This window comes from Mesocricetus auratus, unplaced genomic scaffold (assembly GCF_017639785.1).
Source record: "Mesocricetus auratus isolate SY011 unplaced genomic scaffold, BCM_Maur_2.0 Super-Scaffold_6730, whole genome shotgun sequence".
Taxonomy (NCBI): Eukaryota; Metazoa; Chordata; class Mammalia; order Rodentia; family Cricetidae; genus Mesocricetus; species Mesocricetus auratus.
The window spans coordinates 71,824,332-71,896,420 of record NW_024429184.1 but is presented as its reverse complement, the minus strand read 5'-3'; the positions used below and the strand labels follow the sequence as shown (position 1 = coordinate 71,896,420).

The 72,089-nt window shown below is 42.1% G+C and overlaps 1 protein-coding gene and 1 long non-coding RNA gene across 2 annotated transcripts; both read right to left on the bottom strand.

The window, feature by feature from the left end:
• Nucleotides 1-10,415: 10,415 nt before the first annotated feature.
• On the bottom strand, nucleotides 10,416-12,324 carry LOC121138787. The gene is made up of 2 exons (XR_005875652.1): nucleotides 11,918-12,324; nucleotides 10,416-10,780 (listed from the first exon to the last, which is right to left on the bottom strand). It is a non-coding gene; the product is annotated as an uncharacterized LOC121138787 (long non-coding RNA).
• Nucleotides 12,325-30,819: 18,495 nt separating this feature from the next.
• Nucleotides 30,820-48,826, bottom strand: LOC101823255 (short chain dehydrogenase/reductase family 16C member 5). The gene is made up of 7 exons (XM_040741492.1): nucleotides 48,694-48,826; nucleotides 45,175-45,521; nucleotides 40,464-40,595; nucleotides 38,027-38,126; nucleotides 35,651-35,795; nucleotides 34,384-34,509; nucleotides 30,820-31,134 (listed from the first exon to the last, which is right to left on the bottom strand). Exons 2-7 carry the CDS (start codon nucleotides 45,505-45,507, stop codon nucleotides 31,035-31,037), a joined length of 936 nt encoding a protein of 311 aa, XP_040597426.1. The 5' UTR covers nucleotides 45,508-45,521; nucleotides 48,694-48,826; the 3' UTR covers nucleotides 30,820-31,034.
• Nucleotides 48,827-72,089: the final 23,263 nt, after the last annotated feature.

The following is a 72,089-nucleotide window of genomic DNA, read 5'->3' as shown; positions in this document are numbered from 1 at the left end:
TTTGAAGATGCTCAGGGAATTTTTAAAAATATCACGATGATTTTAAGAGGCATTTAGGTTAGGCTACAATGTTCCTGTTGCTGAGTGATGGCATATGAGGTCCAAAATGTCCAGAGGGATCTTTACGTGCTTTGGGAAGCTTGCTCGGCAGTGCACTCTGAGCTCTTCTTACATTGATTCTGGCCTTAGAGATTTGAAGACTATTAGAATTTCACAGCTTCCCCAGCCAGCAGCCTGGTGAGGCTTGAAGACTGTGGAAGGGTAGTCGCTTTTTAAGTCACCTTAAAGTCACCTTCATGTTTGTGTTTTGTCGTTCCAGGTTGAGATGGGACATGGATCTCTGGACAGAGGAGCCACTGCAGGTGCCTGTGACCAGGATGGTGGGGTGGAGACAGGGGTGTCTGAGGACCTTGTTACATTATAGGCATCTACAATGACAACACGAAGGGGCCAGAGAGATGGATGAGTGATTAAGAGCACTTGTTCTTGCAGAGGTCTCTGGTTCAGTTCCCAGCTCTGGAATGGTGGTGCACAACCACCTATAACTCAAGTACCAGGGGGGGATGTTATGTCCCCTTCTGGTTCCTGAGGGCATTGCATACATGCAATACATACATGCAGGCAGACATTCATATTCATAAGCATAAGTAAAAACAGTATAGAATGAAAACATGTGAAGCTATGACAAAGGAGAACTCTTTGGGCCCAACAATGAAAACAAATAAGTCCAGTCATGACACATATTAAGAACTGGAAGACGTATAAAGGGTCCTAAGCGCTGAGTCCTGAAGTGTTTTTCTGTAGTGATTCTTCAGTTTCCAATAGTGAATCTTTCCCACATGATGCTCCCTCCTCATCCCTCATTTTCTGGTGTCCAGCACACACACTGAATATGATTACCGAGAAATTTCGATAGCACAGGGAGTAAATAATGCACGACCAATAGTCCCTGACTCAAGTGATTCGAGAAATTTCCCTACTGTGATGCAAAAGCTATATGTGGTCAGTAGAAGTTATGCTTTCAGTTTTGGTTTCCTCATGAGTTAGTGATATGCAGTACAATCCTTTTTGGAGATCCTGGACAACAGATGATACCTGTAACACCTGGCCATTCATGTGACCACCATCAGGACCCGTGACAGTCACAGCACGGTGCAGCTGAGCTGTGGAGTTGTGGTGTTTGGTAAGTGAGGCACAGTCTATGAATTTCTTTCTTTTTTAAAATTTTTTTATTTTTAAATTTAGATTAGAAACAAGGTTGCTTCACAAGTCAGTTCCAGGTCCCTCTCTGTTTCCCTCCCCTCCTCCCGTGCCCTCCCCCAACCTCCCCAATCTCCCCTCATTTCCCCAGGGAGGGTGAGGTCCTCCTTGGGAGTGTCCATAGTCTGTCATTTCATCCAGGGCAAGGCCTAGATCCTCCCCCAAGAGTTCAGGGTGAGAGTGTGTCTCACATTGTTGGATGGGAGTCCAAAGTCCATGTGTATACTAGGAATGAATACTGATATACTGCCCAAGGCTCAATAGATTACCTAGGCCTCCTCACTGACAGCCCCATTCATGGGGTCTTGATCAGTCCCATGCTGGATTCCCAGGCATCAGCCTGGGATTCAAGAGTTAACCCTTGTCAGGTCAGCTGTTTCTGGGGGTTAAGCCAGCCCACTCTTAATCCCTTTGGTCATCAGTCCTCCCTCTCTGTTACTGGCTTTCTTGAGTTCAGCTCAGTGCTTAGCCTTAGAGATGGCTCAGCCGTTAAAGGCTAGGATCACAACGAAAAATATAGCAAACAGTCTATGAATTTCTTTCTTTTTTTCTTTTTCTTTTGGTTTTATGAGACAGGGTTTCTCTGTATTGTTTTGGAGGCTGTCGGTCCAGCCTGGCTTCGAACTCACAGAGATCCGCCTGCCTCTGCCTCCCGAGTGCTGGAATTAAAGGCGTATGCCACCACCACCTGACAGTCTATGAATTTCTATGTACAACATTTTCATCTGATCCTATGTCCTGTTCCTAACTGAACACACACACACACACACACACACACACACACACACACACACACACACGAGAGAGAGAGAGAGAGAGAGAGAGAGAGAGAGAGAGAGAGAGAGAGAGAGAGAGAGAGAGAGAGAGAGAGAACATTGGGAGGAAGTCCTTGATTTATTTGGGGGATGGGGATTGGTGAAGCTATCCATCAATCTCTCTAGTATGCACATATCCTGGGAAGAATGGGGTCTCAGCAATGACAAGAGGAAAGAACCCTCAGTTACCTGAGCTTGGGGACAAGTGAGGGGACATGTAGGAGAACAAAGAGAAGAACAGGTGGGGTGATGAGTTTCTACTTCAAGCCTGGCTGTAGTATAGGTGATAAAGAGGATAGTGTTATTAGATACCCGATTGCAAAAGGTTCAGAACTGGTAACATTTAAAGAAGAAAGGGATGGTGTTGGCAGAATAGAAGGAGGTCACTGAAGTAGAGGAGAGGGAACTGAATGGGAGATTAGCGGGAAGTTGCCAGTAGTCAGGATGGAATACTGAAGCTTAGACACTGGGCGAAAGTGAGGCAGCTGGTAGGCAAGCCTTAGTGGAACCCGGATGAGATGTCACTAAGGAGTGTGTGCCAGCATGGCAGGATACTTGGAGGGTTGTTCTGGTGGCTGCATTCGGCTACCAAGAAGTTAGTAGGTGGGTGCTCGTATGTGTCCAGGGACTAAAAAACGGGATTCAAATTATTTTATTAATGGAGGGAAAATGAAGAGAATTGGAAGACAGTTGGTGATGTAAAGGAAGACACAGTGCTTAAAGAAAAACATTGTTTTCAGTCAAGGATGGAGAAGTAATACTCTAAAACCTTGCTAACTGATATCTGTTGAATGCTCATTGTATGCTGACACAATTTTTAGTTGGTTTTATCATTACCTTCTTTAGCTCACAAACAACATTATTGGGTAGATACTGCTGTCTTCACATGACAGATGAAATGGAAAACTCATCTCCCAGGTTACAATCACAAGAGACATGATCTCAGTTCGAATCTAGCTCGGTGATCCTGGAGCCTAGATGCACAAAGGCAACCACACCAAGCATTTCCTTTGTATTTTTGCTCCATTTCAACTTTGTGAATTTTCATACTCCTTTTCCTTTAACGTGGGTGTAGTCTTGTTTGTAGGTTCAAATATTTGCTTTAAAGGTACCATTCTGTACCCAGTTACAGATGTTCTGTGTTTATCATTGTTAAATACCCTTCCTGCAAATACCGAAATGGCCATATTGATCTGCTGTTTTTTTTTGTTTTTGTTTTTTGTAAACTACAAGATAGATTTGATTTTTTAAAAATACTTTACTGGATGTGGTATAATGTGATAATCAGTGATTGTGTTTTTTGTTTTTATTTAGTGAGTATACTAAATTGCATAAGTAATAGCTTTAGAGATCAGCCTTGGCTCTGCTGACTCCAGCCCACACAGAGGAGAACATGCGGCAGTGGGAGTGTGTGTCAAGGCTGTTTAGTTCAAGATAGACAGCAAGTTGAGGGACAAGCATGTCCTCAGTGATCTCCTTCTCCAGTTATTTCCAGCAGTTTCCACCTCTTCCAGAAACAGTGCCACATCTGCATACCAAGTATTCAACATAGAAACCTGTGGAGACAATTTACATTCTATTCACAATGGTGATAATAGGCTATGGTTTTCCTTCCTTAAATTGTTTTTGTTCATTTGGGTATCAACTAAATGAATTTACTATTCTGATTATAAATCAGATGCATACACACCATGAAATACATTTGATCAAAATTTATGTTTGATGGTCATGAAGGGGAACAGACTATTGTTCAGAAGAGGGTGTATGAACAACTTGATGCAGGTGGGGGTCCTAGGCTGCTAACAAATTGCTAAGTGTCTCATTTGGAGAGGACATGGATGCTCCTTTCAAGCAGTGTATGAGCCACCAAGCCTAACTGCTGTTCTTTATACAACTGACTATCTTACAAAACTTAGTGTCCTCTAGTCAATGCAGATATTTAGGCATGCCCTGAAGTTCTGTTCACTGAGTTACTTCTCTAGGTATGGCTTCATGGATGATGTACCAGTGAACACCTCAGCTTAATAGTTTTAAAATTCCTTCTATGGAAGGCCATCTCTTGCTTGTGACTCAGCACTTTCATTAATTACACCATATCTTTTAAAAACAATATTTTATTAATTTTTGAGATTTTTATACATTGAATTTTGATCAGATTCAATCTCCTCCCCCAATTACTCCCAGATCCACCCTCTCTACCCTTCACTTTCCTATCCACCTAACTTCCAGTTTTCGTCTTCTTTTTGAAGAAGCCCATGGAGTTCATTTTGTGGTGCTCTTATGGGGTGGGACTTGCTCTGGAATATGGCTGATCTATCAGCAGTCACACATTAATGACACAGACTCTTCCACTCCCAAAAGCTGTCAAATGCTGATAGTTTCTCAGCTTGTGCTAGCATTTCTGCCCACTTTCCCCCTATATGCTGAGATTGTGTCTGGATTGAGCCTGAGCAGAGCCTGTGAATGCAGCTATAATTCCTGTGAGTTCATATGTGCAACTACCCTATCACACAAGTAAAGAAAATACCATTTATTCCCTCTTCCTCTCTTATGGTACATAACCTATCTATCCACAGGTTCTTGTCCTCATTAATAGTATCAGGTATGGGTTTCATCTCATGGAACTGGCCTTAGAACCAATCAGAAAGTGATTAGTTATTCCCATATCATTAATGCCACTATTGCACCAGTGGGTATATTTTGTCAGGCTGGTTGTTATTTTAGCTTCCAGGACCCACAGCTGGGTGATATTGATGACTACCTTTCTCTTTTGGTAGTGTGCATAGCACCTTCCAGCAGTATGAAACTGGCCAGTAGAGATGAAGCTTTCAGGTGAGCACCACATTGATTTCTCTGTGTTCTGTGATTTAAGTATGTGGTGTCTTTAGCAATAGAGTTTTACCATCAGGTTTTGGAAGTTAACTAAGAGTATTAGTGATAATATGTGATATTTGGAGGACTATGAGACCCAGAAACTCAAAAAGAGGTACCCATTCCTGGGACTGGATTTGTTAACCTCTAGTGTCTAGTGTTATGAGTTAAATCAACCAGAGAAATATATACTCCTTTCCCCCCACAATTTTAAATAAAATTAGAAATAAGCTTGCTTCACATGTCAATCTCAGCTCCCTCTCCCTCCCCTCCTCCCTCGTCCCTCACCCTCTATCCCTCCCCACAATATCCACTCCACTCTCCAGGGATGGTGAGGCCCTTCATAGGGGATCTCCAAAGTCTGTCATATCATCCGAGGCAGGGCCTAGGCACTCCCCCATGTGCCCAGGCTGAGAGAGCATCTCTTCATGTGGAATGGGCTCCCAAAGTCCATTTGGAAGCCAAGGATAAATACTGATCTATTGTCTGAGGCCCCAAAGAATGCCGAGGTCTCCTCATTAAAAGCCACATTCAGGGGTTCTGGATCAGTCCCATGCTGGTCTCTCAGCTATGAGCCTGGAGTCCATGAGCTCCCCCTTGCTCAGGTCAGCTGCCTCTGTTGGTTTTACCAGCCCAGTCTTGACCCCTTTGCTCATCACTCTTCCCTCTCTGCAACAGGTTTCCACGAGTTCAGTTCAGTGTTTAGCTGTGGGTGTCTGCCTCTGCTTCCATCAGTCTCTGGATGAAGGCTCTAGGATGGCATACAAGGTAGTCATCAATCATGTTATCGGAGAAGGGCATTTAAGGTAGCCTCTCAACTATTGGTTAGATGGCCAGTTGGTGTCATCCTTGTAGATGTCTGGAAATATCACTAGTGCCAGATCTCTCCTCAAACCTATAATGTCTCCCTCTATTAAGGTATCTCTCATCCTGCTCTCTAGTCTTCCCCTGACTCAATCTTCTTGCTCCACCATGCCCTCCTCTCCCCTCCTCTTTTCCCACTCTTATTGTTGGTCAAAGGTTGCTTGAAGAACTTGCCCAAGTCATGAAGCCCTGATCCTCAGTTTTTGGCTTTTATGTTCGAAACCACATCCTGATTGACACCTTTAGTTAGCAAGAAGTTAGCAAGAAGCAGAGCTACAGAAGTAAACAAGCAAGGTTTTTGCATTTAGAGACTTTCCAGGGTCCTGGAACTATGGACCAAGTCTTGATGGATTAGGTCTTTGTTTCCTCCCTCGCAGGTGTTTCGGCCTACATGCTTTTAAGGTCAGAACGGTATCTCTAATATGGCATCAGTTGTGCTCAGGTGTGGGGCCATCTGTTACACTACTAGGAACATTGTTGCTTTGTTAATGGGTTAACTCAATTTGAATGTTTTTTATGCATGAAAAAAAGACATGGAATTTTGTTGCACTGTCCCATGTTCTGGTTTGGTAGCTCAAACAATCTTAAGTATGCCTTTTGTCTGAAATTATAATAGCATAATATTGATAAGATTTCACAACATATTTTCTCCAAAGGCCAAGAGATTATAAAGATAAGTATTTGTTAATTTTTTTTTGTTTACAGGTCTTCAGGTCAGAGCATCTTTGCGCTAGATGATATTTGGCCAAATACTATGTGTTAAGACATCCACTTGGATCATTTCCAACGAAACTCTTTTGTCCAAATTAAGCAAGACACTGGTACTCAGAATTGTCTTGTATACTTAGATTTGTAATGAGCACAATTTGGAAGAGCTGTCTTTTACATAAAAAACATCTTGTTTCAATTATAATCAAGAATGTTGGGAAATTCCAAATCACCTTTTTATTAACAGAAGTACATACAATATTTATTGTTTTTCATATTTAGCATATTCTTCCCAAAGTGGAAAAGAAAACTACTGGGGGAGGAAAAAAACCACTGAAAACACTAAAACATATCTCAGTTCAACAGAATTATATACACATGTGACTTTTCAGTAAAGTTGGCATGATGAATAGTAAAACTTGTTATAACTTAATAAGATGTTTTAAAATTCACATATATATCTTACCATCACCAGGATACCATCCTGGCCACCCCTGAGCCCCTGGTCCTTGTGATCTCCATTACCTGAATTCAGATAGACACAGAGAACACAGTGTGTCAGGCAGGCAGGTACACAGGCTGGCAGAATGCATTACAGAATTATATGGAGCTCTCCAGGGTGAGAATGGCCAGTGGCCAAAGGGACCACTGTGGAGCGGGACTTGTGATATCATGAGACTTTTCAGATCATTTTTATATAAATTAGAAAGAATCTTATTTTACATATAAATCCCAGTTTCCTCTCCCTCCCATCCTCAGACTGGGGTCTGTGTGCTCCCACTTGCTCAAGTCAGCTGTTTCTATGGATTTCCCTAGCATGATCTCGACCCCTTTGCTCATCACTCCTCCTTCTCTACAACTGGATTCCAGGAGTTTGGCTCAGTGCTTAGCTGTGGGTCTCTGCTTCTGCTTCCATCAGCTACTGGATGAAGGCTCTAGGATAGCATTTAAGGTAGTCATTAATCTCATTACACGGGAAGAGCATTTAAGGCAGCCTCTCCACTATTGCTTAGATTCTTAGTTGGGGTCATCCTTGTGGATCTCTGGACATTTCTCTAATGCTAGATTTCTCTTTAAACCTATAATGGCTCCCTCTATTACAATATCTCTTTTCTTACTCGCCTCTATCAGACTCAATCTTCCTGATCCCTCATGTTTTCCTCCCCACTCCTCTTCTGTTTCCTACCCTCCCATCCGTGCTCCCAATCTGCTCAGGAGCTCTCGTTCCTTTCCCATCTCTGAGGGACCATGTATGTCTCTCTTAGGGTCCTCCTTGTTTCCTAGCTTCTCTGGTGGTGTGGACTGTAGGATGGTAACCCTTTGTTATATGTCTAATATCCATATATGAGTGAATACATACCACGCTTGTTTTTCTGTGACTGGGTAACCTCACTCAGGATGGTTTCTTCTAGTGCCATCCATTTGTCTTCGAATTTTAAGATTTCATTGTTTTTATTTTTCACTGAGTAGTACTCCAGTATGTAAATGTACCACATTTTCTTTATCCATTCTTCAGTTGAGGGGCATCTAGGTTGCTTCCAGGTTCTGGCTATTACAAATAATGCTGCTATGAACATAGTTGAACAGATGTCTTTGTGGCATGAATATGCATCCTTTGGGTATATGCCTATGAATCTTGAGGTAGACTGATTCTCATTTTCCTGAGGAACCACCACACTGATTTCCAAAGTGGCTGTACAAGTTTGCACTCCCACCAGCAGTGGAGGAGTGTTCCCCTTTCTCAATATCCTCTCTAGCATAAACTGTCATTGGTGTTTTTTATTTTAGCTATTCTGACAGGTGTAAGATGGTATCTCAGAGTTGTTTTAATTTGCATTTCCCTGATGCCTAAGGATGTTGAGCAATTTCTTAAGTGTCTTTCAGCCATTTTAGATTCCCCTATTGAGAATTCTCCATGTTCTGTCCCCCACTTTTTAATTGTATTATTTGGTGTTTAGGTGACTAGCTTCTTGAATTCTTTGTATATTTTGGAGATCAGTCCTCTGTCAGATGTGGGGTTAGTGAATATCTTTCCCCATTCTGTGGGCTGCCATTTTGTCCTGTTGACTGTGTCCTTTGTCTTACAGAAGCTTCTCAGTTTCACTAGGTTCCATTTATTAATTGTCTATATCAGTGTCTGTGCTACTGGTGTTATATTCAGGAAGTGGGCTCTTGTGACAATTTGTTCGAGGGTACTTCCCAGTACTTTCTCTTCTAAGAGGTTCAGTGTGTCTGGATTTATGTTGAGGTCTTTGATTCATTTGGCTTTAGATCATTCTTAAAGCTTTGTACACAAAAAAGCTAGGTGGGCAGCCCTAAGGGACTGCTTGACACACAATTAAAGATAACACAATTGGATGCTCTGAAGTCTGAGGCCAGCTGTATATGAATTTGTGTTGCAGGCCAGAATTAGGTTCCAGAATCTGCTATGGTCTGACTAGATCTTGTCCTCTTTAAAACACCTGTTAAGAATTAATTTCCACTATGATATATTAAGAAATGAGACTAGGTGAGAATTCACACATGTGATTTGAACTCTGCCTTCAAGGAAGGATTAATGCATTAATGCAATAAAATGGATTATTCAGTCACTAGGCTATCTAAAGAACAACAAAACAAACAGGCAACAACAATAGAAAGAGGGTGTCTGCTCTGAAGTCGGCTTGGATTAGTCTCTCTTTTCGGAGATCCTCCGTAGTCAGTATCATAACTCTCCTCCTCTTTTCTGCTTGTTGGGATGTTCTATTATCTTTATTTTACTAGGTAGTAACATCCCTCAGTAACATCTTTTTCCTTCAGCTTGAGCCTGTAGAGGAAACTTTTATTGAGTCTTCTTGCATGTGCATCTGTTACTGCTTCATTAAGCCAAGTTTCCTTTGGACTGTCTTAAGGGGCATCAACAGCTGGGGGCTCTTATCCACTCTACTAAGCCTTCAGTCATGGGAATTTTCAGCACCTATTCTTTGCTTAATGATTCCAGTTTAACTATATGGTGGAACTTTTTGGGCCCTTGAAAGTACCAAGCCTTGTGAGCACTATAGAAGGGTTTCCATACATCTGTGAATTCTCCTTTCTTAACCCCTTATTTTGATCTTTTCATTCAGTGTCTTAAGGATTCATTTCTAGGAGTTATTTCCTGGTTCTGGCCATGTGTTAGATTAGATATGATGGTCACTTTGCTGTATAACATGTTTGTTCTTTTCTAGAGTCCAATATATTCCCTCACAGGGCTCTGCTGAGATTAGACATTACTTCTTGGTGTTGTGGCTTGGAGAAGAAGAAATCTTAAAACAGATCACATAGACTCCTAAAAGCCCTAATTTGAGACTTTTCCCAGTCTTCCAGTATGGGAAGAAGCCACTTACTCAATACAGGCGATCTTTTTCTCTCTTCAGTGGGAAAATTACCAGGAGAATCCGGGGATTAAGGTTTCTCAACTGCATCTACCTTGGTAATCCAGGCCAAATTTCAAAATCCCATTGATCCCTGCCAGGGCCCCAAGACTTTGTTGTAACACAGTCTTCCCTGAAGTTTCACAACCCTTTCAGTTAAGTCTGTGCCTTAGTGAGCTGTGATCACCCCATACCCACAGATAGCAAGAGCCATTTAGAACAGTGCCAATGGGATTTCTGACTTTCATGGTGTCTCTCACACAAAGATGAGCTGCCCAGTCCTCGTGAGTCACATTTCCTCCTCGTGTCACTTGTGATGAGATTGTGCCCATCGGTGTACTTGTCCCACCTTGTCACAGGGGATCCCGAGCAATCGAGTTCCTACAACACATCAGGGTTTTCACTAGTGGACTCGTCTTCGCTAACAGGTGATTCAATGGCAGACTTCCTTCTCCAGTGCAACAGAGTCTCAGATGAGATATGAGTGAGTGAAATCTACAGATACTGAGTTTGTGTGTTTTTTTTTTGTGTGTGTTTATTGGTGAGTTTGAAAGCCTCCATTCACATGAGAAGTTCTGGCCACCAACATATAGTTGAATACTGACAGCTGATTTTAAACTACAGACAAGATATTGAGCAGAGCTTAACGAGTCACCTGTATCTTTCTGATGAGTCTCTAGTATCATGACATCTTCAGGGTCATTCAGGCAGTGGTGGTGCCATCTGGACAATGGCTTGACTATGTGTAGAGTCCTTTCTGACATTAAATCACTCAGTGTAGCAGCCTTACTCCTACTATTGATGAGGACATCACCCAGTATATAGATTGGTTGCTTCTTGTGACATTTTGTCACAGGCCAGTGAGTAAAGCTGAAGGGAAAGAGAAAAGCTGAGCAAGAGTGCAAGCAAGTGAATTGCTCCACAGAGTTTTCCCTTTTCATCCAGAATCAGACACTGGTAACCCTGGAAGTCTGGTTGTCCTCAGTTAGGCAAGGAGACAATCTTAGGAGCAAGCTATTAGTAATGACTTGCAGCATCTGTGGGTGGAACAGCAGAGCAGATTTGGGTAGGGTGGCAAAGAACCTATGGCAACCTCACTTCAATGGGGAAAAATATCATTCATAGTCAGTATTGCTCATGGAGACAATAGCCAATATTTTTTATTTATTTTCATAAGATTTTTCACTGGTGATTTCTAAAAAAATTATGTTGACTGCATTTGTGTACACAGGTGAATGGGCACATGCACCTGTCATAGGGACAGCTTGTGGAGTAGGTCCTCTCCTTCCACCACGAGGATCCAGGTGATTAAACTAAGTCATCTGGTGTGTTTACAAGTGTCTTTACCACTGAGTCACTTACTGCCCCATGAATGCTGTTTTTAAGCCTTTACTTACACAGTTACGATTATACACAATTTGTTATTCCACTTCTTAAGAGTTTTAGATTGTCAAAGTATTTTCTATTTATTATAAGACTTTTAGAAACATGATGTTTAATCAAAACACAAACATTTGAACACATTTTTATCACGATAAAATGCTAATTTTTGAGCAGTAAATAACCTCTCACTTAATATGACATATAAAACATAAGGTTGTCTGGTCAAAACAGGTTGCCATGGCAACTTGTCAGGCATGAGCAGGAAGCATGTGTGCTGTTGCCTATACAGTAGAGGAGATGGAAGATAGATGTGCTGAAGGTCTTACATTCAAGGGTGATGGATCCACAGTGGCTATACACGGACAATATATTATACTAGCACCTCCAAACTGAAGTATCACCATTAGAAGACAGTCACACAAAGTATGCACATCAAGTCAGAGTGAAGGAATGGACAAAAGAGAATGCTGTTAGAGCCAAGGCTGCCCTGTGGTACTTTGTGGTGATTTGAGGAAGCTGGGATGGAGGAGGGGGAAGAAAGAGTATGAGGAAGACAGATTAACCCATTTTTTTCCTCCAGAGTATAGGTTAAGTTCAGCAGCAAGGAGTAACATTCACACTGACCTTTGCTCTGCTTGGGAGCCATCACAGGATACTGTCCCACGCTCAGAGTCCATGTAGACTGTAGTTGATAGGTTAAGAAGTAAGATTGTGCAATGAATCTTCATCTCCTTAATGTCTCTGCTTTCCTCTTCCATTTTGATTGTGGCCCTCTCAAATCTCTCCTGCCAGCATGCTCTGCCTTTCAGCTTCCAGCAAGCCATGCTCTACACTATGTCAATCTCCGTGACTCGTCCTAGAGGCACACCTGTGAACATCTCTGCTTAAAAGGCAGCCTGTCAAGTAAAGGCCAAGTTCACTTTCAATTTAATTCTTTTTGTTTTTTTAACGATCCCATGTGGAGTTTTATTGGTAGACAGGGAGGGAAAGGGTGAGAGGTAACCAACTAGTGTAGAGCTGAGAGAGAGAGAGAGGGGGGGTTGGGGGAGGGAGAGAGAGTAAGAGAGGAGATGATATGGAGAGGAAGACAAGAGTAAAAGAGAGCATAAGTGGGCAGGGGTCAGTCCTTTAAAGGGGTCCTTTGCACCTGCATGGTTCTCACAGAACTCTGGACTGGCCAGAGTGTTGCCTGAGTGCATCCTGCCAGGTAACAGGGCAGGCCAGCGTAATGCCTGAACCTTTCATTCCCACTTTTATTTATGATTAAAAAGAGGTGGGGGTGTTAGACGTGGCAGGTTCAGGATCAAGGACGTTGAGTTCTTAAGACTGCATCCTGCTGACCTGGGGGCATCGACCATCTTTGGGGGAACCTGAGAAAGCTGGGGTGTTGCCACACTGGTCGTTCTATTGTAGTCCAGGCTGTATGGGACTCTCTGTAGTCCAGGCTGTATGGGACTCTCTGGCACCTCTGTAGATCTGGCAAGATGTTAGTAGAGAACAAAGTTAGGTTTAAAATTTTTCTTCTTAGGTCCTGGTATTTGAGGGGAAGATTGTAAGATGAGGGAGGGGTTCCCGAGGGGTCCCAAGATGAGGGAAGGGAGTCCCAGTACCAGAGAGAGGTTGAATAATATCTGGAGTGAATCTGACCTGTTTCAATGGGTCCAATTTGGCTTTCTGGAACTTACAAGAATCTTTTGAGTTTGTGAAAACACAAGTGTTAGACATATCAGCAGCATATTTTTATTAGAAAAGACTTGGATGAAAGCATTAACATTTTAAAAACTGACAGATATTTTTAGCACAATGAAAAGTACCTTAATTTTGACCTTATAGTTATGATTATATAGTGGTATAGTTGTTTAGCACTCTGTTGGAATTAGATTAGTAGCTTATCAGAACTTCATTGTTTAATGTTAAGACTATGTAAAGTAGTATAATGAAAGAAAAACCTGGAACATACTTTTTTAATGTCTTAACTTATTTTATTATATTACCATCTTATATAGATAGATAAACCTTAGAATCTGTTTTATGACAGAGCTTTGCCTTGTCTGTTACTTTAAGGTGGCAAAGCTACCAGCCATCAAAAGCATCAGAGTTCTTGAGAAGGATAAGGTTTTACCTGAGATTGGAGAATGAGACACTTAGCTGACTGCATGGACAGCCACCACCAAGGTGTCCACAGTTGTTGAAGTCAGAAGCTCCAAAGACACCTGCCTTTTGCTGATAGTAAGACCTGTGGATTGGAAACTTTTTAGTAAGACTTTCCTACTGTTGACCTGAGCAACATGGAGAAAGTCGATTCCAGTGTCCTCTTGTTCATGGCCTGAAGAGTCCTTTGAAGCAGTTGAGGTGAAGGGCAGGGTTGCTTCGTGGCTAGCATTGTCACTTTGTGGGTGGAGTTTCTTCAGTGTTCACCAGTCTTCTTGGAGGAAATGGGGTGGTGCCAGCAGCTGGCCTGTCTCTCTGTTATAAAAAAGCTTTTAAATAAAACATTTAAATGCCATGTTCTCTAGATCTCTGAGCATTTGAGGACTGTTTGTCTAGTAGACAAAATTTATCTTTAGTGACTTGCCTTAAGCACATAGGTGGCTAGAGATAGAAGTAATAGAAGCTTTACCTTTGTAAACAACTTACAGGAAGGACTGGGTATTATAAATACTTTGTTAATTTGAAATAGACCCATATAACTTTAAATGTTTATCATCACTTAAAAGATATAACAATTTAGAAATATTTAATATTTAATATAGTTGAATTAAAGTTACCTTATTTTTTATACATACATATAGATACATTAAACAGGATTGGGTAAAAGTGTTTGACCCACACTTGTAGCAAACAGATTTAAAGAGACAGTCAGTGATGAGAAGGAAGATTTGTTGTAGATAGAACAAGTGACCCCAGAAAGGCACAGTATTCCATAAACAAGCCATGGAAAACTGAGTCAGTGAAAGAAGAAATTAGAGGCAAAAATAAAAGCGCAAAAGAGACAAAAAGTAAACAATTTTTTTTTTATGGGACAGGGTTTCTCTGTATTGTTTTGGAGGCTGTCGGTCCAGCCTGGCCTCGAACTCACAGAGATCCGCCTGCCTCTGCCTCCCAAGTGCTGGGATTAAAGGCATGTGCCACCACCACCTGGCAAAAAAAGTAAATGAATTGTATCTGTCAGCAGGCTTGGCCGGCAGAAAGTGGCTGGACTCAGTGGGTGTGCCTACAGCTAAGTCACTCTGTAAACATGGCGGCCTCAGTAAACACGTTTCCAAGCTACCTGTTAGGCCTCATGGTTAAGATCGCCAAGATGGTGGCCTCTCTAGGCACATTCCTTAGTGTCCTAAACAGACACTAACCCAAGACAGGCCTTTGTAAGCTGCTGGCATCTGTATGGAGAAGAAATATGGTAGAAGCAAAGCTGGATAGAAAAGAGAATTTGGAATTCCAAGCGGAATGAACAGGAGAGACAAAATAGGATACTCCTGGGTGGAAGGCGGTTCTGCCCTGAGGCAGGTTTGGTCAAGATGGGAAGTGGCGGGAAGCCTCTGTGACTGGCGGGAGCTTTTTTTAGGGTTAGGTTTAGCTTTTAAAGCTAGAAGAATGAGATTTAGGGGAAGAGAGAATGTTGAAGAGAATGATTAGCAGAGAGGTAGAAAAAGGCTTGAACATAGGGCAACCCCTTCAATCGACCAGATCGCTGGCAGTGACTAGAGAGGTCCTGTAAAATATACTGAGATAAGTGAGTCTGGATGACTTAACTAGAGGCATTAAGTGAAAGGGTTTTAGGTTCTCCAAGAGGCATCCCAGAGGAGAGGATGGGTCAATTTCTTTTGTCGGTTTGTTACCCATGAGCCCTATCTAAAGGAAAATAAAATGGCAAGATCAACTTTTTAGAACTTGTCAGCCCGAGAGTCTAGCCAGGGCAGAAAAGACCACCCAAAAAAAAGGAAACAGGGTCCGAAAGGCGAGAAGCCGCCTAAGGCTCAGAAAGGAGCCGAAAAAATTACCAATAGGCCGTGCCCGTGGAAAACAAACCAAAAATGATTGTCAGACGATGGGGGTCAACTGTGACCTTGAAGATCATGGTTGGGTGAGTTCCCCACGTTTCCAAGAACACCGTAAGGGTGCCGGATGCTCAATGGTCAGTCCTTAGGGTTCAGGGAAATGCTTATGTTGACTTAAAGGGGGTCCTTACCAAATTGCAGCCACTGTTGGATGTAAAATTTAGCGTTCCAGTTGACGGAAAGTGGGCCATTGGTCCGATGTTGCAGGTTACCTGTGTGGTCACCTGCAGGGTCGGCAAGTGGCCTGAGCCACAGGGAGAGCCTGCCCGGGTCAGGGAACCAATGTTGTTAAAATGTCTAGGTTTATCCAGTAAGGAGACACAAACCATGATCCCACGTGGAGTTTTATTGGTGGACAGGGAGGGAAAGGGGTGAGAGGTAACCAACCCGTGCAGAGGTGAGAGAGAGAGATAAGGTATGAGAGAGAGGGGGGAGCGAGAGAGTAAGAGAGGAGATGAGATGGAGAGGAAGACGAGAGTAAAAGAGAGTTAATTCTTTTTTTTTTAATTAGAAAAAATGTCCTGTAGATTTAAAATAAACACAGAAGTTTTAACTTCTAATAAAGATAATATGGTCTGGGAAATCTGGTTCCAGACAGAAAAATGGGATTTATAAATTTTCATACCTGGAAAACTGACCGGCATCTCCGGGCATGCAGCTTTTCTAAGTAAGGCGTTGATGAATTTATAATGATTTCATAAGTGCCCATAAATGTACCATCACAAAACCCTGAACAAAATGACTTAATTCCTAGAAAAATGTACAATTTCACAATTTATGCAAAAGGAAGTACAGAACCTGAATCCACCAGTGAGAGTTAGGTCTATAGATGTATGACCAATAGAATCCCCACTGTCAGAACTTGCAAGCCAGTTTCGTAGCTCAAACAGCAGTTTACAAGTAATTCTCTTTCTGTGAATTATGAGTGAGGTAAAACACTGAAAAAAAATCATACCTATGACCTTAATAATACTTTAAAGATGAAGGAAAAAGTACCTTCTTTGTTCTGTAAAGACAGAAAGCTTTACACTTGTGAAGACAGTGTAATTTTTATTCTAATAAAGGACATATTGGGAACGCCACTACTGAAGGATGCATCAGTACAGAAAGGAAAGGGAAATGGCAGCAGGAATGACGCTTTACTTGGGAAAGCTGCATGCCCACCAGGCAAAATGCCATTTCCCAGGTATGAAAATCAGTCTAAAAACCCAAAAGCTTTTCTCTTAACAATTGCTTTAACAAAGTAATTGCAAATAAGGTTACACTCAGCAACAAAGGTTATCTATCACATTGTCTAAGAATTAAGCAAAATGTACAAGACTTCCATATGGAATATTTTTCTTTTATTAGTCATTTTTTTCATTCATTTTACATTTCAACCACAGTTTCCCTTCCCTCCCCCTCCCCTTTGCCCCCCTGCAAGCCTTTAAAATATATTAAAAGGTGAGTGTGTGGGCGTGTAGAGAGTTGGCTCAAAGGTTAAAAGCACTTGCTGCTCTTCCACAGAACCCGAATTCAGTTCCCAGTACCCACATTAGTGGCCCCAGGGCATCTGATGATGCTTCTGGTTTCCACAGGCACCTGTGAGGCATATGCTCACATATAGACACGTACTTATACATAGAAGTAGATAAACACACAATAAACATAAATAAAAATAAATCTTAAAAAAGATCCTAAAAGGCTAGGCACGGTGGCGAATAGCTGTAATTCTAGCTCTTGAGTGATGGAAACAAAATTGGTAGTTCAAAGACAGGTTGGGCTGCACACAAATCTGTTTGGAAAAACTGTGGTCTGGGAATGTGGCTTAGTGGTGGGGTGCTTTCCTGACAAGTAAAATGTCCTGGTTTGATTCCCCAAACTGTTAAAAAGTCTGTATTTGGGAAGGAGAGCCGGACAAGCTTTTGTTCTGATAATGCTGCATGTATTTCCTCAATGTTGTCCTCTAGGTCTGAGAGCAGCAGGGAGGAGGAGGCAGTGGGAGGCGGGGGCATGGTGGTGGAATGGCAGAGGGATGCACGTTTGAGGGTAACTAGAATTCAGATGGAAAGATTAAAGACACTTCAAATTATCCAGATTAATATAGAGGCATCCTGTACTTTTGGATGGGGGTGGAACAGAGGTTAAAGATCAGAGAGGTACAAAAGCTTGGAAAAGATACATAAATTCATTAAACAAAAAATAGAGCTAGATTGTAAAACAAACATATCTAAAATTTTGTGGACACCTTAGAAAGAACATTGGATCCTTTTCTACCAGCCGTGAGGAAAACCACAAAAGCCCTAGCAAGAACAACAGTTAGTGCTGGTACAGGAAGATAAGAACAACAGAGCAACCAGGAGCTCAGCGACAGCCTTGGGTCCCCGTGACACTCAAAACATGATGGAGAAATGATGGGGAGCAGAGAGGACGGCTCATTGTCTGGAGAACATGAGAACCAGGCTGTACTGAATGCCACAGGTGAATGTGGGCTGCAACACAACAGAGTTGGGTCCCTAACAGAAAAGCAGCTCTGTCAGCTGTGCCGGAGGAGCGTCCTACTCAAGGCTGTAAAAAGGTGGCAGTGAGGTGACAGGGTGCTTGCCATATCTAGCATGAACAAGCCATTTGTATCTTCCATAGACAGAGGACTTTAAGCCACTTCCTGCAGATTGTGGCAAAGTATAGGAACTGGTACTTCATAGGCAAGGACTTGCCAGAAGCTTGCATGCACCCTGGAAAGGCTAATGCACCAAAGGCATGCTGATCTATCTTTTCAGTAGTGGTTTGACCTGAGATGGTGTTCTAATCAGGGTTAGGGGTCAGGACAATGCCAAGCAAGGTTTCCATCCCTGACTACAGCCCAGGCCCAGCCTCAAAGAGGCCCAGAATACAGCATAGTTGATCCTTATCCGTTATGATTCTTTATTTATGAATTCATCTACTTGCAACCCCAAATCTTGTGGCACACTTGTGGTTATCTGTGGACATCTGAAAGGAAAACAAAATATTTGAGTCACCCAATAAGTACATGGCTGGCTGAGGTTAAACACTGGGACATTTTGCTTTCTTACTCGCGCTCTCAAGCTGGGAACAAGTATCTTTTTCTTGGTCTGTTTAGTGCCACATTTTTTGCATGTTTGTGTATTTTTTGTTTGCTTTTTGGTGATTCTGAGGTTTAAAATTGCCTCTAAGTATAGTATCAAAGTGTTGTTTCATGTTGCTCAGTGCAGGGAGGCTGTGCTATGCCTTGGCTCTGTAGCCCCACTCTCTATAGCCTTTAGCTGGGGCTCTTTAAAGAGAAACATGCACAAAGCTCTTCTGTGTACTAATAGGGTGACAGAAACATGAGTGTGTGTGTGAACTGTATTTTGTATTTTCCCTAGGAGCAATGCGTTAGTCCTCACTAATTCAGGGTTCAAATTGCTTCATAGAATGCACCTACCACAAATAATGAGAACTGGGCATTTAAGTGATTGCTCCCTTAAGCAGTGAATGAATGCAACTTGTAGGTGCAATGGCTTTGCTTAGTAGGACACTCCTGCAACATCAATAGAAGCCCTTACCTTCTGTGGACAGCAGAATGAAGAGGTTCCAGTCTAGTCTCTAATTCAAGTATCTTAGTTTAGTCTTTGAGATCTGACTAGGAACCCCAAAATCACAGAACATGGGAAGCAGACGTGGGAGGACTGTGAGTTTGAGGCCAGTCTGGGTCGCACACTGACATTCTCATCTTAGAAAACCTGCAGCTGATGATGTACTCACCGGTAGAATTTTTGCAAAGCCCTGAGTTCCAGGCCATCGAGGAGATGCAAATAGAAACTACTGTGATACTTCGTTTTATCAGAATGGCTGCTGTTAAGAAAACAAGTGACAACACATGCTGTTGAGGAAGTGGAAAGAGGGAACCCTCACTCACTGTTCATGGGAATGCAAGATGTTGCAGTCACAATGGAAACTGGTGACTCCGCAAACACTAGAAATAGATCTACCATATGACCCAGCTATAACACTCCTGGGAATATACTTCTGTTTTTCATATCCTTCTACAGAGACACATAGTCATCCATGTTCATTGCTGATTTCTCACACTAGTTAGGACATGCAAACAGTCTAGATATCTAATCTGTTGAAAAATGTGGTGTCTCTACACAATGAAGTTATGAAACTTGCAGGTAAATGGATGGAGTTGGTGAGCAGACAGAAGGAGAAGATAGGCTGAGTGATGAAGCTCAGATCTCAAAGAGAGATGTAGCATGTGGATCCTAGTATTGTATCTTTAGATTTATGCTTCTAACTTGGGGTACTTTAGAAGCCAGAAAACTAGGATGGGACCATTAGTAATGAGAGGGAAGAACCATCGTAGGGAGAGGATGGTAGGACACAGGCAATAAGGAGGGAAAAGGGAATACTAGAGTGGAAACTTTAAATAAGTACAGATGTGGGATAGTAGGGAAAAGGGTGGGGGAGGATAACTAAGGCTATTGACAGGGCCATCAAGAAACCCACTATTTTATAAGCTCCATTTTATATAAATATGTGTATACATGTTATGTATATTTATATATATCCCAGAACAGAAATCATAAGTTTTCAAATATCCCAGGGAAGGTGTGGAATGTTGCCACTTGAATTGTTGGTCAAGGCTGTTAAAGACTAATACTGTCTGTTGCCATTGCTATTGGTTGACCATCAGAACTTGATGATAAAACCCTATCACTGAAGACACCACACGCTTTAGTCACAAGACATAGAAACCAAATTGGTTCTTTTCTGAACCAGAAAGGTTCTTTTCTGTCAGTCAATTTTCATAGGCTCAGAAGGCCTTCTCTGTTTTAATTGTGCATTTTTTGTGAATCTATTTTATGTTCCTTTTCAGCATTTCACTGATTTTCTTTATTGTATTTCTGTATTTCTGCTCTAATGAGTCTTGCCTTTCTTCTACTTGCCTTATATTTACGTTATTCTACACAGACACACAACCACACACATATGGAAAACCACACACATACAACCACACACACATACACAACCAGACACACACACACACACACACACACACACACACACACACACACACACCCCTTCCAGAGATCAAATTCAAAGCTTTGTATTTTCTAGGCAAATGGTCTACCATTAATCTACAGCTCATACATGCAATTTGCTTTTCTTTTTTCTTTTTAAAAAGTAGAGAATTATGTTATTAGTTTTAGAACTTTTTCTTTTCCTATTTGATGTATTTAATGATATACATTTCCCTTATGTACAATACCAGGCATGTATTCCTCGCTTTACATGGGCATCAGAAGTACTTGGTTAACTCCCAACAATCATCTCACTGTTTGACATTTTAGCAGTGGGGACCCACATGGCGTAAGACTACAGATGAGTTTTCTTCCCTGCCTGCCAGGACCTTGTAGAACTATGACTGCCAGACAACATGGAGGAAGCACTCAGCCCAGTTCCAGTTCGGTGTCTTGTATGTGGTGTTTTTAGCAATAGTAGCTTACCATCTAGTGCTGGTTTTGTTTAAGGACAATGGAGATAGCCAGTGTTGTTTTTACCTCCCTGCTCGACAAGTCACAACCATACATTCAGATTTTTATTTAAAAACCTGTAGCTTTTGGGAGCAGCATTATCCACTAATGTAAGGTAACCATATTCAAACTCTTATTTATTTAAATTTCATTTTATATTCCAACCACAGTTCTCCCTCCCACCCCTCCTCCCATCCACCTCACCTCTCCCCATAGCCCACCCCCTATACATTCCTCCCAACAGGTAAGGACATCTGACAAAGTCTGACACATTAAGTTGGGGCAGGGCCAAGCCCTTCCCCCATGCTTTAAGGCTGATTATGGAATCCAATCATAGAGAATGGGCTCCCACAAGCTAGCTTATGCACCAGGGATAGATCCTAGTCCTACTTCCAAGGGACCCTCAGATATCCCAAGCTTCACAACTGTCTCCCACATGCAGAGGGCCTAATTCAGTTTCATGGAGCCTCCACACTGTTGATCCAGAGTTCATGAGTTTCTATGAGCTTAGTTCAGCTGTCTATAGATTTCCCCTTCATGATCTTGGCCTCCCTCGCTCAAACTTTCCCTGCTCCCTCTTTTTGACTGAATCCTGGAGTTCAGACTAGTGGTTGGTGGTGGATCTCTGTATCTAGCTCCATCAATTATTGGATAAACACTCTATGATGATAGTTGGGGTATTTGATACAAGCCATGAGATCACACAGTATAATCACATCTTCTCACGTGACAACCCAGAAGAATTAAGGATTCTTCTGATGGATTAGGACCAAATGCAAAGCATATTGGAATATAGTTTTATAAATAAAACTGGCTGTTTCTTGCTGTAGATTTTTCCTGTGGCTTATTCCTCTTTGTAACACACTCAGAATTTACTTCCCACACTTTATCACTGTCTGATCATATACTGGGCACAATTTCTCCCATGCATTTGAGATTTACTGATTAGATATCTTTTCTATGCGTGAGACCTGTTTCCCACTATCAGGTCCTTGTTCCACTTGCTCATGTAATTACAAAGATCTGCCTTCCTGCAAGTATCTTATTGACAGGTATTTGGTCAGGGTTTAGGATCCAGGCAAAAGCATTCCATCTAAGACATTTCCAGATATCCAAGGACAGAATTACTCATGCCCAAAGTTGTTGATTCATAACTGCCTAGATGGATAGAAAAAACAAGCATGTCCTGGTTTTACCTCACTGGCAGATAGAGATGTGATACCAAAACTCACTCTGCACTAAAAGATTATCAAACTTCTCATTCCAGTTTACTACCCAAAATCCCACCTCAGAAATTTTACTGCTTATATTTCCCCTGAGAAGATAATGACAAAGGTAATCATCCCAATTACTCTTCCTCAGGGAAAAGAAAGTTTTCTGGAAGGCCCGTGCTGCCACTGAGGCCAGAGCACTGGAAGGGCCAGGCTCTGTTTCTTGTGCAAATTAAACTTAGACATTCTCCCTGACCTACAGCCCTAAATAATTGTTGCTAAAAGTTTCTCCTAACAGTTTTAGTTAAAACTGTAAGTCTTGTCTGCCTGGATGACCTGGAGAAACTCAAGCCTCACATTGTACTGCAAAGAGAATTACTGTTGTAAATGTGTATAAACCAATACCCCCAATAACTGGAGAGAAGAAGAAGGAGCACAACAACAACAACAACAACAACAACAATAATAATGAGGCATGGATAGAAAGATCATGTTGTAAGTAGATTCTTTTTTTCCCACAGAAAAAAGCTTATTTGTGGCTCCTTTTTTGAACCCTGAGTGAAGATTTTAGAAGCTGGTCTTCTAAAGTTTTTGATAGGTATTCACTAGTCTGATTACAGGGGAAGGCCAGTTTGAGCACCCTCTCCACTATTGCTAGGAGTCTTAGCTGGGTCATCCTTGTGGATTCTTTGGAATTTCCCTAGCACCAGGTTTCTCCCTAAACCCATAGTGGTTCTCTCTATCAAGATATCTCTTTCATAGCTCTCCCACTCTGTCTTGCTCTTGACCATACCGTTTATTTATTTTTTAATTATGAAGCTGTTAGTCATTTGTTTGTTTTCTTACTGGCTATCTCTGACTTAAGTATTTACCTCATAATTGTTAATCTAAATATTTCTCTTACCAGAGAAAGGGCCCGGACTTCTTACTCCTATGGCAGCTACATCGTGACTCTCTGTGTTTCTCCTTCCCAGAGTCCTCCTCGACTCCTAGTCCCACCTAATTTGCTTCCCTATTTTGACCATACCATTTAAAAATGGGGTACAGAGTCAAACAGAATTTCCATCAGAAGAATCTCAAATGGCCGAAAGACATTTAAGGAATTGATCAACACCCTTACTCATCAGGGAAATGCAGATCAAAATGACTCTGAAATACCATCTTACACTTGCCAGAATAGCTATGATAAAAAATACTGAGACAGCTTATGTTGGAGAGGATGTGGAGTCAGGGGAACATCCCTCCACTGCTGGTGGAAGTGCAAACTTGTACAGTCATGTTGGAAATCAGTATGTGGTTTCTCAGAAAATTGGGAATCAATCTACCTCAAGACCCAATGATACCACTATTGGGCATTTACCCAAAGAATGCACATTCATACCACAAGGACACTTGATCAGCAATGTTCATGGCAGTGTTATTTGTAATAGCCAGAACCTGGAAACAACCTAGATGCCCCTCAATGGAAGAATGGATAAAGAAAATGTGTTACATTTACATAATGGAGTATTACTCAGCTATAAGAAACAATAACATCATGAAACTTCAGATAAATGGATGGAACTAGAAAAAACCATCCTGAGTGATGTAACCCAGACTCAAAAACACAAACATGGTATGTACTCACTCATAAGTGGATATTAGATGTAAATCAAAGGATAACCAGACTACAGTTCACAGTTCCAGAGAAGCTAGGTGACAAGAAGGACCCTAAAAGAGACACAAGGATTGCCCTGTGAAGAGAAATTAGATGAGATCTCCTGGGTAAACTTCGAGTGAGGGGGGTGGTAATGGGGAGGAGATGGGGGATGAAAAAAACTTTTTAAAAATATACTTTTTATTTAGCTTATATATGGCTTGCCTATACAGTCTTAGTTTTGGTTTACCCTCAGTTCCACACCTGTATTTCCCTCATTCCTCTGCTCCATACCTGGTCAAACCTTTCTACTTTTGGTATCCTTTCCTTCACTTTTGCACATCATCTTCCTTCCTTCCTTCCTTCCTTCCTTCCTTCCTTCCTTCCTCCCTCCCTCCCTCCCTCCCTCTCTCTCTGCCCCATCCCTTATAGTTTGTAAGCCACTGTTCCTTAGCAGAATGTTAAGGGTGGAGAAAACTGGGGATTCCATTTGATAATAAGATATATAATGTAAAGAGAATAGGGTGCTGACTTTGATAGCTGACCATCTGTTTTTATCCTTTTCAACAAACAGAGACTCCCTAAACTTTAGCTGAATCATGTCAGTGCATGGTGAAGACCATATTTCTCAGCATCATTTTGAATCAGCTTTGCAATGTACCTAACTCTGGCTAAAGGATATAATGATGATGGAATGTGCAATGTTCGTGGATTATCCCAAAGGGGATGAAGTGCTCTCTGTTACTGAATTCTTGTAGGCTGGAATGTGAACATGATTTCGAGTTTCAGTGGTCTGTATAGACCAGGCACATGTCTGGTGTTCATACTTGGAGCCATGTGTAGCTCAGCACATGCTCAGATTATTGTATTTTTCAGTTTTGTAGTACTGTGACACATACTGGAAATAATCAATTTATAAACAAGCATGCTTGTGTGGGGAGAGGTGGACCATAACCCAACTCCAGAGTCAGTTTTGTAATAAAGTAGAACAGCATAAGACAATGCTTCAATGTTATGCATACCCCAAAGACACCTGAATCCCTGCAAAACTGAATCCAGTGATCAGAGGGAGCAATCAGAGCAGGCAGAAATAAAGGAAGCTTAGGGATAAGACATTCTGGGTGAGGGCCAGCTGCAATAGTGCAGTAAGCAGCAGGCAGAAGAACAGGGGGCTGTGCACCAGGGATGCCTGCTTTGCCCCAGCCTGATGGCACAGGGGTGTGGGGTAGTGGCAGCCAGAGCGTCATGGTCAGAGACAAGTGCCAGCTGGGAGATAGAGCAAACAAGAGAAAATAATTCTTCAGAAGCAGAGCGAGGGAAAAGGATCACCAACAGGAGGGGGTAGAGAAGTCCCTAATGCACCAGGCTCAGCAAGCCAATGAGAGGGCTAGAGATGGAGTAAGCTCCTGCGTGAAGCTAGTGTGGAGGCATTCAGGAGGAGTCTGTCTTGCAGAAATCCTGAAATCACTGCACGCAGCTCAGGGACGACTTGGTTGTGCTCAGTTGGATGCTCATCTCAGCAACAAAACTTGAACACACAAGTCCAACAGACAACAGACAACAATGGGAAAAGACAGTGTAACAACACAACCAGAGAAGACTAGACAAACTCAGACATGTGGTGACCACCTTCATTCATACACCCAAACCAGAAGGACAGTAGGGAGTCCTCTCTGCCCTAGATAATGGGTCTATGACCATATCCATCTCTCTTCCCTTTGTCTCTCCAAGTGCTTGGACTCCAAAAGAGAGTAGAACAACTCAACAATAGGTCTGAGCTTCCAAAGCTCTCTGGCCAGCAATTCTTTGCTTTTGCTTTCAATTTGTAAATTAGGGGCAGTTTCAGTCTGGACTTATGGGGACCTATCACGTTCCCCCTTGGGCTTGTTTCCTCGGGTCCTATCCCCATTAATTTTTTTTTTAGGAGAGGAAAGGATTTATTTTAGATTACTGGTTTTTGTCTGCCATTGAGAGAAGTTGGGGCAGGAACTTAAGCAGAAACCAAGGAGGAATTCTGTTTGCTGGCTAGTTTACTCATCTCTAGGTAGCGTTCTTATGTAGCCCAAGTACACTTTCCCAGGGAACAGTGTCACCCACAATGGACTGGGTCTTGCTACATCAATTAGCAACCAAGACAATCCAGACAGATAGGCCCCGGGTCAGTCTAATCATGGCAATCCTCCTACTGATACACTCCTTCTGAGGTGCATTGAGGTTGTAGCAAGTTGACAGTTAAGACCAACTGGGATAACTGTTCTCTGATGGGATCTGAGGTCCAATCCAGATGACAGAACCCATGCCTGCTTCCATAAACCTCTATCCCCTTTAATTTATGGAAGCCATGGTCTTGGGCTCCTTGGACTTCCAAGTCCACCAGGGGATATCCCAGATACCTGGCCCTGAGCCTGTTGTCTTCCAGGGATCTTGCTGGGGCCCTCCAAGTGCTATGAGGAAAAGACCATAGACTCAATCCAATTATGATCAAAAGATTTATTGATCAGCTGTTAGCAGGATAACACTTTCAGTGCCAGACTTGAGAATGGCAGTGAGAGAAGGATTTTTAAAGGTGAAAACCACAAGAAGACCCAGTATCTGCACAAGCAAGCCAAGATCGGTTTTGCTCTGCCAAGATTAGGTAGTCAAGGCCACCTAAGCAGGTTATAGGAACCAAAAAGCAGTCAAAACATAACAAGGAGATGGCCACAGCTGTATATATCTGGGTGGAAGGTCAATGAGTCACAGTTACTGGGAGCTTATCTTCCAGGGACTGGAGTCAGAGACAAGTGACTAGTGGGTACCAAGAGGGATGCCAAGCAGAAAATGGAGTTGGTTTTCCCCCATCACATCTATGGACAGTTAACCATCAAAGAGCAGTACTCGCCTGCTTTCTTCAAGCTCTTGTCCTGTTGGGGTTCTTAGTTATGTCAACTGACTTCTTCAGTAAGAATGAGCAAGCCTTGATATGGAGACTGGCCAGCAGGACCAACAAGCAGCAGAAAATTACTCATGTGAGCCTTACCTCATTAGTAGAAGCTTAGATGGTGAGGAGAGCCGCTTCCAGAGTTGGGGGAGGGTGAGCTAGCCTGGTTGACAACAGGATAAAGTAAAAGGAAAGGCAGTGCTTTTGCTTGGGTTTCTGTATTGCATGGTCAAGTGGTAAATCCTGAACTCTGAAGAACACCAAGTTAAGAGTGAGCAGTTACAGAGTCTAGTGGCTAGAGGGTACGCCAGGGCCAAAGACTGAGAGTTGAGTGGTGTCACTGTGGGAAGTAATGTTTGATGCAGAACTCAACCCTTGAAGATATCTTCATAAAATCCCCCAAGACATGGACGTGGCTTAGGAGTCAGTGTAAGGTGGAGATGGACACCTGTAAAGGTGGGATCCACTGTAAACTATGATAGTGATAGAGAGGAGAGAATGTCATAGTGAAACTCTTATGGTCCATATCCTCTGCAGGGCATTCGGAGGATAGGAGGAAACAAGTTGTGATGGGGATGCTTACAAATGGGAAACACTGCTCAGGGAGGAGCCTTGAATAGGTTCCTTTGGGGGCCGAGGAAAAGTAGCATGTGTGTTGTGGGGACAAAACAATGCCTTGGAGGTGTTTGTTCAAAGAACTGAGGGAGTTTCTACTTTTCAATATCAATATTCTTGATAAGATATGAGAGACTGATACCTTTGAGAAAGAGAAGGTGGTGGTACTGCTTCAGCTTAAGGAAGAAAAAAGGTCTGAAAGAGTGCTCTGGGAAGGAGAAAACAAGCCAATCAGAATCATATAGAAGTGGGCAGCTGGCCTCTAGGGTCTGTCGTGTCAGTGTGACTTTAATATTTACTGATGACAAAGAAAAATACTAAGCACAGCAATTTGTGGTCCTAGGAGCTGATGCAATAACTGATGGCACAGAAATGATCTGCCTTATACCTTTGTTCTCAAGGCTTCAGTTTGTGTGGATGCATGGCAAGGATGTCCAGTGACACTGATGCTCTGTGGGCGGGGCCTTCCCTATGTCCAGCCTCACAAGCAAACACCCCCAAAGGATGAGCCTCAGTGGCTGGTGTACTTACTAGTTTGTTTCCCATCATGGTAGCAAGATTGCAAGTAAAATAAAAAAAAACAGATTGGAAGCCCTCCTCAACAGCCTAGTACTAGGACACCATTCAGCAGCCAGGAAGCGATGCTTAAACAAGCATGGCATATCCTCAGTCTATAAATGTGAAGGGGGTTGAGGCTGCCATTCAGCATGTCCTTCCCCATATCAGGTTTTGTTTAGTAGCCCAAATATTCCATCATGTTTTTCCTCAAATTCTGACTTGCAAAAGATGAAGTTGGTCTTTAAAAAGCTTCTCAGATTCCACTTGCATGGCTGCATTGGGTGTGGTGTGGCGATTTTAGCATTAGGCCTCTGAAGTCAGTCATAAACTTTCCTATCTTGGCACCTACAGTGCTTGTCTCCAAGTTGAAGCTCTACCTTCCAATGTGATGACACCAGAAGAGGCTGTTGGTGTCACGTGATTACAGGAGGCCATGAGGATGGGCTCTCTGGGTGGAGTACTTTTGCTTACAGGAAGATGAAAATCTCTCTTTCCGTGCACACGAAGAAAAGACTGTGTGATGACATAGTGAAAAGCTAGCTGTCTGAAAGTCAGGAAGACAGCCCTCACTGGAAAATAAATTAGCTGGCATCTCCATCCTAGATGTCAAGTTTCCAAACTGAGGAACGAATTTCTGTTGTATAAGTCACTCAGTCTGTGATATTTTGTTATGGCCATTCAAACCAACTAAAAATAGCATCATAATATAAAACCACCTGTACTTAAAAAAACACATGTATAATCAGTCAAATTACTTCTTATTAGAGAACTCCTCTTGGTTTTTGAGGAGCAAGCATCCCAATGCTGGATAACATGCCTCAGAAGGCAGGGCGGCCTCTCTAGAGGACTCAGTGTAGTTTGTAGCCACTGTTTCTTCAGACTTGTTTAGGCGCTTGGCTCTTGATCACGGCTTTATTAGGACTAAGTTTCAGCTAGAGACTGGTATGAAATACGCTGGGGAACACTTGCTCTCTAGGGCCATTAAATCACCTGGTTATTTGTCACCCTCTAGAATCCTCTAATTTACATGTGGTCTCTTCTCATAGAAGTGCCTTAAGTTAATCTGAATTTGTTTAGACAATTTTATGGGTATTATAAAACCACAATTGAATTTCAGACCTTTGTAGCAGCCCAGCTGAGATGCACTCCAATTAGAAGTAATTGCTGTTAATGCTGTTATGATGTGGTGGATGCCCACTCAGTCTTGGACCTTTGTTCTGTTGAATTCCCTAAGAGCCTCTTCTTTATCCTTCAACTAAATAGACAGCCCCAGAATACGTGCTCTCAGAATTGCGGTATAGGAGCAATATTGTGCCTCTCTCTTAATTAACCTTGTTAGCCAAGGATTTACAGCATCAGTTGGTTGGTCTGAGGGGTCTTTGATCATCTCACTACATATCCACAGTGGTGGAGGATGCCTGTGAGAAATGAAGTGCTTTGCGTTCTTTGGCATACACTACATTCCCTTTTTAATTCTTTGGGGCATGATGGAGTGGTTTTGTTTAATGAAATGATGTGTGCGAAGCATTTAGCTTAGTACTGGACATAATAGATGCTAGTCATCATTGCTATACCGACACGATATTTGAGATTGAATGTACAGGAACAGAACCAGCTTCTAGGACCAAGAAGGATACTTGAGAGCACGCAGTCTGTAGTGTCCCTGGATCTGACTGACCACAAAGAACATCTCATCCAGAAGATACTTAGATTCTAGATTTTCTTGGCTTTTACAGAGTCTGAAAAGATAACTTGCCCTTCCAGCCCCACCAGAAGAAAGACACAAAAAGGAACCCATTTCTCCCACAGGGTGGATGCTCCAGCAGCTTGGGAATCAGTTGCTGGGATATGGTAATTAACGTATGTTTCTTAATCTTGCTTTTCTTGTTAATTTACAAAGCATGAAAGCAGTTTGCCAGTTGATTAGACCTCAGGAGCACAATAGTGTGGAGGCAAGGGTTCCTCTAATGAATACAGATGAATGAAATTGTTCAATCTGTGAAAAACAGCTAACTGTGAATCCCAGCTTGAATTACTAAGTTAAACAGTGGAATCAACTCTGGGTGTGGCCTTGGGATCAGTAGTAACAACAAATCTAACTCAGTAGAATTTCGTTTTCAGCGTTAGAAACAACCAGATTTTGATCTCACCTTGAGTAAAAATGTGAGAGTCTGGACTAATGTCACCACCAGAAAAGTTCTGATGTGTGTTTGACAGGTGTTCGTCTAACAAGTGACACTTGTTAGGGCACTGTGCACTGGGATGCTTAATACTGCTAACCTGACAGGATCCCACCAACTATGAGAGAATTCCCTGTCTGTGAGGGGTTACCTGGGGTAGGTAAACTAGGTAGGAAGACCCACCCTGTGAGAGGCACCGCTGCATGGGCTACATGAACAGTGGAGGGCTAGCTGGGCACCAGCATCAATTTCTGCTCCCTGACTTCTGGGTACAACAACTCCCCCACACTATGGATTGTCCTTTCAAACTGAGTCAGAGTAAATGCTCTCTTCCCCAAGTTGCTTTTGTTACGTGTTCTGTCACAGCGTCTGGAACAACGGAAACAATAGGTCCCTTGCACACTAGTGGCCTGGATCAAAGGAGCCAAACTGAGAATAAGGTGATAGGAAACCTGCATTTTTGTGTCCTCTGGATCAAGGTCTTGCAGCAAGGCACTCATTGAGCCTCATTCAGCCACAGCCACCTGCTCCATAGGAGTCACCATACTCAGGGCAGCTCTCTCTCTCCTTCAACTAATTTTTTTGTTTTATTTAAAATATTTTTAATGGAGATAGAAGTTAATCGAAATACTCCCACACACTTTTCCTCCCTCTAGCCCTTCCCAGTTACTCTCCCTCCAACTTTTCTCACATCGCCCCTCACATAGATAGCGTCGTTTTCTTTGATTATATTTGTTACACACACATATATGTGCATACATAAATATATAAAATAGAACTCGCTGAGTCCATTTTTGCTGTTTGTGTGTACATGGTTTCACTGATAGAGTTGTTGAAATGACAAAGGGCTATTTTTATTTTCTAAACAAACAAACAACAACAAAAACATTCAACAAAAACGAAAATAGTAGCATTGCATTTAAATGACACTGGTCCATAGAAGAATACGGGTGCTACCTGTCTATGGGTTTGGTCAGACAGAAACACCTTTCTTCTTTGAAAGAAGCCTGCTGTATCAATGGGGATCAAAGACATTGGGCTTGGAATTCATCTTTGCATTTTCTTCTTTTGGCCAGTGAAGCCATCCATCACATGAAAGACTCCCAGATAGTTAGCTATGAGCAATCCTGTCTCGACAGGCAAGAAGCTAAAAAGAACACAAGAGTAAATGTTTTTGGCTATCAGCTGTGAAAACATCATTGCTAGGTCAGCCGAAGACTGTCACTTTTGCAGATGAAGTCATTGGTCATGCACTCATCACACAGGCTTGGGCTTGGAGGTCTCCTGCACTGCTTAGGACATTCATGCTTACAATACCACCAATTCAGAGCAGTGTGTGTGCCCTAAAGATGTACTGGGATTGTCGGCATGTTTGGAGTAGGCAGATTTGCCCGGAGATTAACTTTGTTACTTTCAATACCAGCTTAGGCAATTTACCAGCTTGTACACCTCCATATCCTCAGATATAAACTGAGGCCTCTATGAGGATGAGATGCAACAGATCCTCCTGCAGCTTACCAACCAAACTAAGATCCTAAGATGCTCCCCACTCCATCCCCATCTGTGCCTGGGAAGACCCACAGATACCCCTGACCATATCCAGCACTCTGCCCCGGTTGACCTTGACACCTAAGATTTCAGAGTGAGTAAACTGACAAGCAGATGCAGAAAACCTGACATTTGTTTGGGGGCAGTGTGAGGGAAAAGGTCTGTGCCCCCTTTTCCTGTTTGACACATAGAGGCCTCCAAGTGGTCTGTGTCCTCCACAAATTCAGGGCTCTGGTAAATTGTTAACATACTGGGGACTTTTTCCACCAGTACCTAAATCTCCACTTGTTTCCCTCTGTCACTGCACCTCTGAGGTTCCCCTTTCTGACTTAATACTTAAGCACAGGACTTATGATGCCCAGGATTGCTTCTTTTGGTAGGGGTGAGAGTCTTGAGACAGGGTCCCACTGTGCAGCCCAGGATGGCTGCAAACTCATAGCAGTTCCCCAATGCTAGCATCAGAGGTATAAGACAGCCTGCCCACCTGGCCTACTTTTCCATTTCCTTTGGTTTTCTCACCTGACAGCTATCCCTGAGAAGACAATTTCTGTCATGAAAGGGCTGCTTTGTGTCTTATTCTTTATATAACCCCAGATCCTTGAATGGTGAGTGGTGCATGGTTTACACACTGCTTTCTGTAAGTTTGAGTGTGTGTTTCATGTAATTTCTCTCACTGACCATGCTTGTTTTTCTTCTACTTCTTCAGAGAGATCTAGTCTTTTCCCAAAACATGTCCCAGAATGGATATACCATTAAAGTGATATAGCTTCCACAGTTATCCAGAGTAAAAAAAATGAAGCGTCATGTTCTTAGAGTTAATTTTGTCATAGCACAATCTGTTACTACACAAGACATACCCACTGTGCTGAGGGGACACGTACTGCCCAATAACTAGATATTATGCTAATCTGTATGTACTGCCAAACACTATCATTGTGGATAAGGCAACAGAGGCCTGGAGAACACACAGCACGTAAGAATTAAAGGCTTGATAAAGACCAGAGTTACAACCTTGGGTTTCAATTGCTACTCAAAGATCCCTTGTGTGGCTTCCATAGCCCATAAGCCACAGGGATCCTTCCTGCTGTAGAGGGCATGTGGAAAGGGAAAAGGTGTAAGAATGATTTCTGGTTCACTGCACAAAGAAAATAGAATTAGTAATAGGAAAAAGCGGTTCTGTCACTGTTAGCCATGTGACAAACTTGAAGGCTAATGCCTATACTCAAACATTTGAAGACTGTCATTATCATAGGGAGCAGAGCTGTGTACAGAACTGGCAGACCAAGAGAGAAATAACAAGAGATAAGAAGACCGATTCAACTTGAGAGAAAGTGGTGGCTGGCAGTGGAGTATGTTCTTTGTGAAGGTGTGGTCCCTGTCAGGGGAGGTTCAAACACACGAGGCATCACTGAAACTGAACTGAGAAACTGGGAATGAACAGTGGGCTCACCAATTCAGCAGCAGCCTGCACTTGAGCCAGAGTTCTCTAGTTGTTGCTGCTGGATTTCAGCACTGAAACTCACTGGAGTGCACAGGGAGTAGTCAACCATGCTCTCTTTTCCTCCCTCCCTCCCCCTTTCTTCCTGTCTTTCTTCCCTCCCTTTCCCTTATCCTTCCTTCTTCCCCCTTATCCTTCCTTCTTCCCCTTCCTTCCTTCCTTCCTTCCTTCCTTCCTTCCTTCCTTCCTTCCTTCCTTCCTTCCTTCCTTCCTCTTTTCTTTCATTCCTCCTTACCACTCTCCTTTCTTCGTTTTCTTCTTGTTTTTCCTCTTTTCTTCCTATGAACTTTCACCCCTCCCTCCTTCCTTCTTCCCTTCTCTTTCTCCCTTCATCCCTCCCTCTTTCCTTCCTTCTTCCCCTCTCTTCCTCCATCGTTTCCTTCCTTCTTTCCTCCCCTTTCCATCCCTTCATCCTTTTCTCCCCCCATTCATCCCTCCCTCTTTCCTTCCTCCATCCCTCCCTCCCTTCCTTTCTTCTTTTTTCTTTCCTTCCCTTCCATCCAGCCTTCCTTCTTTATTCCTTCCTTTTTATTTATTTCATTTCCTTCTTTCATTTCTCCTCTTCCTTCCTTCTTTTTTCTTTCTTCATTTTTTCCTTTCCCTTCCCTCATCCTTCCTTCCTTTTTTCTTTCCTCTCTCTCCCCTTCTGTCTCATTCCTTTCCTTTTCTTTCTTACTTTTCCCTTTCCTTCCCTTCCATTTCCTTTATCTTTCGTTTCTTTTTTCTTTCTTCCCTCCCTCCCTGTCTTTCCCCTTTCTCTCTCACTCCTTTCTTCTTTTCCTGTTTTCTTTCTGGTGTAGGAAATCAAAACCAGAGCCTTGTGTATGCTAGGAAAGCACTCTACTACTATTCTATATCCAGTCCTCTTTTGCCTGGGTTTAAGCTTTTCTTCTGGAGTTCTTTAACTACCTTATCTGTGAAATTTAATAGCAATTGACAGTTTTACCAATATCGCAGATTCCTAAGGCATCTGGGTGACTGTACTCGAGGAAGCACAGATCCCATATCTATGCTGACATGATCACGATCATATGATGAGTGTAAGAACATCTTTACTAAACAAAAACCAAATAACTTTTAAATCTACCCAGAGCTCATCTTGTAAGCCCGTTAATTTTTGACGATACTAAGTTGTTAGAGAGGGTCCCTGTAATCATAGTGGTGGGCACTATAACTGAATAAATTTGAGACTGTCAATAAAGGGTCATGGGGATGAAAATCAGTGTGGAGAAGATTTTCCTTTTACAAATCCATCAATTTAACTAGCATTTTCAGAGTGACTCTTCCTTGTAGGACCTGGAATAATCTGGTGATTGGCACATGGGGAGACATGGAGGCTGTTATCGTTACCTTTTTAGGAACATAATGAAGTATAAAAACTTTGGAATATACAAGTATAGCTTCTCCTGCAGAATAGCTTGTACTATTTTTCTAACTGCATATTCTGGGTCCAGAATTGGTAACAGAGTAGGACACCTAAAGAAAGACAAAAAAATCAAATTTATAAGAATTCATTCCTTAAGGTTAGAGATAAAGAATGTATAAGGCGACTTTGGGGATCCCCTGTGGAGTGCCTCACCTCGTGGGGGAGCTGAGGGAAGATGTAATGGGAAGTTGGTGGGGGGTGGGGGAGAAGGGGAGGGAGAGGGAGCTGGGTTTGACAAATGGAGCAGGTTTGTTTCTAATTTAAATAGAAATTAAAAAAGAATGTATAATACATTGCCATACCAGTTTCTCTCTCAATCCTTATCTATTTCTATATTTACTCACTTATTGTCCAAGTACTAATAGTACAAGCATGATGTGAAATGTAAACTCATTGTAATTAATGTATTCATTTTACAAATAGTCATCCAAGTAAAACCTTATTTAATGGTCTGTCTAAGAGTGAAGTGAGTTAGTGGAAACAAACTGGGCTATGTTCATAAGATGTAAAACTGGGCATTTGTGTCTGTAAGGGTATGAATGCGTTCCCCCAAGTTTACCCTTAAGCACAATCACCACATGATGCATCTGGATCAGGAGTTGGATACTGGAAAGTAATTAGGACACAAGAGTGGGACCATTGTGAATAAGATTAGTGCCCTTATGGGAAGAGCCATGGTAGAGGTGGACCTTCCCTCTGTCCTTTCCTCTTTTTTCCCCTTGGCAAACAAGGTCTGACAACAAGAAGGTGGTTATACAACTCACTCCATCCAGACTCTTGAACTTACAGCCTATAGTGCCATGAGTAGGACCTGTCTGTGGTCAGTCCACAATTCTGATGTTAATCCAGTCATGTGGAATTATTTTAAGGATTCCACAAGGATGTTTTCCTTCAATGACTTCTGGTTTTCTTAGGCTCAGAGAAGTGCACTGCATGACACTGGGTGACAGAGAGAGACTTTGTCCAGGGCAGGAAACAGAGAAGCAGATTGAGGGCCACATAATGGGTACTAGTTGGACACTGATGATAAACCACATCAATCGGCACCTTAAACAAACGTGTGAGATACAATTCTGAAACCACTCATGGGCCAGAAAATACTTTAGAAAAAAAATCAAACAACTCCCAGAAAAGAATAAAATTGGATGGGCAGTCAATTTAAATGCCTTTAAAAGCAAAAAGCATACTTACTTAGTCGTGCAACCTTCAAACATTCCAGTTTTTATAAAGAATGGACACACAATTGTAGTTTTGATCCCCTTTTGGTTTTGGGCAAATGTTTCGATGAACATAGATTCAGCGAATCCAAGGGCTGCGAATTTACTTGCACAATAGTCTGGAAGAGGAGAGAGAGCAAGCTGAAGTGTTCAAGTCTGTGTGGTCCTTGCATTCTATGTCACCATGCAGCTCAAGGACTGAATTCTTTATGGTTCAAAGATTAATGACAACCTTGCACTGAATAAGTCTGCCTCTGTCTTTCCAATAGCTCAGGTGATCATTAGCATCAATTTTCAGCAGTTCCATTGTGCTGGCTAGTTTTAAGTAAGCCTGACACAGTTAGAGTTATTGGAGAGGAGGGATCCTCAATTGAGACAATGCCATCATCAAACCTGTAGGACATTTTCTTAATTAGTGATGAATAGGTGAGGGCCCAGAGCATTGTGGGTAGTGTATCCATGAGTTGGTGGTCCTGCCTTCTATGAGAAAGCAGACTGAGCAAGTCATGTTGAGCAAGCCAGTAAACATGCCTCCATGGCTTCTTTATCATCTTCTGCCCCCAAGATCCTGCTCTGTTTGAGTTTTTGCTATGACTTCCTTCAGTTATTAACAGTGATGATGAAATGTAGCCAAATAATTCTTTTCCTCCCCAAGTTTCTTTGGTCATGGTGTTTCATAACAGAAATAGTAATCCAAATTATGCAACTTTATTTTAAAATGTATGCACAGCATATTTTTTAAAAAGCTATAATGGCACAGTACCTTTAACAGATTACAGAATGATATAAATAAAACTTTTATATGCTTGGCGTAACCAAAGTTGTTACATGACTTGCTTTTTTGTAGTGATCTAGAATCAGATGCATAATATCTCTGAAGTCTATTTGTACTGTCAAGTTTTTAAAGGCATTACATTAACGTCACTGGCAATACTAATTGCAACAGAAGATGTGGTAATCATTTCAGAAGTTCTTCACATGGGGAGAATATGTAGTAAGTAGGAACATGGGCCATGGAAAACGAGTGGACTCTGAGAGATGAGAAAGGCTGCTGGGTGCTTTCTAGACCATGCTGCTAGGTTCACTTACAAGTCAATGCTTTGTTGAGCCTGTGTCAGCTATTACACAGGCCATAGGATGGGCAGTCCTTATTTCAAATAACGTAACTCCAGGAAGTATGAACACATAAAAAATGCATAGAGTAGTAAGTAATATAGGGTTCTAAACAAGAAAGGTCAGCATGGTCTGTGGTATTCAGAAATAATTGTCCTCCCAACTGTAAACATCATACTGCCAGTAATGAGTTTCTCAAACATACAAAGATGAAGTTTCCAGAGTCAGCCCCACTCATAGGACCAGGGTTCTGCTAGCTCCCCACCACTATGGTAAAACAGTTGAGACCATCAATTTGAAAATAGGAAGGATTTATTTGGCTAATAGCTTTAAGAATTTTTCTTCACTGTTACTTGGTCTCATTGCTTTTGGACTGAGGTAGAGCAATATCATTGTGCAGGGGCATGATATCATTGTGCAGGGGCATGTGACAGAGGAAATTAGCTTACCTCATGGCAATCAAGAGACAAAGACTATGGCAGGAAGGAGCCAGTACATCAGTCTCCTCTCCTTGGGCACATCCCCATAGCCTTCTAACTTCCTTACACTTCTAACAGTTCTGCCACCTCCCAGTAATGCCAAAACTTTTAAACAAACCCCTAGCACTTTTGCACATAAGTACAGATAATGTCAGTGTGACAATTTAAAATAAAACTCCTGGAGAAGGTGAGTGTCAGTGACCTGTGCATACTATATGAGGCAGACTCCTGGTGATGGTGAGTGTCCCAAGTTAGCCTTTCATGAGGATCTCTTTGTCACCTGCCAACTAGGTTATCAAATTGGCTGGCTCTGGGAAGAGAGGTGAGACTGAAGTGTCACGCAGGCATTTAGCCAGTGGAAAAGTGAAAATTGCCCATTACTTTCCAAATTCTGTAGGTTTACAGTTAGGGACTACCTAATGGAAGTTCAGGAGAAGGCTGGTGGGCTCCTTAGCATCCTGCAACTGTGCTCAGTGAATTTGATCTCTGTGTACATAATTGTGTTGGTGAGTTTTCTGGCTCCCTCCCTGTCTCCCTTCTCCCTTAACTATAGGGGTTACATGAGACCACATGACCCCAAAGCACGCAGTCCAGGTTGATGTCTGTCTGTCTGACAGCAGTTCTGCTGTACAAAGCAATTCTCATTTACCTTAATGATCAGATTCTTAGTTCATTGACATTTTTATTATGAGGGCGTGGAGAGAATGCTAGTGACTTAGTGCAATCCTGCAAGTTAAGGTTGTCAGGAACTCTCTTACCTGCCAGCCCATTTACTCCAATTAGTCCAGCTGAACTTGAAATGCAAACCAAATGGCCATGGTTGTTAGCAATCATAGTGGGCAGGAAGGCTTTATATGTCTAAAAAGAGCAAAGGAAAGCTTTTAATACATAATAACACACTCGAGGCTTTTCTTAAATGTGCATACTGATACTGTGACTAAAACTTTTTTAAGCTAATGAAATTATCTAAAGACATTGAATATAAGAGCCTAAACATGTGTTAAAGAGTATTTTATGCTGTCAAACCATTATCTCACCATGAAATTGTTAAGAATACTAAAAGTTTATCTATGTTAATGTTTAATTTATATGTGTAATATAGAATATATTAATACAATATATAATGTTGCACATATATATGTATGTATAGCATTAAGATTACAATCCACACGCTGTAGGAAAGAATCATGAGTTCTTATGGACATCATTGTGACCACTGTAATCAAAAACTCATGCGTTCTTATGGACATCATTGTTTAGATGTTTGTTTCCTTCCTTGGCTTAATTCTGATCTTAAAACTTTTCCTAACAGACTTCATAAGACACTCTGCTTCCATTGAGAAAGAACTTCCTTTTTTTTTCTTTTTTTCGAAATAGGGTTTCTCTGTATTGTTTTGGAGGTTGTCCTGGAACTCTCTCTGTAGACCAGGCTGGCCTCAAACTCACAGAGATCCTCCTACCTCTGCCTCCCAAGTGCTGGGATTAAAGGCGTGCGCCACCAACGCCTGGTGAGAAAGAACTTTGTTTTAAATCAGTCTATATTTCCTTGAAAGGTGGTCTTTTATTTTACTAATTCAGAAAGTAAAGTATGTTTTTAGACAGTGGGTGTAGGCTGTGTCTCAGTCATACACAACATCTTCACTTTTCTTTTAACCCGGGAACTTGGTACAGGAAGAGCAATGAACTTTTGAGGAAGATGCCTTTGGCAACAAGCAGAAGTTAACCACAGATACAGACAAGGAGATTAAGAAAGTGGATTCTAGCTCAAAAATAGCTCATTGGGTGTTTGCTGTCTGTACCCCCCCACACATACACAAGCACACATAAAGCACAAATGAAAGGAAAGGGCATTTGGGACAAGAGAAGTAGTTCCAACAAGGACACAGTAGTTACTAACGTGGATCTTGCCATTTTTTTCTCCTGAAGATCATGTAGGACAGCAAGAACACCAGCAGCACTACTATACTGTAGCGATAAAGTGGAGATAGAAAACAAAGAAACCCCAAATGTGTGTCAAAGTGTCTGAAAGGAAGCTGGAGAAGGTGTGAGAAGAAGGGAGAGTGATCTTCAGCTCAAGAGAGAGCATTGTTTAGGGAAGGCTGAGATGTGAGCAGGACCGAAACAACTGCTTGACAAGTAGCGAAGCAGGAAGGGGGCCACAGGAAGAGGTGTGGAGAGTGGGTGTGGGAAGTGGTTGGTTACAGGTAAGGCCAGGAAAATGTATCCTCTGGGCCCTGGGTGCAGTACTGTGAAATCAGGGCTCAGGCCGTTGGTGATGGTGACAGGTGGTATACACTAAGAGAAGCTATGCTTTCCCCCAGGTGGGTACAGAGTGAGGTCTTGGTTAGACTAGGACACTCCTGATTAATACTTGCTCATTAATAATGCACCTTTTACTTCCAAATTATCCTAATCATGCCAAAATAGATTTACTCACTAGCTATTCTTGAAAAAAAAATTTTTAAATTTTGTGGTCCCTTACAAACACCTCTCCAACCTGCTACAATGAACACAGTCATTCCCTTTGTTAAGAAAGGGTCAGGCCCAGGACCTACTATAGATGGCAGACTTCATGGATGCTCAAATTCCTTTATAAATGAGTGAAGCTCTGCATAGAGCCACACACATCCTTGCTACACTTTAAACTGCCTCTAGACCATGTAATATCCAAGGGAGTGTAAAGCTGTGTAAATAAAGTATATTAGTTAAGGCTGATGACAAGGAAAGTCTGCACATGTTTGGAACAGACACAATATTTAAAAGACCATTTTGATCTGTGATTGGCTGGATACCCAGATGTGAAACTGACAGATATGAAATCCAGTTGTGCATGTAAGACAAGTGGACCAGCACTGACACTTGTCTCTGAAGGAACTTTGAAGCTCTGTCGCTGTGTAGCAGTTCTTGGAGCTGCTGGGCCAGGTTGGATCAATAGGGAACAACTGAGTGGACAAACCCAAAATTAAGAAGCTAAACAGGGTTGTAACTCAGTGGTTCAGCACTTACACAGGCTGGGTAATGACCCATGGGGATTCCTAATCTTAGACTGTGTAGGGATCCATGTGGCTTCCTAACCTCCCCCATGATTGAGATGTGTGCTTTATTTAGAGATTGATAATATTGTTACAGAGCAAGAGAAAAGTACTTCCAGTGTCAGAATAAGTTTGCACTTAGTATGAGAATTAAAAAAATCACCCATAAATGTGCTTTGAAATTGACATCGAGTGACTTTTCCATGAGCTCATCAGGGCAGTCGAGGAACTTCTTGCCAGTTACAATGCCAGCATTGTTGATGAGGATAGAGACATCACCAACTTCTTTTTTAACCTGAATTGGATAAGAAGAGTGCCACCATCAGACTAGTAATTCTGTATATGATCTCTTTCCCAATATTCATATACTCTTGACCCATACTTCATGCTGGATTCACATGCTCTTTGCTGATTCCCCACTGCACTAGATCTCTGAGCCCACCATGGCACTTCACTCTCCTCTCTAGCACAGACTTGCATGCTAAAATACGACTTTCCTTCTCCAAAATCAGGGCTACTACCACCACCCGTGTCCAGTAACTCTTTTGTGTTTTGCATCAATAGCGTATCATTTTAGTCAAGCGACAGATATAAGAACAGTGCTATTATAACCAAATAGCATACAGACCCCATCCCGGCTTACACAGAGATAGGGAGAAGGCAGGAGCCAATAAGAAGAAAGATGCTATGCATCTTGAACACAAGGCATATTATATTAGAATCTGCCTGTCTTGTTTTCTTCAACAGACTGACTTTCTTCTCTCTACCTCACACTTTTAGGAGCAAGGTCTGTGAGTCATGTTTGTTGCTGAAATTCTAGCTTGAAGCTGCATCCAGTCACTGTTACTTTAGAACGAAGGGCTCCAGGTGTAACAGTAGACCCTTCCCCTCTAACAAGCCTTCAGTTGGTCATCTTGGCTCCTAGTGCATGTGAGCCTCTCTAGGATGATAACAACTCTGGCATTGTCTGTGTTCTGAATTTCATCAGTGCAATTTGGACCATACACTAGCAGTCCTGATGACCACCATTGAGAAAGAACTACCATAGTAGTTACCATGGCTTCATAGAGGAGGTTCACAGCAGTTCCTCTTGTAATTCTAACTGTAAGTGTGTATGCACCCACGTGTGTGTATGTGTATGTTCATGTGTATATGGATTTGTGCATGTCTGTGTATATGTGTATGCAGGTGGGCATGTTTTTATGTGTGCATGAATATGTGTGCATGAATATGTGTGTGTGTGTGTATGTGTGTGTATGTGTACCTGACAGGATGGATAGTGGAAAATATATCACAGTACCACAAGAATGGTACCCGTGAAGACATCACTGTGGAAAGGTGGAAAGTTGCCGCTGTGGAAGACCTGGGCCCAGCATCAGGATGACATGGTGGGCATCTACCTTAGCTGACTAGGTCTGTGGACACAGAAACAGTGGGAACCTACAGTTTGTTCCAATTTTCACAATAAAGCACCAAAAAAGCTAAATATGTGTCTGCTTTGGAAAGTGGCTAGTAGTTTATCAAATTTAACTAGAATCACAGTCAAAAGTAGAAACTAGATTGCCCCACGAAGAGCAAATGTCAAAAACTTCAGAAAGAGATATGGAATGTAAACAAGAACCAGCTGTTATTTGTGATAGCCAGACCCTGGAAGCAACCTAAATGCCCCTCACCTGAAGAGTGGATAGAGAAAATGTGGTATATTTACACAATGGAGTACTATTCAGTGGAAAAGACAATGGAATCTTGAAATTTGTAGGCTAATGGATGGCACTAGAAGAAACCATCCTGAGTGAGGGAAGCCAGTGACAAAAAGACAAACATGGTATGTACTCACTCATATATGGATTTTAGACAAGGATCAGGGAGTGCCAGCCTACAATCCCACTGCCAGAGAGTCTGGGAAACAGAAACTTCAAAACCAATGACTGATGGAAGCAGAGGCACACACCCACAGCTAAACAGTGAGCTGAACTGGGACCCAGTGCGAGAGAGGGAGGACTGATGAACAAAGGGGTCAAGACTGGTCTTGTTTAACCCATAGAAACAGCTGACCTGATCAAGGGGGAACTCTTGAACCCCAGACTGATGGCACTGATCCAGACCCCCAAAATGTGGGTGTCCCTGAGGAGGCCTAGGCAATCTATGGGGCTTTGGGTAGTAGATCAATATTTATTCCTGGCATACAAATGGACTTTGGGTGCCCAACCTGCAATGAGGGATGCTCTTTCAACCTGGACTCTTGGGGGAGGGCCTAGGCCCTGACCTGAATGAAATGACAGACTCTGGAGATACCCCATGGAAGACCTCACCTTCCCTGGGGAACTGAATGGGGGCGGGGGAGGAGAGGATGGAGAGGGAGCTGGGATTGACATGTGAAGCAACCTTGTTTCTAATTTAAATAAAGAAATCTTAAGAAAAAAACCTGCTGGAAGGCCCTGGGTTGTCAAGAATGCGAGTATCTTATTCTAAACCTCCATGATGCCTGATGTAAATTCCCCAACAACGCAGGTTTCCCATCCCACACTTAGTACTGGCAGGCGGCAAGAAACGTCTGCTTCTGCTAGCAACTAGGTAGTCCACCGTTTTAGAAGTCAATTTTAAGAGAATTTCAGATACTACAAATAAAATTCAAGATGTCAACCTGGCTGTCCTTCCTTCCTTCCTTCCTTCCTTCCTTCCTTCCTTCCTTCCTTCCTTCCTTCCTTCCTTCGTTCCGTCCTTTTCTCCCTTTCTTCCTTTGTTCCTCTGTTCCTTTCCTTCTTTCTTCATCTCTTTCCTTCCTGTCTTTGTTTCCTTCCTTCTTTCTTTGTTTTCTTCCTTCCTTTCTTATTTCCTTCATTCCTTTCTTATTTCTTTCCTCCTGTTGTTTCCTTCCTTTCTTTCATTTTCTTACTATCTTTCTTCTTTCCCTTCTCTCCCTCTCTCCTTCCCTCCTTCTCTCCCTCCCTCTCTCCCTCTCTTCCTCCCCCTTCCTTTCCTTCCTTCATTTTTTATTTTAATTTGAGAAGAGGGTAATAATGATTGTGATTTGACTTGTCTGAATGCCACAGTCATTAAATACATAGTTATAATCCCTTAGTGCTTACACCAAGGATATGTGAAAACTGCATAGTCCCAGCTTGCTCATGTTTTACTGTTCAAAATAACCTGTCACTCAGAGGTACCATGAAGCAACACTGGACTTTCTAAATTCATGACCAAGCTATGATTCTGGGATACAAACTGGTAAACACTCAAGACTAAGCAGAGAGAAGACACTGGGTACCACTCCCAATTTTGCTCCTTGATCATTCTTCTGGGGACATGCCTTAAATATTCTTATAGTTTCCTGCTATCTAGGATAACAAGTGGAATGTCACTTTATAAGTAAAGTTGTTTCTCCTAAATGCAGAAGAGTACATTGTCAATACTCTTCAAGACCACAAAGTGACAAAAGGTGAACAACAATCTAGACTATGGCATGGCAGATCATATCAGAAGCCAATCAGCTGGGACAGAGATAGAGAGGTAATTATTTATAGAGCCTATATTAATTTGCTATTAAGATCAAGGTCTTCAGTGTAAGAGAATAGACTCATGACTGCTGCAGCCTGGCTAGGGAAGTCAGCATGTTAGGTGATAGAGGCTTCATAGGTAAACATGTGCAGCTGGCCAGTTGACTGCTCTTGGGAGTAAGTCCAGGTGAGTTTAATAGTTTGGCTCCTCAGAGAGCATCAGACAGCCTGTAATTGGAATTTCTGGTGAGAAAGAGGCAAAGTAGAAAGGCTATTGGAGGCAGCTGGTTTGGTTCCTCCCTTCCCACTGAACTGGATAACACTAAGTCCTCTGCTTGGCCTGGAGAGTGGTGCATGGTTTACACATGTAGGGATGTGGTATATACATCCTACTGTATTTAAGGACACAGAAGTCCTTCTGAGGGACAAAACTGTCTCTTGATGAGGTAACAGCCTCTCAATAGGCCAGTTTCAGTTTCCTGAAACTTTGTGAATATACTATGTTATTCCCAAAGAAGCATTTAGAGCAGTGGTTCTCACCCTTCTTCATGTTGTGGTGACCCCCAGTCATAAAATTACTTTTGTTGCTACTTCATGACTGTGATTTTGTAACTGTTCTGAATGGTAATGTAACTATGTGATATGCAATGTATCTGATACACAACCCTTGTGAAGGGGTTGCTCTACCCCGAAAGGGGCTGTGAGAACTGCTGATATAGAGGATTTAAGCACCAAGGCCCTAGGTTCAAGTCCCACTACCACTAAAACCAAATAAATGTTCTCAGGATAAGATTAGGATTACCTGTGTAAAATACCTATTCTGATGAAAGCCATGGAGGGAGGGCAGGCATAGCCTGGATTTAGCTCAAGCTAAACAGGGTGCAAGTATCCTCCTTATTTGATCTTGGACAAAGCACTGACATCTGTTTCTGACCCTACAAAGAAAGATGCTTCCACAGGTTGCCCCTCCCTACACTACAGTAATGCAATTGGCATGTGGTAGGGGTGTGATTCAGAACACAGGGTGCCACACAGGAATCAAGGAACTCAAGTCCTGACCATACCTTTGCTAACTGTCAGCTCTATTCCTAAAGTGAACTCCACACCCACTCAGATTCACTGTTCCTGTTTTCCAAAGGGGGTAATAGTTTACCTTATAGTGCTATAATAGGGGTTTTAGCATAACATTTGGCATACAATAAGAATGAAAAAAATTTTCTATATCCTATTCCCCCAGATTATTTTTAAAGTAGAGGGATATTGGAGACAATTGGAAGGTACTGAGACTGACAGGTCAATGAATAAAACTGATGCATGCCAACATAATCGCATAGGACTCTTACAGCCCACAACACGCAATGAGACCCCAAGATGTACCTGGTCGGCTACTCTGTACACGTCTTCCTTTTGGCTGCAGTCACAGGTGTAGGCATGCACTCTGGTGGCTCCTGCTTCCCGAGCTATCTGGAGGGTCTCCTCATTTGCCTCCTTATTCACGTCCCAGAGCACGAGCACCGATCCCAGGTGGGCAAACTGCAAGGCTAAGAGCCTTCCGAGTCCACTCCCAGCCCCTGTTATAAGGACTATTTCGCCAGCAACATTCTTCTGTGGTTTGGGGATCACTTGAAAAAGCAGGGCCTCCAAAATACTAAACAGTGACTTTCCTAAGAAAATAAGCGCGTCCTTCACCGATTCCAAGATGGAAGACATGTTCCCGCCACCACCTTTAAAGCAAAAAAGAGTTTGCTCAGCTCCCCTCTCTGAAGAAACTGCTGAGAACATGGTGCAAAAGTCCTTTCTGGTAGCTGACACTGACCACAGTGTGTGCTATCTGGTACAACTTTCACACACAGCATAAGTTCCCTTCCGATCTACATGCCAGCAATGTGTCACACAGCAGCCACACTTGTTAACTGGCGACTGGAACCAGCTCACCTAAGGGGTGTGCCTGTACCTCTTTCCAGTTAACCTTTGCCTTAGTGGCTACATGTCCCAATTCGATGCACCATGACTATGTCACATCATGATGTGTATGATCTTACGGTGTTCCGGTTTTGTCTCCTTTTAGGGTTTTTCTTCCTCATTTGCCATGCAGCTCTTTTATGTAGTGATGCAATTTAAGATTTGAAGCTTCAGTTTGGTGTAAGAGTGCTTGCCTAGCAGGTGACTTCTGTCTTATCCTCAGCAAAAGAGCAAAAGAGATTAACATAAAATACAAAGTTGTAAAACCCTATCTGCATAAACTATCTGAAGAGAAGTGACTGGTTTTCCATCAACACCCCAAGTCTCTTCCCGAGACTGGGGCCCCATCAGTCAGCTCCTTTCACTTACAGATTTGGTGAGACAGATTTGGATGCCTTCTCTGCCTCCTATGTCTTTCTGGACCTCTCTCTCTTCTTTACCAGGCTTGGGTCTTAGGAAAGTTCTCTACCTAAGGTGGGAACGCTCCATGATTTATCATAGCTCTGGCTCACAGAGAGTGTTTCGCAGATGGTACCAGTTTTCTTGGGTTCATAGCGCACATCACCAAAAAGGCACCAGCAGGTTTTTGTGAAGGGGTAAAGGGTTTCCCTGAGGAGGATGTTCCATTGAGAGGCTCAGGTTCAGGTACAGGTTTCCAGAGATAGAAGGACGGACAGTAGCAGGCTTTTACTTTGCTAGTTGGCTGAGGACCAACTAAATGCTGTTAATGATAATGGGTGGTTAAGGTCAGTTTTCGAATGGTTTAACACATGGTTTAACACACAGTTGGTATAGCCTAAGCTAGTTCCTGGCTTGTTCTACAGATAAGACTGACAGATAAAGAGAATGAGTACATGACCTGTCCAAGGTCACTGTGCTAGTATAAGGCTAGGCTGGTTCCATGTTAAGCTCATCAAGTAGCAGCTTCAGCTGGTTCTCTGCTCTGGAGCTGGGACCTGGTTTTCTCGTAACTTCAGCACCAGGAACCCAATTATTCTGGTTGAGGAAACAGAGTGTAAGCACATAATTGAATCGTCACAAGCAATAGTGTCATAAAGAAAAGTTCTGGGTGGAGGGACGCTTGATCCAGATTGGAAAGAAGCAAGAGGGAAGGATGGCAGGGGGTGTGACCTTCCAAACGATGGGAGAGGTGGCTGGGGAGTGACCCTCCCAATGATGTGCAGCAGGCATCAGAGATCGGGCAATACTTGGTGGGTCTTGAGGCAGGCTTGATCTGTGCCTCTTGGGCTTTTCAGGAAAGTAGCAACACTCTTGGGAGGGGACTGAGGTTCTGATCTGTGGTTCAACACTGGGCTTACTCTACTTTCAATGCAATGACTCAAACCTTTGCCAGATTTTCTCTGATTTATTTCCAGAGTAGCTTTTGGATGATTGATCAGGCCTCTGAGGAGGCAGTCTGTGATGATATTTTGAAGGAAGACTCCCATTTTAATATGCAGTCATAGGGTGTGTACCTGTGGCCCTGTCAGGGTATATATCAAATTTTACACATAATGAAGGGACACTCTGGTTGTCCTTCCTACAAGGCAGCATCTCACTTCCATTATTCTTCCTATAGGAAACACACAGCAGGTGACCCAGCCAGGTCACTATGTCCCCTTTCTAGCACCTGCGATCTCCTTCCAGAAGACAGAGCCCTGCTCAGGGTCTCCAGTCCTGTGCAGAAGTGTCAGGATGATGCAAACCCTGGAACAAGGCCTGGGCGAGGTACTTAGGAGCCTGGTATTATGTAGTAGCCACCATGTCAAGTTTAAGGTGTCTTCTGTATACTCACATGCAGTGAGGACAGAGACTAATATTTAGGCTGGAATGCTGCATCTGTCAGTGTCTTGCTTGGCAACTTTGGTCGGAATCATTTCATTGCTGGCATCTCATCTTCTCTAAGAAGCTAATGCTCATGCAAATGCTACTGCATGGGGAGGGGCGTGAGGGGGACTGCAGGTGTGAGTGTGAGCAGTGCATGGCCACTATTAGTTTTCAAAACCGGTTGGACAAATTAAGAAGAAACAAAGGTAGGCATCAGCCTGCACACAAATGTCACCTAGGGAACAAAATTTGGAAGAGTTGGCTGGGTTTTAGTCACAACATCATCTCCCCATCTCCTCCTCAGTTTCCAGAAGGTGGCATAGTCAGAACAAGAATGCCTCGCTAGGAACTGCAGCCCAGCACAGTGATTCTCTAGTGCTGTCATGGGCATTTGTGAGGACACATGGATCAATGTTCTCTGGCTATACCCTTGAAAGGTGATTATAGTAAGTACACCGACAAGCAAAAAGTGAGTGTACACCACAACTTTATCGTAATGTTTCCTTCTTAGGAAGATACAAGTGTATTCCATTTAATCAGGCTGAAAGCTTGGCATCTTCATCCCCAGCCCAAAGGCTGAGCTAACTAGGCACAAAGTAAGCCCACGACACTTGTTTCCAAGTGCAGGGTCCCTATGCAACAATACTGCCCTGATTGCGGGGAGCAGATGGACATGGTCAGGGCAGATAGATTGACAACTACAGTTCCTGAAAGGGGTGAACTAGAGGTTGCAGGGAGGAGGCTGTGTGTGTGTGTGTGTGTGTGTGTGTGTGTGTGTGTGTGTGTGTGTGTGTGAGCGCGCGCGCGGGCCTGGGAAAAATGCGTGAACAGGGCCAAGCAGGTTTCACTCTGTTCAGAAGCTGTCAGCAGTGCACCCCCGAGGGAGAGATGTCTGGGTTTGTCTTGTACACCGCTGTTGCGGTGGAGGCAGATACATTGCTGTCTCGGGCTTGGTGCTAGTGCTACCCTCCCCCTTCCAGACAGCAACAGTGGCTGAGGTTCCCCTGAGTTAAACTTTCATGACTGGATCTGGCCACCCTGTGGCTTTTGCGACCTTTCTAGGAGCAGCCCCCGAGTCTGGGATCCCCCTTCCCCCCCGCAACTCACCTCACACACAGCTTCCTCTCTGGCCACAGACGTCCTAGGCCTCATTCACCCAGGTCCCTGGCTCAGCGTGGTTTGGGCGTTTATCGCAGGGCAGGTTGGAGCCCATGCCCAAGGGCGGGGCTGCGCGCCCGTGGGGGTGGGGCTGTGCACACACACAACTCTGCTCACAGCATGAGTCAGGAGTCCTTTCCTGCAGGTGGTAACTGGATAGTGGAGACCGAACACGCGCCTCAGTACTGCCCATTCTTTAAAATGTCCCATGCCCAGGCGGGGTGCAGGATTGTTAAAACAGAAGCTTTGAGTTGAAAAGGGCAGAATCAGTGGTAAGAGACCTCCCGACACACAGGTGTGTTTGCAAGCACAAGCAAGGTTTCACAGGATTTGGGGACCAAGAAACCTGTAGTTCAGGTCACAGCTGTGAAATTCTTGAACGCTGTCTGACCCCATCACTTGGAACCTAAAGTCCCAGGTGTCTGAAAAGAACGTGGTGTGAGCTTGGGATATGCCGAAAGTGGGTGGGCTGTGGCTGGGGTGCCTTTGGCTCAGGCGTCTGGCCAAGGGAGGGCTTGCTTTAACAAGTTGAGGTTGAGAAATAAAAATCGAGTAAGTGTCACTAATGTACTATGAACTGTTTCTAAAACATTGTTTGTGTACAAAGACCCCAACAAAACATAGCTATAACGTAACAGCCAAGAAAAGAAAGTCAGTAAAATTAGCGAGTGTCTGATGGGAGTATCTCACTACTGCAATGGTTATGATGGAGGGGAGGGTTTCATGGGTGGCACCACACCGAACAGGAAAAACCAGGAGCAGGAACCAGCTTAGGCTGTATGTAAACTTCCAGAGTGGGAAGGGACAAAGCCAGAGCGAGCGGGCAAGGCGGTAGCCAGGCTTTATCTGGGACAGGCTCGGGCAAGAAGGAAAAGCCTGGAAAAGCAGGGGCAGGGGAAGCCTTGACTGTGATCTCAGTGTGTAGAGAAGTTTGCTTGGCAAAGGCAGGCAAAGGTTTGGGTGGCTGTTCTGTGTGACAGGCTTGTGGGCATTGCTGTTAGGTTAACCGCCATCGCCCAGTCACATCTCTGGGGAATCACAGAGTTTCTGAAGAGTGGAGACCATGAATGGTTGTATCCTGAGGAGTCACCTCAGATGCCCCTAGGGGCCATGACAGAGGGCAGCCAGGCAGCCTGGAGGGAAGAGGTGTCAGGGTGGATAGGTGAGCAGTACCTAGGAGTGATGGTGGACTGAGGTTTGGGGAGAAGCTAGCGGATGGACCCACATCACACAGCCTGTCTGTGAGTTTAGATGGATGGACACTGGAAAGCACCAGCTTCCATCTCTTCATGGCTTCTCTGAGCAGGATCCTGGGATATCACCCTTCCCTCTGGGAATAGACCTCAAGGAAGAAATAGAGCATTATGAGGAAATTCGATACAATATATGGGTGTGGACAACACGGGTACATTGCAGGCGCAGCCGAAGCAGCTGGAAGCCTGAAAGGTGAAGGATCTGCTTCAACTTGATGGTGGGGGATCAGAGACTTCGTTGCTACTCTGAAAGCTAAGGGAGGGCTTCTGAACAGAGTCCCTGTGCAAGGGAAAGAAAAGATGGAAGCCATTTCATGAGCTGACTGATGATGGTCTCGGTACAGCCTGAGTTCCTTGGACTGAATAGATACACATTACAGGGTAATTTCCTTTCAAATGGACAGATATTTTGAGAGAAAAGAGAGTGTTCATATAGGGATATAGGGTGTCAGTTATTTAATTCTCACTGCCTCCAAGACTTGAAAAGCACACACCCTCTGACCTAGTTCTCTCCAGAGAGTCAGGTGCCACTGTTGCTTTTCAGAAGACAAAGTGGGTCTCAGGAAGTCAGAGATGGAAAAAGACTTTTGTTCTGAGTCATAGAATCTATTACCTTCTCAGGAAATAAGTATATTGAGGAAAATCTTAGATTATTTATTTTTCAGAGGTATGTGCAAATAGGGTAGTCTGTAAAGTCAAGGTTTTCAAGGCTATAGAAAATACTATACACAAAATATGAGTTTTATAAACATAAATATTTAATGAAATTTTCACCGACAGGCATTAAAGCAACCATAAATGATTCACCAAGCTCAGCATCTTCATTTATTGAGGCAATGGCATTTTGACGGATTTTTGCTGTCCCCTGGGCTTTTGTTTGCATCCTTCAAGGGTGCTATTTGCATGCATATTTGTTTCATAATAAAAAGATTCCGAGGATACACTCTTGCAGATATCCTCCTTTCAGATGGTCAACTGCACATGTGCATTTAGATCCCACTTCCTCCCCCAGTTTCACTGAAATGAAAGGAAAGACATAACATGGATAAGTACATGGAAATGTGACAAAAAACCAAAACAAAACAAAGGAAAGAGAAGTGGCTCCCATTGAGGGTGGCAAGTAATTGATCCCATTTCCAGAAAATAAGCCAAAGCACATGATACTGAGAGTTAGAACACACACATTGCAGAGATGAGTCATTCTTCTCTACCAATACTCAAAGAACCAGATCCAGCAAGAAACATAAAGAGTGAAAGTGGGACCTGGGGCACACAGATGGATTAAGAGTTTCGGTATGACAAACAACTAGTAGAAGATTGTAATGAAATGTAGGAGACCATTTTATAACTTGGGGCAAGGCAAAATAATAAGCAAAGTAAAATAGTAGACTAGTGGAAAATGATCCCTAGCTACAGTAGTAATGTGTCCATGGACCAGTTAGAATAAACAAGATAAAGTGGATAGAGAAATGACAGGAAATTCACTGACAAACAGAAATAACAGGAAGTCTTTGAAAAGGGGCTACATTTCGCTGGATTTTGGAAAAAAGTCAGCTGAAAGGATTGTTGCCCCACCCCCTAGTTACCAATATCCACCCATTAAAACAGTAGGTGAGTCTCATGGTGGCGGTGCCTGTCTTTAATCCCAGAACTAGGGAGAGGCAGGTAGATCTCAGTGAGTTCGAGGCAAGACTGGTCTACAGGACAACCAGACTTTCACACAGAGAAATCCTGTCTCAATAAACAAAACAAAATAAAAACCAAAACCCCCTAAAACAAAAAACAATAGATGAGGAACCAGAACCATGGGATATAATCTGCTGGGACCCTTATAGATGACAGTTGGACTATACTTTGCAAAATGAGTTTTTCTCCATCAGAAATTATTTCTGGTGAGTTGACACCTTGACTATAAATTGTTATCTCCTGACTTCATGTCATCATAGCTCCCAGCAAATACCCGCACATTAAAACATTAGATGAAAAACCAGAACCGTGGGGTGTAATCTGCTGTGTCCAGTATGAATGACAGTTGGGTGGTATTTATTATGTCACAGTTTGGAATAGATCCCTGGGCATGAGGAATTGTCACTGGGGCTTGCTTTAGAAAGCAAACAAGCTAGAAACCACTTAGCCACCTCAGCTTCACTAACTGTGGGGTAGCCAGGCAAGAGAACTCTGAGAAAAAAGTACAGAATAATTCCGTCAAGTTAATTTCACAATCACACTGTTTGTGCCTGTGTACACTTGCTGATGTGTTTAGTATGCACGGGATGCCTAGAAGGATTCTTCACATTCCTTATGGCGGGGAACAGATTGAGTGGGGAGAGTGGATAGTAGCTTCCCATTTTTAACATTCACTTTCTGTGATGTTTGGTATTTTTAAAAGTCATTAGTCTGTGATATTAAAAACAACCACAAATGAAACATGCAGACCCATTTAAAAAGACTCACTTTAAGAACACATCCTTGGGGGAATACTTTGTAAAATACTGAAAGAAATACAGTCCACCAGCTGATATATTAAAAATGTATCCATTTTATTAAACTACGCTGTACTGGTAGAGGAAGGTATTAAAAAATCTTTCAGAGAACTGATTAGTTAAAAACACGTCCATTTTGCTTGTGTTAGGATGAGAGGAGAGCTTTACTGGCTGGCTGGAGAGTGACACACACGTGTGGCCTGTGAAAATAGTGTGTGTGAGAGTCATCAAAGGCTGATGGCGTGGGGTGTTTGTCCTGCCACCTTATTGGGGGAAAGTCAGTGCATAGCAAAGAGATGCAGACATGCCAGGAACCCGACTAGAGGAAGGTGGTGATAGGAACAGGCACATGACTGGACTTCACTATGAACTATGTTTGTGTCAGGATGGCCGGGCAGGAAGCCAAACATTCATTTCACCTCACCCAAACACAAAAGAGTGCATTGTTACATGTTGGTTCTTGCTCTTCTATTTATTTCAAGATCATTATCACTGTTAGCAATTTTCCCCCTGAGTAATTGCAGTGTGAATGGCATGGTAATGAATTTATGCGATTTGACCTAGATTGCTGTTTTAAAATCATGTTGGAAGATGATTCAGACAGAGCCAGTGTCCCATGGCCCAATTTCCCTTCTTCGCTTTCCCTTTCTTTCCTGAGATTTCTTTTCCCTTTGGAGACTTTGATCAGTGGAAATACCACTTACAAAGGACCTTAATTGTTTATATTGGTTATGGAAAGAATTGTTAGCGAATAAGTGACTGGGGTGAGGAGTAAGGTCTCTTTGTCTATCTTTTTGGTTTTATTGTGTGTAATTACAAAGCTCACGCATTTAAAGCACACAGCCTGAGTGTTAGCAAGTTGTGCAGTTTTGCATTAACACCTTTACCAGTGAATTCTGTCACAGACATTTTAAACCACATATTGGCTTAAAATTTATTGGTCAGTAGAAATAAAATTGATGATAAAGATTCAGACCCTAAACACATGTGACAACAAACTCCGAGGATGGTTTTTCTAGCTTTATTTTTCACTTAGCTCTGAAATGAGGTGCTTCTTTGATGTGTCTGTCTATGGCTATCCGTCGGTATCCTTCTTTCTGCCTCCAACCCTTTGACAGCCTGAATGTTCCAGGATTCTCATTTCCTGTGGATGTTTTCAAGTCTGTTCTCTTTCTTTTCACAGGCTGCTAGGATTTGAGCTTGCTAGGATTTGTTCATGTGTTGGAAAGTTAACACCTAGATTCAGTGCTGGTGATATTGGAAGGGCCCCTATTACCAGAATGATGGCTTAATGAGAGGAAGAGACCTGAACACACAGCCCCCTCCCCAGCTTCTCCCATGGAGTGCCTGCAGTCACATGATAAAGTACTAAGATTGCCCCACTAGATGCTGGTGACTTTCCAGTCTCCAAATCTGAGAGAAATATATTTATTTTCTATGTATTTTTACCGGGAGTTGAGATAGTGGCAGATGGTGCAGGAAGACACACCTGGGATAGGGTGGGATAATATTTAGAGGGTTAAAGGAATTTAAGGACGTTGGCTTATAGGTCTTTAAACATGGGCTCCTCCTCACACAGGTTCTGTCTGAGGTCTCCCGTCTTCTATGCATTTCTACTATTACACCTCTTTTCAGAGTCAACCTCATTCCACTTTACAAAATGTTAGTGACTCTTGGATGATTCAGGAATCCAAGAAGCTCTCTAGGAAGAGATCAGCAAGAGCAAAACCAAAATTAGCTGGGGTACTAAGTGCTAGAAAGGCTATCACATTGTCTCCTCGAAGTGGGATCTGGGGAGGAAGACATGGTTGCCCACCACAGTAGGGTGCAGCAAGAAGGCTTTGTCATCTGACCTTGCCAGCCTCTGTGACTGTCAGAAAGATTTCTTCTCTCTGTGTAGTTTCCAGTCGAAGTCTGTTGAAGCAGTAGAAAATACATGAAGGCCCCCATTTTCCATGTTTTGGTCTATTCTCCCCAGATCATGAGTACTTCAGACACTAATACACTGCTGCTATACCATGCTCCCAACTCCCCAGACTTTGTAGTTATCAGACAGAAATCCCACCCCCAGTTTTTCACTCTAACTCTTGACACTTTGTCAGTCTATCTTCAGTGTGAGAAGTTGTATAGAAATTAGCAGCCATATTGGTTTAGAAATGTTGAACTTAATTTTCTTCTATTTGTAAGGGGTAATACACTGTATTAAATATGTAAGGTCTTATCTATGTGGGCTTGATTACAAAAAACTAATAAAGTATTCTCTAAATAATGAAACAAACAAACAAACAAAAATACCCAAAAAGAATGGGCTTCTTGAAACCTCAAAGTTCACCCCCAGGGGCACACTTCCTCCAACAAGGCCACTCCTTTCAAACAGCGCCACTCCCTGGTGACTCAGTATTCCAATCTATGAGCCTATGGGGGCCATTCTCATTCGAACCACCACAAAAGGCTGACATTGTCCTTTAAGTCACACTATGGACACCAATTGAATGGACTAAATGCTAAGCTTCAAAATTATGATGAAAAATACTCTTCATGTATATGAAATGCACATCATATTGAATGCACATCTTTGAATTATAATAGTGATTAAAAAGTTGTAGGTGGCACACTTTTTAATTGGATCCTTTGGTGTTTTGGAGACTTGCTTCTTGAGTTCTTTGTAAATTTTGGAGATCAGCCCTCTGTCAGATGTGAGGTCAGTGAATATCTTATCCCATTCTGTAGGCTGCCTTTTTGTCTTGTTGACTGTGTCCTTTGCCTTGCAGAAGCTTCTCAGTTTCAGGAGGTCCCATTTATTAATTGTCTATCTCAGTGTCTGTCCTACTAGTGTTATGTTCAGGAAGCAGTCTCCTGTACCAATTCTTTCAAGGGTACCTCCCACTTTCTCTTCTAACAAGTTTAGTATGGCTGGATTTATGCTGAGGTCTTTGATCCATTTGGACCTAAGTTTTGTGCATCGTGATAGACGTGGATCTATCTGCATTCTTCTACATGCCAGCATCCAGTTCTGCCAGCACCATTTGTTGAAGATGCTTTCTTTTTTTCCATTGTATAATTTTAGCTTCTTTGTCAAAGATCAGGTGTTCAGGGTGTTCAATTCAATTCCATTGGTCTACCTGTCTATTTTTTTTTGTGCCAATACCAAGCTGTTTTCAGGCCTATGTATCTATAATAGAACTTGAAGTCAGGAATTGTTACACCTCTGGAAGTTCCTTTATTATGCAGGGTTGTTTTGGCTATCCTGGGTCTTTTGTTTTTCCATATAAAGTTGATTATTGTTCCTTCAAGATCTGTGAAAAATTGTGCTAGAATTTTAATGGTGATTTCATTGAATCTGTAGATTGCTTTTGGCAAGATTGCTATTTTTTGCTATGTTGAGCCTACCTATTCAAGAGCATGGGAGATCTTTCCATTTTCTGGTGTCTTCTTTAATTTCTTTCTTTAAAGACTCAAAATTCTTTCTGTACAGGTCTTTCACTTGTTTGGTTAGAATTACTCCAAGTTATTTTATGTTGTTTGTGGCAATTGTAAAGGGTGATGTTTCTCTGATTTCTTTCTCAGCCCTTTTATCGTCTGTATATAACAGGGCTACTGATTTTCTTGAGTTGATTATGTATCCTGTCACTTTTATGAAGGTATTTATCAACTGTAGGAGATCCCTGGTTGAGTTTTTTGTGTCACTTATGTAAACTATCATATCATCTGCAAATGGTAAAAGTTTGATCTCTTCCTTTCCAATTTGTATGCCCTGATCTGCTTTTGTTGTCTTATTGCTCTAGCTAGAACTTCAAGTACAGTATTGAAGAGATATGGAGAGAATGGACAGCTTTGTCTTGTTCCTGATTTTAGAGCAATCACTGTTTCTGTCCATTTAGTTTGATGTTGGCTGTTGGTTTGCTGTATATAGCTTTTATTATGTTTAGGAATGTTCCTGTTATCTCAGATCTCCCAAAACCTTTATCATGAAAGGGTATTGGATTTTGTCAAAAAGTGGGCTTATAGAACTAAATAGAGAATTCTCATTAGAGGAGTCTAAAATGGTTGAGAGGCACTTAAGAAAGTGCTCAATATCCCTAGCCATCAGGGAAATGCAAATCAAAATAACTCTGAGATACCATCTTACTCCTGTCAGAATGGCTAAAATCAATGACACCAATGACAGTTTATGCGGAGAGGATGTGGAGAAAGGGGAACACTCCTCCTCTGTTTAGGAGTGCCAACTCATACAGTCACTTTGGAAATAGTATGGAGATTCCTCAGGAAAATGGAAATCAGTCTACCACAAGACCCAGTAATTCCACTCTTAGGAATATACCCAAAAGATGCAGATTCATACAACAAAGATGTCTATTCCACTGTAGCCATAGCAGCATTATTAGAAGCCCCTCAACTGAAGAGTGGATAGAGAAAATGTGGTACATTTACACAATGGATTACTATTCAGAGGAAAAAACAATGGAATCTTGAAATTTGCAGGCAAATGGACAGCACTAGAAGAAACCATCCTGAGTGAGGTAAGCCAGTTACAAAAAGACAAACATGGTATGTACTCACTCATATGGATTTTAGACATGGATCAGGGAGTGCCAGCCTACAATACCACTGCCAGAGAGTGTGGGAAACAGAACCTTCAACCAATGACTGATAGAAGCAGAGGCATACACACACAGCTAAACAGTGAGCTGAACTGGGACCCAGTGAGAGAGAGGGAGGACTGATGAACAAAGGGGTCAAGACTGGTCTTGTTTAACCCACAGAAACAGCTGACCTGATCAAGGGGGAACTCTTGAACCCCAGACTGATGGCTGAGAGTCCAGCATGGGACTGATCCAGACCCCCTGTATTTGGGTGTCAGGTGAGGATGCCTAGGTAATCAATGGGGCATTGAGTAGTAGATCAGTATTTATCCCTGGCATACAAATGGACTTTGGGTGCTCATCCCCACAAGGAAGGATGCTATCTCACCTGGACTCTTGGGGGAGGGCCCAGGCCCTGCCCTGAATGAAATGACAGACTCTGGATATCTCCAATGGAGGGCCTCACCCTCCCTGGGGAATGGATTGGGGACTGGGGGGGGTCCTGGGTGGGAGGGGGTAGGAGGGGGGAGGGGACAGGGAGCTGGGATTGAAATGTGAAGCAACTGTGTTTCTTATTTAAATTAAAAATAAAAAGAATAAAAAATTTGTAGGTGCCAAATTAAAAACACCAGAAGTAATAGATAAATCATTTTTGGGGTAGTCACATTTGAAGACCAATGGCATATGTCCTTTTTTTCTTTCAATGTTTTGCCTTTTATTTTCATAATTCTTGTTTTAATATTTAATTGCTTTTGTGATGTTTGTAGTGACTTTTGAGATTTCTTGTTCTTAATTTGGGAAGCATATGGAATCTTCAGTCTGCGATTGTGTGCATGTGGGAAATCATGTGCTCCAGTGCACAGATGGGGGTCACATGGCACCTTCAGGGCTCCGGCCCACCCCTTCCACCACAGGCTCTGAGGACTGACTTAAGGTTGCCCAGCTTGTATGGTGGTGTTCTTATCCCCTAATCTATCTAACTGACCAGCAAAACCTTGAAATCTGATTTTTAGTTAGAAACTATGGGAAGAAATTAGAAAGACAATCTAGTTACCAAATACAGGAGACATATGATTGGAAATAAAATTTGCCTTATACCAACCTCATTTAAATGGCATGTAGCAAGTATTCATTTTAGTATTGTCTGTAACAACTTGGACCTGGAACTAACATTCAGAAAGCATGTTATGTAGACCTGCAGCAGAATTTCACACACCAAAGCAAAGGAATGTAATCCCATTACACAAAATCTGTGGATACTTTTCATAAGCAAACGTCTGAACAAAGTGACCTACAGCATAAATTCTAATTGTTCTCAGTAATAAAAACTCAGAGACAGATATTAGGGTTAAAGCTGAAGGTCAGAGAAGCAAAATGACCAGCCATTAGAGAGTTCTTACCTCTGCCAATGCTCAGACCAAAAGGACGATCCTGCCCTCAGACTGCATCTTCAGACTGCATCTGCCTCCTCCACACCTCAGACTACACTGAGCTCCTGTCTCCTCCTACCTTATTCCTTATTCCTCATTAGTGTTGGGATTAAAGGTGTGGGCTCCCAGGTGTTAGGCACTGAACTCAGAAGAGTTCTTTCTTTGCAAGATCAGAATATGCTCTCAACCATCAAGTCCTCCCTTCAGCCACCAAAGTATTTGTTTTAATTACTTAACTAATTACTTAATAAATTAATTATATAAGAATTGAGCCAGAGCTTCCTGTATGCATGGAAAGTGTTCTTCCACTGGTTATAACCCAGTCTATTTTATATATCTTTTATTGCTGCTGCTGCTGCTGTGGGCAGTCCTACTCAGGAAATATCAGTGAGAATATATAGCTGAAGCCCATGTGAAAAATGACTAGGTTGAATAAATAGTCACAGTCACAGACATAGACTGCTTCAGGACAATGGGACTTGTTTTCCTTATGTTTGGTCAAGTTTCACCTGGTCAAGGACTCGAGTTTACCTGTAAATCTGGCTGATGCAATCTCTCCTGGGCATGTGCAATTGTGTGCAGGGTTTTTATTAACACTTTCTCACCTGAGCTGTGTTGCTTGCACCATCTCTCATTTCTGGTGGGATAGAACCAAGGATTGAGATAATGCCAGCCCCAGAGTAAGATTTTCTTGTTCTTCTATGAGACTATCATCTGATTAAGACTTTGAATATTCACTATGGGCTTTTTGGGGCCCAAGTTTCCAGATTACAGAGTGCCAGAGACAAACCCAAGTATGGTGGACAGAACTTTGGGCAGAGGGACACAGGACTCCTGGTTAATACTAACATTGTTCCTCCTCTCAGCCCACTGGAGATCAGATCTCTACTCTTGGCACCCCAGTCTATCCCTCTTCTTGACTGTTTCCCAGGGCGTTTCTGCATCAGGTTCCTAACCTATGGTACTAAGATAGGCAATCTCTTGATTTTAGTCCCAATTCCTTAAAAATTGGACTGCAGATTTGTATTCTAGAGATAGGTTTATTCAGAGAGCTTCCACATGATAAGGTGCATATATCCTTTCTTTTTTAATTACTTTAATTTTAAATAGCTTGCTTCACATGTCAATCCCAGTTCCCTCTCCCTCTCCTCCTCCCGCACTCCCTATCATCCCCCCCAGACTCCCACCCTATCCCTACTTCCTTCCACATAGGGGATTTCCGGAGTCTGTCATTTCACTCAGGGCAGGGTCCAGGCACTCCCCTAAGAGTCCAGGCTGAGAGAGCACCCCTCTTTGTGTTATGGACACATGAAATCCGTTTGTATGCCAGCGATAAACACTGATCCACTGCCCAGTGCCCCATAGGTTGCCCAGGCCTCCTCACTGATTCTCACATTCGGGGGTCTGGATCAGTCCCATGCTGGCCTCCCAGCTGTCAGTCTGGGGTCCAAGAGCTCTCCCCTGTTCAGATCAGCTGTCTCTGCTGGTTTTGCCAGCCCATTCTTTGCCAATTTTCTCATCGCTCCTCTCTCTCTCTGTCACTGGGTTCCCGTGGGTTCAGTTCAGTGTTTAATTGTGGGTGTTCACCTCTGCTTCCATCAGTCACTGGATGAAGGTCCTAGGATGGCATATAGTGTAGACGTCAAGTTCATTAGCATATATCCTTTCAATCACAACCTGAAGATGATGTTAGAAATAAACTGGAGTTCCTCTGCTTGCTATATGAAGAAGTTCACCCTCTCCAATGTGTCAAGGACACCTATCCCCTGCTTGGATCAGCAGCCAGTGGAGTTGACTTCCATCCTGTGTAGTGAAGTCTTCTCTTGCCTTCTCTATCTTAACTCATGTGGTTCTCCTGAGTGAGTCTGGAACCCATCCCGTCCTCTGAAACACTTGTGCTCCTGAGCAGGACAGTTCCAGGAATGGAAGACATCTCAGTCAGTTATCTCAGCTGTGACAAAATACCTGAGATATTAAATTGTAGTGATATATTGTTCATGATATAATAAAGTTTGCCTGGAGATCAGAAAGCAAAGCTAGCCACAGCCATAGAAGCTGGGCAGTGGTGGTACACACCTTTAATCCCAGGACTCAAGAGACAGAGGCAAATGGATCTCTATGAGTTCAAGGCCACCCTGGGCTACACTAGAGAGAATATAAAGAACTCAGTGCAGTCTCAGGAGCAGTCTGAGATTTGGTGAGGAGCAATGGAGTCTGGAGATGCAATCTGAGGTTCAGTGGATCACCCCCTTGGTCTGAGCATTGGTAAAGGCAAGAACTCTCAAGTGATAGCTGCTTTACTTCTCTGATCTTCAGCTTGAACCATAATATCTGTCTCTGGGTTTTTATTATTTATGTTACATTCAGTTTAACAGAGGAAAGAGACATGCAGTTTCAGAGCTTATAGCCTAGAGTTGGTTGGCACTGTTGTTCTTGGACCTGTGGTGAGCCAGCACACAGTGGTGAAGAGCACATATTGGAGAGAACTTCTTTATCTATGACATAGAGGATAACAGAGAGGAGGGGCTGAGGCCCAATATTCCTTTAGAGACATACTCCTAATCTCCTAACTTTTTCCCATGAGACCTCATCCCCTAACAGTAACAGGCTGGTGACTAAGCCTTTAACCCTGGCCTTTGTGGGGACATTTAACATCTAAAGTATAACAGATGGGGAGAAGAGGTGGAGACAGAGAACCCTGACACAAAGGTTAATGAACCCAGGCTCAGCAGAAGCCCTGGAGGAAATGTACCACTAACTATGTTCAGAGGCAATGGACAGCATCATTAAGAACACAGTCATTGCACAGACAGTGAGATCCACAATTAATAAATGGGACCTCCTGAAACTGAGAAGCTTCTATAAGGCAAAGGACACAGTCAGCAAGACAAAAAGGCAGCCCATAGAATGGGAAAAATATTCACTAACCTCACATCTGACAGAGGGTTGATCTCCAAAATTTACAAAGAACTCAAAAAGCAAGTCTCCAAAACACCAAAGAACTAAATAGAGAATTTTCAATAGAGGAGTCTAAAATGGCTGAGAGGCACTTGAGAAAGTGCTCAACGTCCTTAGCCATCTGGGAAATGCAAATCAAAACAACTCTGAGATACCATCTCACTCCTGTCAGAATGGCTAAAATCAGAAATACCAATGACAATTTATGCTGGAGAGGATGTGGTAAAAAGGGGAACACTCCTCCATTGCTGGTGGGAGTGCCAACTGGTTCAGCTACTTTGGAAATCAGTATGGAGTTTCCTCAGAAAAATGGGAATCAGTCTACCACAAGACCCAGCAACTCCACTCTTAGGCATATATCCAAAAGATGCCCATTCATACAACAAGGATGTCTGTTCCACTATGTTCATAGCAGCATTATTTGTAATAGCCAGAACTTGGAAGCAACCTAGATGCCCCTCAACCGAAGAGTGGATAGAGAAAATGTGGTACATTTACACAATGGAGTACTATTCAGCAGAAAAAAACCAATGGAATCCTGAGATTTGCAGGCAAATGGATGACACTAGAAGAAACATCCTGAGTGAGGTAACACAGTCACAAAAAGAGAAACATGGCATGTATTCTCTCATATATGGATTTTAGACATAGATCTGGGGAGTGCCAGCCTATAATCCCATGGCCAGAGAGTCTGGGAAACAGAACCTTCATTCAGTGGCTGATGGAAGAAGAGGCAGACTCCCACGGCTAAGCACTGAGGTGAACTCAAGAAAGCCAGTAACAGAGAGGGAGGACTGATGACCAAAGGGATTAAGACTGGGCTGGTTTAACCCCCAGAAACAGCTGACCTAACAAGGGTTAACTCTTGAATCCCAGGCTGATGCCTGGGAATCCAGCATGGAGCTGATCAAGACCCCTTGAATGGGAGTGTCAGTGAGGAGGCCTAGGCAATCTATGGGGCCTTTGGTAGTTGACCAGTATTTATTCCTGGCATACAAATGGACATTGGGTGCCCATCCCACAATGAGAGATACACTCTCACCATGGACTCTTGGGGGAGGGTCTAGGCCCTGCCCTGGATGAAATGACAGACTATGGACACCCCCATGGAAGAACTCACCCTCCCTCGGGAAAGGAGGGGTTATTGGGTGGGTGGTGGGAGGGTATGGGAGGAGGGGAGGGAAAGGGAGAGGGATGTGAGATTGACATGTGAAGAAACTTTGTTTCTAATTTGAATTTAAATTTAAAAATAGAATTTTTTAATTAAAAAAAAGAACACAGTCATTGTTTGTCTCCTGATATCTGTTGAGGGTGAGTCAGCAGTGTGTGTGTATACAATAGAACTGCAGGTGGCTGAAATTCACAAGCAGAGAACCAAGGATGTGGCAGAGAAAATATTTCCCATGTTAGAACTGGGAAGACTTTTGCAAATCTGTTAAGTCTGGAAGTTTTCTATTTGTAGTTTTGCAGAAGTAACTTGGGAGCTGTGAGACCCTGACTACCAAGTGAACTAGATCAGCTCTGTTCCCATGCTTTCTATTCTGGAGAACAGCAAGAGTTATGAGCGTTATTAGTTCTGGAACAAGCTGATATGGAAGGAAGTTAAGTTGTCTTGTATTTGATGTGCAAATCTCCCCATTTCTGTCAGTCTGATGTTGAGTGAACTCTTCTTGGATCTCTACGAGCTCAGTTTGCTTATCTGGGCAGTGGGCATAGCACCACATGTCTACTCCAATGGTCGCTAGGAAAAAACTATGATAATGAAAATATATTTACCTAACACTTAGTGAAGATTTCATATATACCAGGCACTTACCTGAGTTCTTTGTATACCTTAATTGATGAATTTCATTACAGACAAGGGTCATGAAACACTTACCCAGAGTAATGCTTAGACAATTTCAGTATTGATTGTGTGTCAAACAGGGATATGCTGCTCTACCTCTTGCAAGTATCAAGAGCTATAATTTATAATGTGTCAGATGAGTTTTAATATAGATTGTTGTAAAGCCTTTTTCTATAACAATTCAATTGTGATATGTTATAGCTCCCATTTTTCATGCAAAAACCCTGAGGTTCAGTGAAATTGATGAAGATCGCCAAGTTCCTAAGCTAGGAGTTTGATACCACCATTTAAGCTTCCTTGAAGAAAGGCCTTGTTTGTGACCTTTAAGGGCAGGGCTGCCTTGGAGGCTACACAAGTCCCTCTGCTAGTAAATGAAGTTAGTGGGGCAATGAAGCCAGCATAGGAGAACAGATGTGTTCCGGGGGTTAGCTTGCAAATCCTCAGAGTAGGGTTTGATTTATGGTCATAATGGTTAATCACACACAGCAGTGGACTCTTAGGGAAGTTCGGAGTGCCACTGGGACCTGAGATCATGTCTGGTCTGAATCTAGGCCCAGACTGTAGTGTTCAGAGTGTCAACATTAGCATAATTCATGATGGTCATGACTCTCCTTTTAGGAGAGAGAATATCTCTACATTGAAGTGGCACCAAGATCTGTGTGGCAAGCTTGCCAGTCATATCTAGAGTATGTCCCAGGGGCAGCCACACAAATAGTAACACTTCCATCTGAGGCAGAAAAGGAGCTGTCAGGTTTTAGGAGGTAAACCTTAGAAATATGTCACTACACAGTACAACTTTATGTCTGGACCTTTTAATAAAGTATGTCAAAATATTTCAGAGATATTCAAAGACTTATAATTCCCAATTCTGAAGCTCAAAATTTCATTGCAAAGCAAATGCCACAGGCTTAGAAATGGAAACTGAAAGTGAAGATCTTCGTTGGCTGCAAAAACAATTTTAATTTGAAACTTGATGTGAACCAATGAGAAGTGAGGAAGATACTTTTGAAATAGTTCTTCACTTACAGTTGAAGACATTTTAATGCATTAACAGGCATTTAAGTAAAATGTCACAAAGTCACTTTGAGTTCTTTATCTAACACTCAGCAGTCACAGGAAAACTCAGGAAACTCTTGTGCCAAGGAACAAATGCTCATCACAATAAACGCACACAATGGAGCAATTACAGATGCATTCAAATTAAAAATTTAGTAAGAATGTATACAAATATTGTCATAGTCTGGAATACACCCTTGACAACTGTGTCAACAGAACTTTTCTCCTCAAAGCTGCAGAAAGACCATTTTGAACCTGCAAAAATTGTGAGACAGAAAATTCTTAGCATCAGTCAAGTTTTCACATTCATAAATTATTGTTACTTAAGATTATAAGACCAGATTTTACACATTTGTTCTACATTGTATTACAGAAGATTACAAAGCCAGATTTTTACATTTCTTCTAACCACCTGTGTCTGTTACTAATGTACTAGAGTGATCATAAGTGTGCTTTATAAATAATACACGTTTTTATTGTGTTTTTAAAAAAGAAATTAGCTTTCTACTTCAGTGATCTTTTTTCACTCTGATTTCAGATAGAAGGCCCCTCTGTCCCAGCTTTGAATGTGCCTGTGCGTGCATACACACACACACACACACACACACACTCACACACACACACACAAACATACACACATGCAAACACACACACATGGTTGAGGCATCCTTGGATTTTTACTATCCATAGGCATCCTATACCAATCCTAGAGGAATTACAATGGACATTGTACTATAAAGACTTAAGGACTGTAATAAAAAGGAAAAGCACAATTATTTGTGGAGGCCTTTTATGTACAACATAGCTTCAAATGCAAAATCAAGAGTAGGAGTTGGCTCCAAAGGTGGGAGAAAAGTCACTACATTACTGGGTAGCGACAGTCCTCCTCTTGTATCCCCTTGTCCACCCTTTTGCCAGGATCTTGGATCAGAAATAGTCTATATAGAAGTCAGCATAGAGGTAAGACACATTTTCTCCCAAGCTTTGGAATGGGGGTACATGTGATTTCTGTCTCACAACCTCATAGACTCAATACTTCAATGGACGTAGCCTTGTCATTTCAAGTGAGCAGAATTCTCCAGCCCCAGGAAGCCCAGAGTATGGAGTCATTCCCTATCCAGAGCATCTTGTATATCTATCATTCCTGTCAAGTTACAAACTAGCAACCAGGGACCCTTATAAGCAACATTTCTTAGAAACATATATGATATATGTTTCTTACTGGTTATCAAGGAAACAGAATTAAGGAGTTGAGGCAATTCTCATGTAGAGACATATAGATTTTATTAACAATTCATCCAGAATATGTCATTACAAATAAAGGAGAACAGATTGTGTAGTTTTTAAATACTTTAAGTTGACAATACTGACCAACAATATTGACCAGGAAAAGGGCAATAGCAAACCAAACCAAAGTCTCTGGTTAGTAGCATTCAGAAAGCTCTTGCTCTATATTTAGTGAGTGCTTTACTTATCTCTCTGTTTACAGTGTCATAGATAGCAGGTACTTGGTAAATATGTATTGAGCTAGTGAATAAAAAGACTCTCCCTAGAGTACACAGTGAAAGCAAAACAGGTTTACTTTTAAACTTGCAAAACTGTCCAACATCATCTTGCCTTACTGATGTTTTTGTTTGGACTGGTTCATTCTTGCTAGGCCAAACTTTCCATTCTTATTCTGCCTCAAGGTAAACTGTGCTTTAGTTGCATGAACGTATAAGGACCATGTCCTCATGTAAGAATAGATATTAGTGGTAAGCTCTCTCACTAACAGAGGCATATTGTAATGGAGTAAAATGTAGGTTTCTGGTCTCACTATCACTAGTCTTTGAATGTAGGAGAGGTTAATAGGATCAGTATGCAGCAACTACAGTTAGAGAACTACACTATTTCTAGCCCAGATATCACCAGAAGTTCCAGTGTAAGGACTGGCTGTTAAATGGTCAGACGTGAACTATAAATTCCCATATCAGGTGTTTGAAAAATACTTTGAGGCTTCTACTTGCCCTCCTTTGACTCTCCTGGACTGGGGACTGAATGCAGGAACACCTGCTCCAGTGGGCCGAGGCATCCAGAGTCTGCTCACATTGCAGGGCTAGTACCACCTCTACCCACTGGGAGAGGGAGTGTCTCAGACCCTCTTGCACCCACTGGGAGAGCCATAAGAGTATTGGACCTGCTTGCACCCACCAGAAGAGAAGCTTGGACCCATACCCATCATGAGAGGGAGAGATCCCACCTGCATTCGCTGGAAGAAGGGATATGAAGACAACAATATAAGAACACATTCAACAACAAAAAGACCAATATGATGCCACCAGGGCCTAGGCACTCTGTACCAGCATGCCCTGAACATCCCAACACAGATGAAACAGAAGAGAAGACCTTAAAAACAACTTTATGAAGATGATAGAGACCTCAAAGAGGAATTGAGAAAATCCCTTAAATAAATGAAAAAAAGAACAAAAATTGAAGAAATGGAGGAAACAGCAAACCAAAAACTGCAAGAAATAAACAAACCTCTTAAAGAAAGCAAGGGAAGCTGTTAAGAGAAGCTTTTTCTTTGAGAGAAGCCTTCCTGCCAGCCTGGTTCTAGAGCTGCATCAGTCCCAAATAAACACACAGGAGGCTATATTAATTATGAAGCTGTTGGCCTTGCTTATTTCTTACTGGCTAGCTCTGACTTAAGTATTTATCCCATAATTGTTAACCTAAGTATTTCTCTTACCGGAGAATAGTTCCTGGCTTCCTACCCCATGGCGTTACATCTTGACTCTCCTGTGTTTCTCCTTCCCAGAGTCCTCCTGGACTCCTAGTCCCACATATCTAGATTCCTATTGGCTCAACAGTGCTTTATTGACATAAGACTTCCCCAACAGGAAGCCAAGAAAAAGCAATCAAAAAAGTGAAGAAAACAATTAAAACAGTTCAAGGCTTGAAAGCTGAAATAGAGACAATAAAAAAACACAGTATGAGGAAATGCTGGGAATAGAAAAGCTGTGTAATGGTCAGGAACTACAGATGCAAGCATAACCAACAGAATACAAGAGATGGAAGAGAGAATATCAGATGTTGAAGATACACTAGGAGAAATAGATTCATTGATCAAAGAAAATCTTAAGTCCAACAAACCCCTAACATGAAATATCCAGGAAATACGGGACACCGTGAAAAGACCAAACCTAAGAATAACAGGGATAGAAGAAGGTGAAGAAACTCAACTCAAAGGTGCAGAAAACATATTCAACAAAATCATAGAAGAAAACTTTCCCAGACTAAAGAAAGACATGCCAATGAAAGAACAAGAAGCTTACAGACCACCAAATAGAGTGGACCATAAAAAGTCCCCTTGCCACATAATAATCAAAACGCCAAACATACAGAATAAAATAAGACTATTAAGAACAGTAAAGGAAAAAGGCAAAGTAACATATAAAGGCAGACCTATCAGAATTACATCTGACTTCTCCATGGAAACTCTGAAAACCAGAAGGTCCTGGATAGATGTTCTACAAACACTAACACACCATGGATGCCAGCCCAGAATACTATACCCAGTAAAGCTTTCAATCACTTAGATGGAGAAAACAAGATATTCCATGACAAAACCACATTTAAACAATACATATCCTGTAATCCAACCCTAGAGAAAGTACTGGAAGAAAACTCCAACATAACGAAGTTAACTACACTCACAAAAGCATAGGCAAAAGATAATCCCACTTTATCAAAAGCTAAAAGAAAAAAGGGGAGCAAATCCACACATAATACCACCACCACCATCAAATCCAAAACAAACAAGAATGAACAACCAATGGTCATAAACATTCCTCAATATCAATGGTCTTAACTCGCCTACAAAAAAGACACAGGCTAACAGAATGGATATAAGACAGAAACCATCCTTCTGATGCATACAGGAAACACACCTCAACTTAAAAGACAAACATTACCTCAGAGTGAAGGATTGGGAAAAGATTTTCCAATCAAGGGACCCAAGAAACAAGCAGGTGTAGCAATCCAAGTATCTAATAAATTAGACTTCAAACTAAAATCAATCAAAAGAGATGAAGAAGGTCATTTCACATTCATCACAGAAGAAATCCATCAAGACGAAGTCTCAATTTTGTACATCTATACACCAAATAAAAAGGTATCCACATTGGTAAAAGAAACATTACTGAAACTCAAATCACCCATAATACTCCACACACTTATAGTGGGAGACTTCAACACCCCACTCTCACCACTAGACAGGAACACCAGACAGATACTTAACAAAGAAACAAAGCAACTAACAGAAGTTATGACCAAATCAGGTTTAACAGACGTCTATAGAACATTCCATTCAAACACAAAAGAATATACCTTTTTCTCAGCACCACATGGAACCTTCTCTAAAATCGACCACATACTAGGCAACATAACAAACTTCAACAGATACAAAAATGGTAGTAACCCCTTGTATCTTATTGGATCATAATGGTTTAAAATTAGAATTTAACAACAACACAAATTGCAGAATACCTACAAACTCATGGAAATTGAACAATGCACAATTGCGCCATTCCTGGGTCAAAAAAGAAATAAAAAAAGAAATTAAAGACTTCCTAGAACTCAAAGAGAATGAAGACAAAACATACCCAAACCTATGGGACACTTTGAAAGCAGTGCTAAGTTCATAGCACTAAGTGCCCACATGAAGAAACTGGAAAATAAACACACTGGAGAATTACCAGAACACATGAAGGCTCTAGAACAAAAGGAAGCACACTGACCCAGGAGGAGTAGACACTTGGAAGTAATCAAATTGAAGGCTGTAACCAATAAAGTAGAAACAAAGAAAACAATACAAAGAATCAATGAAACAAAGAACTGGTTCTTTGAGAAAATCAACAAGATACACAAAACCTTATCCAAACTAACCAAAAGACAGAGAGAGAGAAAGAGAGAGAGAGAGAACATGCAAATTAACAAAATCAGCAATGAAAGGGGGACATAACAATGAACACTGAGGAAATCCCAAGAATCATCAGTTCATACTTTGAAAACCTGTACTCCTCAAAATTCAAAAATTTAAAGGAAATGGACAATTTTCTGCACAGATATCACTTACCAAAATTAAATCAGGAACAGAAAGCAATTTAAATAGACCTAAAACCTCTAATGAAATAGAAGCAGTCATCAAAAGTCTCACAACCAAAAATAGCCCAGTGTCAGATGGTTTCAGTGCAGGATTCTACCAGAAATTCAAAGAAGAGCTAATACCAACACTCCTCAAAACTGTTCCACACAATAGAAGCAGAAGGGTCATTGCCAAACTCTTTTTAGGAGACTACAATTACTGTGGTGCACAAACCACAAAAAGACACAACTAAGAAAGAGAACACACACCAGTCTCCCTCATGAACTTTGGTGCAAAAATACCCAATAAAATACTGGCAAATCAGATCCAAGAAAACATTAGACAAACCATCTATCATGATCAAGTAGGCTTCATCCCAGGGATGCAGGGATGGCTTAACATATGAAAATCCATCAATGTAATCCACCATATAAACGATCTGATAAAGAAAAACCACATGATCATCTCACTAGATGCTGAAAAATCTTTGGCAAAATACAATACCCCTTCATGATAAAGGTCTTGGAAAGATCAGGGATAACAGGAACACACATAAACATAATAAAAACAATATACAAGCCAACAGCCAACATCAAACTAAATGCAATTCTCTAAAATCAGGAACAAGACAAGGCTGTCCACTTTCTCCATATCTCTTCAATATGGTACTTGAAGTTCTAGCTAAAGCAATAAGACAACAAAAGGAGATCAAGGGGCTACGAATTGGAAAGGAAGAAGTCAAACTTTCACTATTTGCAGATGATGTGGTAGTTTATATGAATGACCTGAAAATTTTTACCATGGAGCTCCTACAGCTGATAAACATCTTCAGCAAAGTGGCAGAATACAAGATTAACTAAAAAATCAGTAGCCCTACTATATATAGATGATAGATTGTCTGAGAAAGAAATCAGAGAAACATCACCCTTTATAATGGCCAGAAACAACATAAAATATCTTGGGGTAACTCTAACCAAACAAGTAAAAATTTGGATGACAAGAACTTTGAGTCTTTAAAGAAAGATATTAAAGAAGATATCAGAAAATGGAAAGATCTCCCATGCTCTTGGATAGGTAGGATAAACTTAGAAAAAAATGGCAATCTTGCCAAAAGCAATCTACAGATTCAATGCAATCCCCATCAAAGTCCTAGCACAATTCTTCAAAGACCTTGAAAGAATAATTCTCAACTTTATGTGGAAAAGCAAAAAACCCAGGGTAGCCAAAACAACCCTGCATAATAAAGGAACTTCTAGAGGCATAACAATTCCTGACTTCAAGCTCCATTATAGAGACGTAGGCCTGAAAATAGCTAGGTATTGGGAAAAAAATAGACAGGTAAACCAATGGAATAGTGTTGAATACCCTGATATTAACCCACATGTCTATGAACACCTGATTTTGATAAAGAAGCTAAAATTATACAATGGAATAAAGAAAGCATCTTGAACAAATGGTGCTGGAGTAACTGGATGTAGAAGATTTCAGAGAGATCCATATCTATCTCTATGCCCAAAACTTAAGTCCAAATGTGTCAAAGACCTCAACATAAATCCAGCTACATGAACCTCTTAGAAGGGAAAGCGGGAAGTACCCTTGTACAAATTGGTACAGGAGACTGCTTCCTGAACATAACACCAGTAAGTAGCACAGACACTGAGATCAATAATAAATGGGACTGCCTGAAACTGAGAAACTTATGTAAGGCAAAAGATACAGTTAATAGGACAAAATGGCAGCCCACAGAATGGGAGAAGATATTCACTAACCCCACATCTGATAGAGGGCTGATTTCCAAAATATACAAAGAACTCAAGAAGCTAGTCACCAAAGCACCAAAAAAATCCAATTAAAAAGTGGGATACAGAACTAAATTGAAAATTCTCAATAGAGGGATCTAAAATGGCTGAGAGACACTGAAGAAAGTGCTTAACATCCTTAGGCATCAGGGAAATGCAAATCAAAACAACTCTGAGATACCATCTTACACCTGTCAGATTGGCTAAAATAAAAAAAACACCAATGACAGTTTATTCTGGAGAGGATGTGGAGAAAGGGGAACACTCTTCCACTGCTGGTGGGAGTGCAAACTTGTACAGACTCTTTGGAAATCAGTATGGCAGTTCCTCAGGAAAATGGGAATCCTTACCACAAGATCTAGCGATTCCACTCTTAGGCATATACCCAAAGGATGCAAATTCATACAACAAGGACATCTCTTCAACTATGTTAACAGCAGCATCATTTGTAATAGCCAGAACCTGGAAGCAACCTAGATGCCCCTCAACTGAAGAATGGATAAAGAAAATGTGGTACATTTATGGAGTAGTATTCAGCAGAAAAATAAAAAACAAAAAGCAAAAAGCAATGGAATCTTGCAATTCACAGGCAAATGTATGGAACTAGAAGAAACAATCCTGAATGAGGTAACCCAGTCACAAACAGACAAAGATGGTATGTATTCACTCGTATATGGATATTAGACATGGAGCAAAGGATTACCAGCCTACAATCCACAATACCAGAGAAGTTAGGAAACAAGGTGGACCCTAAGAGAAACATACATGATCCCCTGGAGAAGGGGAAAGGCACAAGGTCTCTTTGGCAAATT

What these genes read in the sequence shown, in the direction of transcription:
- LOC101823255 (XM_040741492.1), bottom strand. Translation starts at nt 45,507, where the DNA reads ATGTCTTCCATCTTGGAATCGGTGAAGGACGCGCTTATTTTCTTAGGA. An exon ending in TGGAGTAAATGGGCTGGCAG is followed by an intron (nt 35,796 to 38,026) that starts GTAAGAGAGTTC and finishes CTCCTCTTCCAG; the next exon opens with ACTATTGTGCAAGTAAATTC. An exon ending in TTTGAAGGTTGCACGACTAA is followed by an intron (nt 34,510 to 35,650) that starts GTAAGTATGCTT and finishes GTCTTTCTTTAG; the next exon opens with GTGTCCTACTCTGTTACCAA.